At 36.6% G+C, this 60,948-nt stretch overlaps 3 protein-coding genes across 4 annotated transcripts; all 3 read right to left on the reverse strand.

Annotated features, from left to right (window-relative positions):
- Window positions 1-14,662: 14,662 nt before the first annotated feature.
- LOC130042903 (olfactory receptor 4A15-like) lies at window positions 14,663-15,583 on the reverse strand. The gene has a single exon (XM_056135168.1). The coding sequence runs from the start codon at window positions 15,578-15,580 to the stop codon at window positions 14,663-14,665; it is 918 nt and encodes a 305-aa protein (XP_055991143.1). The 5' UTR covers window positions 15,581-15,583.
- Window positions 15,584-32,577: 16,994 nt separating this feature from the next.
- Window positions 32,578-33,495, reverse strand: LOC130043732 (olfactory receptor 4A15-like). Its single transcript, XM_056136151.1, has one exon. The coding sequence runs from the start codon at window positions 33,493-33,495 to the stop codon at window positions 32,578-32,580; it is 918 nt and encodes a 305-aa protein (XP_055992126.1).
- Window positions 33,496-45,873: 12,378 nt separating this feature from the next.
- LOC130043369 (olfactory receptor 4A15-like) lies at window positions 45,874-55,038 on the reverse strand. 2 transcript variants are annotated; one of them, XM_056135627.1, is made up of 2 exons: window positions 54,954-55,038; window positions 45,874-46,814 (listed from the first exon to the last, which is right to left on the reverse strand). In XM_056135627.1, the coding sequence occupies exons 1-2, from the start codon at window positions 54,991-54,993 to the stop codon at window positions 45,874-45,876; spliced, it is 981 nt and encodes a 326-aa protein (XP_055991602.1). In that variant the 5' UTR covers window positions 54,994-55,038. The 2 variants fall into 2 exon arrangements, with proteins under 2 accessions (XP_055991602.1, XP_055991608.1); XM_056135633.1 differs by lacking the exon at window positions 54,954-55,038 and having other exon boundaries at window positions 45,874-46,815.
- Between the last annotated feature and the right edge of the window lie 5,910 nt (window positions 55,039-60,948).

Raw genomic sequence — 60,948 nt, forward strand, 5'->3', positions numbered from 1 at the left:
ACAATTTGAATTGCCAGAAATTAAATTCAGATCAGCCTTTGTGCAAAGCAAATATCTAACCCACTCTACCATTACTATAGCTCTACATACACAGAATGTTATGTTTTATTTGTATTAAGGTAAAGGTAAAAGGTAAAGGCCCTCCCGTTGATCGTCGATTTGCTCGAGCGGGCCCAGTAACGTCTCCATTGGAGACTTTGTTGTTACTGTGTCTGGCATATCGAATACTCTCGGTAGCTTGCCGGGCTCTCCGAGAGGGGCGGAGGAATCGAACTCGGGTCGGCCATGTTGGCCGCTTGTAAGGCAAACGCCCTACCCGCTGTATTAAAATAAGATAATAAAATAAGCTTCTATATCAAATTAAAATAAAATAAAATAATAAAAAATGAAAGGAAAATGGGCTGGAGAGATAGCACATCGGTAGGACGTTTGCCTTGCACGCAGCCAACATGGCCAACCCGAGTTTCCTCAGCCCCTGTTGGAGAGCCCGGCAAGCTACCGAGAGTATCTCGCCTGCAAGGCAGAGCCTGGCATGCTACCCGTGATGTATTTGATATGCCAAACACAGTAACAACAAAATCTCCAATGGAGACGTTACTGGGTCCGCTCGAGCAAATCGATGAACAACAGGAGGACAGTGACAGTGAAAGGAAAATAAACCCAAGACTTGAACAAAATCCATCTTTAATAAATTACCAGAGGGGCTTACAAAACACAAATTGCATGTGTTAAAAAGTATTAGAAGACTAAAACTATCTAACTCTTAATAATTAAGACATGATATTTAGCTTTTTTGGTTAAGGAACCCTCACTCAGTGCTGGTGCAAATGTCAACTGGTCCAGCCTTTAAAAAAAAAAAACAGTATGTACAACTCTCAAAAGCACTAGGAATTGAGCTCCCATATGACTCCAAAATTTCACATCTTGACATGTACTCCAAGGAAGCCCTATTCTTAAATTTTTCAGAATCCTTTATGTTCTTCTCCATAGAGACTTAACAGCATTCCCACCAATAGTGAATAAGGATTCCTTTTCACCACATCCATGTCAACATTTTGTTTCCAGCCTTTTGATAATTGCTACTCTTACTAGATCATACATCACTGTCATTTTTATTTTCATTATTAAGATTATAAGTGATAATAAACAATTTTACATATGCCTAATAGCCATGTGTAATCTTCTTTGGGGCAATACATAATTATCTAATCTTGTATTTTGATGTGGTTTTGTGTGTGTGTGTGTGTGTGTTTGGTTTTGTGAATGTGTTTTATGTCTGTGGTATTAACCCTTTATCTGATATAAGGTACACAAATATTTTTGCAGATAATGGTTGATTTTTCATTTTGGGTAGAATTGCTTTAGCTCTGTCTGTGAATATTTTTAATGTGATGTATCCTGTTGTTTATTTTTGTTTTTTGCCAATAGAGCCGGTAGGGCATTTGCCGTGCATGCGTCCGATCCTAGTTCTATTCCTCTGATCCTCTCTGAGAGCCCAGCAAGCTACTGAGAGTATCTAGCCCACATGGCAAAGCCTGACAAGCTACCCGTGATGTATTCGATATGCCAAACACAGTAACAACAAATCTAACAATTTGTTGTGAGACGTTACTGGTGCCTGCTCGAGCAAATCGATGAACAACGGGAGGACAGTGCTAGAGTGCTACAGTGCCCATAGAATCAAATCACTATAGATAACTCTGAAATTCATACTGTAGAGAATTCAATAAGCTTTCCTCAATGTACTTTATTAATCAGAATACTGATCAATTTCAAGTTCTATAATCCACTTTGAATTGAATTTTGTGTATAATGGAAAATATAGATACAGTTCACATTTTGCATGTTTTCCCAACACCTTTTGTCCTGTTTTCCCAGGACCATCTATGAAGATGCTTTCTTTTGTTCCAATTTATACATGCAGCTCATTTGTCATAGATTAACTCTGTATAGATCTGAGGTTTGTCTTTGGGCTCTTAATTATATTAGATTGTTCTGAGAGGCTACCATTTGCCAGTACCATACAGTTTTAACCATTATAGTTTTAGTACATTTTCACTTTCTTTTTTTTCTTTTTTTTTAATTGAAACACTGTGAGATATAGAGTTAAAAAAAATGTTCATGGTCAGGTTTCTGTCATGCAGTATTCCAACATCTAACCCTTCACCAGTGTACATATCCCACCAACAATGTCCCCAGTTTCCCTCCTGTCATCTTCCACCTAGCCTGGCTCTATGGAAGGGACTCTCCCCAACCCTCTTTCTCATTATGGTTCTCAATACAGATACTGAGAGGTTATCATGATTGTTCCTTTATCTATTTTCAGCACTCAGTTCTTATCCAGACTGATCATTTCCAACTATCTTTGTCATAGTGGTGCCTTCTCTATCCCACTGCCTTTTCTTAGTACATTTTTTAAAGATAAGAAATGTAACCATTTCTACCATTTTTTTGCTCTCAGAATAGCTATTCAGGGAGTTTTTTGGTTCAAATCTTATGTTACAAGTTGTAGTATAGTTTGTTATGGTCTTTGAATTATGCCATTGAATTTTTTATGTGAACTATTTGAAACACATGTAGTTCTTCGGGTGGGATGGTCTTTTTTTTAACCATGTTAAACCTTCTAATCTATGAATTTATTTTCCATTCCCAGGTGTTCTCTTCTATTTCTTTCAAGAGTGACTACTAGTCTTCTATAGATGTCTTTAATATCCTGTGTTGATTTTAAGGTACTTCATGATTTAGAATATTATTTTAATATTGAGTTGTCTTTTTCACTTTCTCTGCAGTTGTCACTTGCATATAGGATAGCAACAGGTGTTTGTGTATGTGTATTTTATATCCTATATAATTCTTGTTATCCTATATTTTTCTTTACATCCCATATGAGAAAGGTTATCAGACTGACATCACTCAGCACAAAACTTCTAGTTACATTTAGTAGCAGCACATTGCATGATTTCATCTTTTATTCTTGTAACGAGGTAGTTTTATATAATATTTATTCTTTAATCATGCATCTGTTCCTGGGCACATGGATTCCTTACAAATATTTTTACTCTAGAGGCATCTTCAATGAATCAATACTATAGGATAAAATAAAAGAAAGAAAGAAAAATTGGGTAAATGAAACGATACCAAATCAAGAAGCTTCTGTACTAGAAGAGGCCAGAGAGATAGTACAGAAGTTAAGGTGGTTGAATTACATGTGAATGACTCCAATTTAAACCCCAATATGATATATAGTTTCTGAACACTGCCAGAAGTGTTCTGAGAGCATGGAGTCAGAAGTAGCTATATTTCAAAAATACATTTGCACTCCTGTTTTTATTGCAGTACTATTCACAGTGCCCATTAAATATTTCTTTAAAAAGCAATAGGTGGCTTGAAGCATATTTTTTATAATAGGAAAATGCAAAGTTTGAACCTTGTGCCCAGGACATATATCAGTGAGGAACAAGCTTGAAGAGACAATTCATGTCTTTTTTTTTAATCTCAAGTGTGAACTTGACTTTGGCCTTATAGTCTCTTCTACATGTAAACCTAGTAACAAAGTCATCAGCACGGTGCTTTACAATGTGCTTTTTTTTAGCAGAGTGTTTAACAAGGATCCATCACAATACATGGAGGAATAAAAATGGGTTCAAAACACCCAGAAATTTGAAATATGCAAACATCCTCCTCTGAGAATTTTCTATGTCCTCTCACAAGAGAATTTAGAATTACTAATTTACCTAATTATTGACTTTGTTAAATCAATTAATGTCACATTACCATTCTTTTCCACTTCTAATATGCCCAAAAGCACTATTCAAGGGGATTAAATATTATGCACTATTTTCAGTGAATACCAATATTCAATTTTCAAAATAAGCTATAGAATGAGTTTAGTATTCCAAATTCACAGATTTTTTTAAAGCTCATATTCCAACGGTTTATTTCATTTGTCCAGAATGGTGTATCATGTAAATAGTATAACTAATGGTAAGAATCTATTAATTTAACATCACAGTATTTCTGTGTATCTTAAATATTCACCATTAGAAGTCTTTGAAATTATAAGATAAAACCTCAATTTCTAGAAAATAATTATGTATTTTATGATCCATTTATAATGAAAGTTTTCTGGTAATTCAAACTCTTGGAGGTGAGAAATTTATCTATAAATAATCTTGGGCTGGAGCAATAGCACAGCGGGTAGGGCGTTTGCCTTACAAGCGGCCAACATGGCCGACCCGAGTTCAATTCCTCCGCCCCTCTCGGAGAGCCCGGCAAGCTACCGAAAGTATTCAATATGCCAGACACAGTAACAACAAAGTCTCCAATGGAGACGTCACTGGGCCCGCTCGAGCAAATATAATCTTAGAAACTGAGACTTGAATCAATTATTGGAGAATTTGCTCAAGCGGGCCCAGTAACGTCTCCATTGTGAGACTTGTTACTGTGTTTGGCATATCGAATATGTTATGGATAGCTTGCCAGGATTTACTGTGCGGGTGAGATACTCTCCGAGAGGGGCGGAGGAATCAAACCCGGGTTGGCCTGGTGGCCACACACAACGCAAACGCCCTACTGCTGTGCTATCCCTAGTTTATTCTTTTCATCTTGCATATGAATAAATTGAAAACTTACCAAAATTTTTCAGGATATGGTAGCACATTAAGAATAATATTCAGACTTCCTAAGGTCCAACATGATTATCTTTCTCCTATAAAGAATATTCTCACTTGAATAGTTACAGGGAAATTTCATTAATTTTTTTCATGATTGATATGAATAAGTCATGTTATTTTCCTAGTAATATCTGCCTTGAGAATTAAAGATATTGAAAAGAAGATCATAACCAAATTATCCTATAGAATTTTCTCTAAAACTCTCTAAAATATTGAATAGATTATACATTAATATATTAATATGTTAATATATTAATATTATAATAATATAATCTTATAAATTAATAATTCACAAAATATAAAGTTTAGCGATGAATTTTATTTTTCGTCGATTGCCTTGAGCAGGCCCCAGTGACGTCTCCTTCGTCCTAGCCCTGAGATTTTTTTTTTTAAGTGCCATATTCAAGACTCTTTCAGAGTTAGGAGAATGAGACCCTTCATTGTTACTGGTATTTGGCATATTGGGTACGCCACGGGGAGTTTGCCAGACTCTGCTGTGTGGGCAGGTTACATTCAGTAGCCTGCCAGTTTGTCCAAAGTAGGAATGAGATGAGATGTCATAATAAGATGTCGCGCGGCCGTGAATCTGGGTGGAGGATGCTCAGTAGGCTTGGAGGTCTCGGCCCCGGGACCCACGTGGCTTTGTTCCTCTGCCGGTACCTTCATGTGTGCGGAGAGTGGTCTCAGCATGGTGGTGGCTGGTTCTGGAGGTCTTTGGCTGCCGGAGCCCTGGTCGGGGCGGGGAGGAAAACTCAATCCGCTCCGCTCCAAGGGGCCTCGGCAAGGACAGCCAGGTGCAGGGGCAGGAGACTCTGCGCTGTTCTCTTCCGGGAGGTGGGTTTTATAGTCTCTGAGTCTTGGCCATTGATGGGATTACACGGCGCCAGGGGGCCAGTTGGTGGGTGTGACCCCCGCCTACTGCAATCTGGAGGATCTGGGTGGAGGATGCTCAGAATTTTATTAACTTTCATTTTTCCACATATTTAGCTTCTTTCATCTTTCCAAATTAAAGTAAATTCTGTAAAATCAGTCTTAAAATATACATCTGTCAAATCTCTTTGTGGCCCCAAAACACAGTGGTGCTTTTTGCTTACTATTTTGAAAGGGAAGTTTAGTTTCAATTACTTCAATTCATTCCCTTATACCATGATTATTTTATTTTAGTGATTCAAATTTACTTCCAATCCACAATATATTAGAAATTATAGATTCTGAAATACTGTGATCCAGGTTCTTTAGAAACATATGACCATGCTTAATTTTTACATATTTACTACTACGTGGTTGTTTATATAATAATAATAGTAATCTTTCCCATATAAAAAGGAGCCTTTACTAAATGATTAAACAATGACTAAGAAAATGGTCTGGAAAAATACTGAGATTCTAGATTATACCTAATTAAAAAAATTAAAATTATACTGTTAAAAAAATGATGGGGGAAAGAAAGAACAAAAGGTAAGGTGTTTATATGGCAAACAACTGATCTGGGTTTGATTCCTAATACATATATGATTCTCAAAGGACTACCAAGATTTCTCTCTGCACACAGATCCAGGAACAAACCCTGAGTACAACAAGGTATGGCTAAAAAACCAAAAGAAAGAACATAAAACATAAAACAAACTTTGAAGTCAGAGAGAGAGCTCAGGAATCAATGGGTCACCCTGGATCTGGCCCTGGTTTGACAAACAGCATCACAAGATCCAGCAAGCATTATAGGGTGAAGCTCTAGACCCCCTGATTACTGCCAGGGTGGCCCCAAAATTTGAACAGATTTTTCAAGCTAGAGCCTGAACAACACTGGATTCTCAAACCCTGGGCCTCCTGCTGGTGGTGAACAATATGAGACCCACCCATACGCAGCACAAAAAAATCACGATCACGATCACGATCATCCTGTTGTTCGTCGATTTCCTTGAGCAGGCACCAGTAACGTCTCCTTCTTCCTAGCCCTGAGATTTTAAAAGAGCCATTTCAATGCTCTTTCAGGATTAGGAGAATGAGAACCATCATTGTTACTGGTATTTGGCATATTGAGTACAACACGGGAAGTTTGCCAGACTCTGCTGTGCGGGCAGGATATTTTTGATAGCCTGCCAGGTTCTCCAAAGGAAAAATAAGATAATAAGATGTCGCGTGGCTGTGAATGCAGCCGTGTGCTTCCGGGAGCTGGGTTTTATAGTCTCTGAGTCTTAACCATTGATGGGACCAAGCTGGTGTTGGCGGCAGCTGGTGGGTGTGATGCCTACCTACTGGAAGATGGGGGGTCTGAGTGGAGAAGGCCCAGTCCCAATCTGAGTAGGGTTAGAGACCTCAGCCCCAGGACCCACATGCCTGGGTTCCTCTACCAGTTCTTTCATGTATAAAAAAAAACATATAAAACCCAGCTCCCGGAGGAGGACAGAGCAGGACAAAAAATAAAAATAAAAAAACAAGTTTTAAATATTCGTTACAATTTCCAACTCAATTTTTTTCACAGTAGAGGGGAAATCTTACAGCCAGAAGATAAATGTGATTAAGTGAACTTTGGAGACAAAATATAGAAAAACACCAGTTCAAGACAATGATGCCCAAGTCTGTGTATGCTGTCTCATATACAGAAATGTTTGGTTTATTTTGATTTGTACTTTCACACAGGTAGACTAGTTGCCTGTATACAGCATTCTTTTGAGGACTCAGGATCTAACTTTTCTTTGAAGCTGAGTCTCAGTGCTCATATGTATCAGCCCTGGGACCAACACATCCTATGTGTCATGAGACATGCAATAGCAAATAACTGGTGGGAAGATTTTAAAGAATAAATAATGCAGTTCAAATAAAACTTGACAAAACTTTTTGACTACTACATAAGCAGTATATACAGTCAATATACTATTTGCTATTAAAATGCTTCCCTATATTAAGTGCCATTTAAAAAAAATTTATTGAATCACCATGGGTTGGAGCGATAGCACAGCGGGTAGGGTGTTCGCCTTACACGCGACCAACATGCCCGACCCGAGTTCGATTCCTCCGCCCCTCTCGGAGAGCCCAGCAAGCTACCGAGAGTATTCGATATGCCAGACACAGTAACAACAAAGTCTCCAATGGAGACGTTACTGGGCCCGCTCGAGCAACCATGGGATACAGCTACAAAACTTTCATGTTTGAGCTTCAGTCATACACTTATTGAACAACCATCCCTCCACCAGTGCACATTTTCATCACCAATATCCCCATATCCCCCCTCCATCCTACCTCTCGCCCTGCCTCTATGGCAGACAATTTCCTCCATGCTCTCTCTCTCTCTACTTTTGGGAAGAGCCAATTTTCTATAATTAGTTTTACATAAATTTCCCCCAAGTCCATTCTCCTTCTGCATTAGACATAGAGCTATACAAAATTAGCTCCAGTTGAAACAAACCAGAATGTAAGAGCTAAAGCTATCAATTTTTAGTATAATACAGCAAAGGTTTCCATAAACCAAACATGTACAACTTAATTAAATATAGTACCAACAGCACAAATAAAATTAGCAGTTCTTAGAAAAGTTAAACACAGATCGAATACTATCTAGTAATGCTATATCTAGGTTTATTAGAAAAGAATTGAATGCATGTTCCCACACAATAACTTGATTTTAAAAAACTGAGTTTATTTAAGCATTTTTACTCAATGACCAAACTGGAACTGATTCAAATGTCCAGCAATTTGGGGAAGCAAAATACAGAGTATTTATACATAGTGAAGGAGATAACTCAAAAGACTAGAGAACATATCTGACATGCTCTAAACATACCACAGTACACTGAGCACTGAGCATCACAAGATGTAGTTCTGGTATCTCTAAGCATCCCTTTGTGTGGCTCCGGTAACTAAGGCTATGGCCAGAATGAAGTATTAGCATTCAACCACTAAGTCAATGAAGTTTAGTTGACACAGGATTAGTTATAAACCTTGAAAACATCATGCTAAGTGAAGTCATGGGTCAATTTTTAATTCATTTATATGAAATACCCAGATTCTGCAAAACCACAGACAGAAAAGATTAATTGTTGCCAGGGAGCAATGACATATTATATGTCATTCATTTTGCTCTGTACTTTCAATTTATAATTCTTATAGCTTTTTAAAACTTTTTTGTTAACAAATTCCTATGTCGTTTTGTGTTATTTGACTGTTGTAGTTGTAATGAAATGTATGAATGACTTTGCCATTTCATTTGTAGGTACTCTTTTTTTCAGTTGTAAGGTTCACACCTAGCAATGCCAAAGTCACACTGGGTAGTGATTAGGGGCCACAACAAGGTCCCTCCTGGAGGTGTGCAATGACCACTGAGGCCACTCCCAACTGTGTTAAGGAATTATTTCATTGTGTTTTTTTATGGGGCTCTTATTTAATATCCTAAAGTTATAAAACTTTAATTTGAATTTATTTCCGTGTAATTTAAATGTCAGAAAACATTTAGTGCTTTAAGAATTATATACATATCAGATGTAAATATCATAAAGACATATATTCCTACATAAATATCCAATAAGATATATATTTTTTAAATTATAGGGGAAAACAAATATTAAGCCATTTTTACAAAATCACTAGCTTTCATATTTACTATATATTTACTTTTACTGAAGATTTGATTTTTTTCTTACTGCTTCAAAAAACTCACAAATAATTTTATTTTCAAGCTCAAGGGCTTTAGCATTGATTATAAGGCAAGTAAAGTAATAAAACTTATCAAAGTTTTAGTTTATTAGGTATCTTAAATCCTTCAACTTTTATTGACATGTTTTCCTAATATATGACTTTTTGTTGATGGATTTCTTCCCTTTTTTGGGGGGAGAGGGTTGTATTAATATCCTTCAGGCCTGTATTGATGAAAAAAATCTCTGGTAATCTTATGATGCCTATATGTGATATAACAAATATCTCTTGTTGCTATCAACATTGTCTGTCTTTGATTTTGACAGTTTGATTATCATTGTATGGGTCTCAGACTTTCACCCACTTAAAGTATTTTGAGCTTATTTAATATTTATAACTCTTTAATCACAATTTTATAAGTTTTCAAACATTGTTTCTAATGCTCTTATGAACATGAATTTTAAAATTTCTCAAAATATTAAGTTTATGAAAAGCATAATGAAAATCCAAACATTTATAGTAATTATACAGCATCATCAGAGTGCCACATATAAAAGCCTTTTTTAACAATCAAAATATTTAAAATAATTTTTAAAAATATTACTATGCTTAAGAAAAAAATCATGGAGATGAAAGTTATCAACAGAAAAGTTGCACATAGATATACATATTAATAGAAGTTTCATTTATAATTTCTAAAATATAAATGAAACAAACAAGGTGTCCTCAAGTAGGCAAATGGACTAATGAGCTATGACACTGCAATATTACTCCATGTTTAAAAATATCTAAACAAAATGGGCATGACTCTGTGGTATAATATTTTTTTGTATATTTGAGGCACTGAGTTCAATCCCTAGTGAGAAGAGACATCAAGCTATAAAGAGTCAAAAGAAAAATTGAGTGTGTATTATTGAGAGTCAATAAGAAAAAGCTAAATATTATTATTTTAGCTATATAACATATTAGGAAATACAAACAGTAAAACACAGACAGGAAAATATCACAGTTTGTCAAAGATTTGAGTAGAAGTTTGGGTAAATGGGTAGAATATAGAAGATTTTTAGGGCAGGTAAAAATAATCTGAGTGATAATACAAAATTGCAGTCATACACTGAACATTTTCCTACCCTACATAATATACCACTAAGTATGCACTCCAATACAAAATATAAAGTTTGAGGTGATAATTATGTTTCAATGGATCTCCATTAATTATAATTTTGGGGGGAGGGGTAACAGATTTAAGAGGACTATATATTTTCCAACAATTTTCTGAGAACCTAAAATCGCTTTTTAAAATGGTGATGCTAGTCACATTGTTTGGGGTTTAACAGATATGCTTGTAATCTCTTTTACAAGGGCTTAAATGGCTCCAGGATGAAATACAACAATCTTCGCATATTTTCTTCTTCTTCGCATATTTTCTTCTTAAGCTCCTCCGTGAGCTGTATTGCGGATTCACTACCAGGATCTCACCATTCTACAAAGAAATGATCGTTGATGTCAGGAGAGGAGTTTGGCAGGGTGATCCCATTTCACCGAAACTCTTCAGTGCCACCCTCAAGAACATCATGCGACAACTGGAATGGGAAGGAATGGGAGTGAAGATAGATGGTCGGCAACTACACCACCTCCGCTTTGCTGATGACATTGTTTTAATAACACCAAACATCAGCCAAGTGGCACAAATGCTGGCCGACTTTGACCGTGAGTGTGGAAAGGTAGGACTACAGCTGAATCTTATGAAGACAATCTTTATGAGAAACAGCCTCGTTCCTGATGCCCCATTCGCTCTCAATGGAACGACCATCTCCGAATGCAACAGCTATGTGTACCTCGGTCGAGAAGTCAACATGACAAATGACCTGGCACCCGAGCTGCGCAGGAGGAAGAGAGCGGCTTGGAACGCCTTCAAGAACGTCGAAGAAATAGCTAAGAGGACGAAGAACCTCCGGCTCCGGGCACATCTCTTTGATTCCACTGTTCTTCCTGCATTAACATATGCCTCAGAGACCTGGGCCCTACGCAAACAAGATGAGAATGCTATTCAGGTCTCCCAAAGAAGAATAGAAAGAGCTATGCTTGGAATATCACGTTTCACTCAAATGAGAGAAAAAATCCGGAGTTCCGACATCCGTCGAGATCAAAAATCAGGGATGCTGTCTCATTTGCCAAGGTGTCAAAAATCAGATGGGCTGGTCACATAATGAGATTTAAAGACGACCCATAGACTAGAGCTGTTACTGACTGGATTCCACGGGATGTCAAAAGACCACGTGGCCGCCCACCTACCAGATGGTCAGACTTCTTCGTGAAGATCACGAACCATCGGTTTGAGGCTCTTCATGATCCCAGAGCAAACAGATGCCATTGGGCTACACTAGCACACGACAGGGACAAATGGAGACGTTACTGGCGCCCGCTCCAGCAAATCGACGACTAACGGGAAGTTAAGTGATTAAGTGACGGTGGTGGGAAAGTGTAGAGTGGTGGGATTGGTGTTTGAATGTTAAGTGTAATGAATTATTGTGAACAACTTTATGTAAATAAAGTTAAATTTTAAAAAATAAAATAAAATGGTGATGCTAGAGTTTTTATGCATGAAACCCTACCCTTAGCAGTATTGTAAATCGTGGAGCCTAAAATAAAATAAGTAAATCAATAAAAATTAAATTTGTAAAGTATTATTAAAATATTGCAATATGGTTAAAACGTCCTTATACTTTTTTTTTTATCATTGTTACAAAACACTGAAAGTTATCTCAAAGTTCTTTAAAGACGAAAAAATCACTTATGTGGAAAGTTTTATATAGTGTGCTGACTTTGGACAGAAGAGGTATTACTGTATTACTGTATTATAACATGTAAAAGTAAACTTGAAGGAGAGAAAATAGAAATACTTCATGGAAATCATATCAGGAGGTAGATCTCCTAAGAGCTTTGATTTAAATAAGGGAAAGGGAGGATTTAAAGAAAGGGATGACCTATCCCATCCATGTCATACCAACTTTTCAAGAACTTAGAAACAATTTTTGAAGTGTGATGACAAAAGAGCGTATTTGTCAGTGGATGGAACTACAAAAATGTTGCACTTAATTGAGTATTTGGTCTTAATTGACAATGGGAAATGTTTCTTTTACACACATAAAAAAGTGAGGAAGACTATGTTTAAACCCAATTGCTTCCATGCTCAGTTGAAGGCAATTACAAAGGTAGGAAAACTTTGAACTAAAGTGCCATGGAATTGATCCCTATGAAATAACCCAATTTAAATTAGGCAAGTATAGTTCTCCGGCCAACCAAGGAATACACATAGAAAGGTATGGGTAAATGTAGATAGATATGTGTGCACACATTATCAATGGTTGAATGTTAAGACTATTAACTTTGGCCAAAAAATACTTTAAAGCTAAACCAAAGTAGATGGTCTGTTTTTTGAAATTGTTTTTAATTTCTTTTTTGCTTTTTGTATCTTCTGCAGATTCTTATGAAGAGCATCATTGCTTCATATTTCAATATATACTTGAAGTAGTAATGTGTCCAAGTTGAAATAGATTGAAAACAACAACAAAAAGATCAGTTGTTTTGTGAAGCCTGTGCTAGGCAGACTTTTATGCCATGTACAAAGACAAAAATAGCTAAGACAGTCATCTTATAAGATGCAAATAGAGATGCTACAAGCAATATCAAAAACTGAAGTAACCCCAATGACTAATGACTGAGATAGAATATCTGTAGCACGCTCAGATTTATAATAATATATGGACAGGGAACTGGAGGGACTAAAGAGATAGGCAGCAATATTATCAAACTAAAAATAAAATTTTGTATCCACTATAAAATAAAAGTGGATAAAAATCAGATGAAAAAATCTATGTATATTACATAGCTTTAATACAGGTAAGAAAAATAAAGCATTAAGATATATACTGTAAGGTGGCATGTGTATGTAAGTTACATATTTTTAACTATAGCCACAAATTAAAAATTATCTCTGGGAAGAGGCAGAGAAAAATTATGGTGGAAAATATAGCTAGTTACAGTGAGATGGACAATATTCTAGATGGGATGATACACATTTTTAATTATTGCATATGCTATTGGACAGTCATAAAATATATGTAAAATATTAAAAGTTCAGAACTATTTCAGTGATAAAATACACTCCTACAAGGCATAAGTGATATTATTTACATGTCTTATACAAAATGTCCCCTCGTTTTCAACCCTAACTTTATATTGTTATTATTAAAATGCCATAAAGCACTCTATGTATTTCTCAAAAAAAGAAAGTACCTAATAAAAGTACCTAATAAAAATATAAAAATGTTTAAAACTTGTACTGATCTGACTTTTATCATCGAATCAAGAGCTAGAACATTTTCATCATGAATTTTAGCCCATCTAACAAACTGCTCGCAAAAAGTCTAACCCATCAATACAAAGACACTGACAGAAGTGCAGGAATTAATTTTTAATATTAAAAATGCATAAACTACAGAGACTTAAGGGTGTTGCCAAACTAATAAACATTAAAACCTTAGGGCCAGAGAGATAATGCAACAGGTAGGACACCTACAATGCACGCAGACAACTGCTAACCTGGATTCAATCTCCAGCACCAATATGATTCTTTGAGACCTGCCAGGAGTGATTACTGAGTGCAGAACCAAAAATAAGCCCTAAGCACCACTGTTGTGTCCCCCAAACAAAAGTTTTTTGAAAAAATAGATTAATTAATTAAATGAAAATTTTAAATCACTGCATTGGACAAGAATCTTTTTCTAAGCATTTATCAAATAGTAAGTAAGTAAGTAAGTAAAGGCCCTCCCGTTGATCATCGATTTGCTCGAGCGGGCCCAGTAACGTCTCCATTGGAGACTTTGTTGTTACTGTGTCTGGCATATCGAATACTCTCGGTAGCTTGCTGGGCTCTCCGAGAGGGGCGGAGGAATCGAACTCGGGTCGGCCATGTTGGCTGCGTGCAAGGCAGACGCCCTACTCGCTGTGCTATCTTATTTATCAAGGCAAGATCAAATTTTCAGAGTTTTTGTTATTGTTTTTTTGAAAGAAAAAAATTTTTCTCAAACATCCATTCCAATATAAATAGAAAAATAAAGGTGAGTGGTAGCTTATTTTTACTTATAATGGGACAAATAGTTGGGCCTTTTATTTATCCTCAAGAATTTTTCTATAGATTCTAGTCTCAAAGAAAGTGTCCTGATTTGTTACCTTTTTATAAATAAACATCACTAAAGAATTATTTACATTACTAATTCAGTAGTTCCCAGAGTTCTTGTTTCATGGTTTAGAATAAGTAACAAATATGTCCTGTATGAACATATATTCATATTTTACTAATACTTTTTTTTACACCAGAGTTTTTCCATTGCATTTTTCATCTCTGAATTTCTCAAGGTATATATTAAAGGATTCAACATGGGAGTAATCACAGTAAACACCACAGTTATGGATTTATCAATGGGAAAGGTGGCAACAGGTCTAACGTACATGAAAATACAAGGAACAAAAAACAGGACTACCACTGTGATATGGGAACCACAAGTAGACAGAGCTTTGCGCCTGCCTTCCTGACTGTGAGTCTTAAGGGAATTGAGGATGACGCCATAGGAGATTAGAAGAAGAGTCAGGATGACCATACAAATGGCTCCGCCATCAGCCACCACTATTAGGCCAACATAGTAGGTGTCAGTGCAGGCAAGTTCGAGTAACGGGTACATGTCACAGATGAAGTGGTCAATGACATTGGGGCCACAAAAGGGGAGATCATACACAAAGAGAAGTTGTACCACGGAGTGCAAAAACCCGCCAACCCAAGACACCACCAAGAGCAGGATGCAAACTCGTCGATTCATAATGGTCATATAATGTAATGGCTTGCAGATGGCCACATAGCGATCATAGGCCATCATCACCAAAAGGAAGACCTCAGCACCCCCAAAAAAGTGTTCTATAAAGAGCTGGCCCATGCATGCTGGGAAGGAGATGGTCTTTTTCTCACGGAGCAAATCTGCAATCATTTTAGGTGAAACGGCAGTGGTATACACAGCATCCATGAGTGACAGGTAGGCAAGGAAGAAGTACATGGGGGAGCCCAGAGAGGGGCTGGCAAAAATTGTCAGCACAATGAGCAGGTTGCCCACCATTGTCACAACATAGATGAGTAAAAACATCACAAATAATGCCTTTTGCCCCTCAGGATCCTGAGTGAGGCCCAGGAGGACAAATTCGGTTACATTGTTTCTATGTCCCATCTACTCTTCCAGAAGATATTTCAGGGAGGAGAGCTCTGGAGAAATTGACCTGCAATGACATTTTTAACAGAACTGTGAGTTATCCATTATGTGATCATGAAGCACATCTTTATCATTTTATCTTCTACAGAAATACACCCACAATAAACAGCAAGTATCTACTGAGTACTTCAGAGAGATATTATAGGTATGACCTTAACAGTCTCGTTGCTCATGAAATAATTTTATGAGGATTACAAATAAGTGATTATAAGTCTAAACCTTCATGCATCTTCTGTAGAGAAAAGTTATCAAAATGATTAGTCATCCATTCATTCATTATAATCTTATAAAACTTATTGCCGCAGTCAGCAAAAATAAACAGGAAAATAATTCCTGCTCTCCAAATACTTGATCCTATGATGACAATGAACACACACAAAAGCATAGTCATAGAATATGACTTCTGAGCTGGTTATGTCTGTGTTGACTACACTTAGAATGTGTTCAATGTAGGTTCAAAAATAGTCTTATCTGGAATAATTCGTAAATAGCTTGCTATTCTACTAGTATATACCTCACTTTTCTTATCTCAATGGATATAGAATTTTCAGTATTCTATATTTCAAGAAATGATATGTTGACTTTTAAAAAATAACAATATAGTGCAATATAGTGATATATCTCATTGATTTTTCAATCAATTACTTTGACTCTTACAGTCAGATCTTTGCAAGTTTAAATTTTTCCAGTTTTCTTTGTCTGTCTTACAACTCTAAACACAGATTAGCTAGATTTTCAGCAAAACTTCTGAACCAAGTGAATTCATTTCTGGATATTTCAAACTATTAGACCAGCAACTGGTAGCTTTTATTTCAGACATTTTCCTGTTAAGCAAGACAGTGGGGGAACAGAAAATAAATAAATAAAGATTGAAAAGAAATGTAGGTGCCACCAGACCCCACACCAGGCTGTTTCATTGGAGCGACCCAGAAGGGTTGGGTGAGGGCCCTTCCACTCCAATGGAGCCTGGCCCAGCAGCTGAAAAACCTCCAGAAATCAACCACCACATTCCTCATCAGCCCTCTCTACATACTTGGACAAGCCTCACCCACAAGTGAATCTATTCCTGGACATCTCAGACTTTAAAAAAGGTAAAGTAAAGGCCCTCCCATTGATCGTCGATTTGCTCGAGCGGGCCCAGTAATGTCTCCATTGGCGACTTTGTTGTTACTGTGTCTGGCATATCGAATACTCTCGGTAGCTTGCCGGGCTCTCCGAGAGGGGCGGAGGAATCGAACTTGGGTCGGCCGTGTTGGCCGCTTGTAAGGCGAACGCCCTACCCGCTGTGCTAGAGTAGCACACCACATTTGATGGGGTTTAAAGTAGAAGGCAACCAATCTTAAAGGGAAATATATATTTATACTATATATATGTATATATATAAGCAAACAAAGCTCAACCTTTAACAATATGTTACTAATCTCTTTTACAAAGGGCTTAATGGCTTTTTTATAATATAACAATCTTCACACACTGTCCCTAAGAAACCTTTTCTGGATCATTTTTAGTGGATTACCCATAACAAGCAGTACAAAATAAATTATTTCAGTTCTGCTTGGGGGGCAGGGTTTGGGGTTTGGGATGGAAATATGGTGGCAGAAAAGTGTAATAGTGGTGAGATGGTATTCGAATATAAAATGTAATCATATATTGTAAAAAACATTATAAAGATAAAATATTTTTTAAAAAAGAAAAGAATAGAAATGGAGAAGACAATAGGAAGTCTATTTGTAATCTTAGATACTGAGATGGTTGAAAACTAGAATGCTGGTGCCCAAATCTGAAGAGTAGACGGCCTAACCGGAGTTAATTGCAGATACAGTATAAGAATGTGTGGAATTGTTTAATTTTCTACATGTTACTATTCTACCTTGGTTTGAAAACTTAAAGTTAAGGATACTGAATTATGAACTAAGATTTTTTTCAGTCCCTCATCTACTCATGCAATTCTACCTTATTCTGCTGATATTTATTTCTTCTTATATTTTTATAATGCAAGTTATTTGAAAAGCACTTACTTGAAATGTGCTACACATAAGTAATGAGGTTTGATCATTTAGGATACCAAATAATGAATACAGGTTTCACATTCATTGTGAATCTTTTAAGATCCACATTCTCATCACAGGCAAAGTGGAGAAGACTTTAGAGCTGCACTATTACTGCTGTTGAAATCTGGCTGCACTATAGACTAATTGACCTCAGGAAACTCAGCTAAACTCTCTGTACCTTTCATACATTTTTTTCTACAATACAATAGCTATCTTACAGTGCCATTAATAATAAGGTAAGGTAAAGGTAAAGGCCCTCCCGTTGATCGTCGATTTGCTCGAGTGGGCCCAGTAACGTCTCCATTGGAGACTTTGTTGTTACTGTGTCTGGCATATCGAATACTCTCGGTAGCTTGCCGGGCTCTCCGAGAGGGGCGGAGGAATCGAACTCGGGTCGGCCATGTTGGCCGCTTGTAAGGCGAACGCCCTACCCGCTGCGTTCGCCTTACAAGCGGCCAACATGGCCGACTCGAGTTCGATTCCTCCGCCCCCTCGGAGAGCCCGGCCATTATTAATACTCAAGCAAAATGCATTGCTTGATATTTACTAAAATAAATTAATAAAATTGCTAATATCAACGTTCATTTTTAATATTTCACTATGAACAACAACAAAAAATCATCTCGAGTTTTGTTGATTTTTCACATATAGACATAATTCAAGAAAAAAGAGGAAAGGATAAAACTTTGTGTTTTAGAAGTTTGTTTTATACAAATGTGATAGGACCTATGATGAAGGTAACATGATGAGAACTAAACAGAACCATACTTTTAAAAGTGCAAAATGAAATAAGACAAATAAAATAAGGAAAGACAAATAATATAAGAAATTAACATATGCAAATAAAAGAATATTAATGCAATAATAAGGTATAATTCTTTCAAATTCTTCACAAACATATTGGTTTGTGTAGAGATGCTCAAAGCCCAATCATCTGTGGATCCTGAGTTCTCAATAAGCTTCTTGAGAAGCAATAACAAAGAAATACAGAGCATATCAAAGTATCACTGTCACTGTCACTGTCTTCCCGTTGTTCATCGATTTTGCTTGAGCGGGCCCAGTAACGTCTCCATTGTGAGACTTGTTACTGTGTTTGGCATATCAAATACATCGCGGGTAGCTTGCCAGGCTTTGCCCTGTGGGCAAGATACTCTCGGTAGCTTGTCGGGCTCTCCAAGAGGAGCAGAGAAATCGAACTCGGCCATGTTGGCTGCATGCAAGGCAAACGCCCTACCTGCTGTGCTATCACTCCAGCCCACATCGAAGTATATTTTAGTAAAACATCATTTCACTGGAGACACTACATCTAATTGCAAGCACATTATTAAATTAAGAATCAAAGTCTAAGAACAAGCATAAATAGGTACAAGCCTAAATGTTTAGAAAATTCACAGCTCAGAAAATTACAGAAGTACTAAACCTCAGTGTGAACAAAATGGTTCCTTTTGTGACATGCAGAGAAAGTCAAGCATTCTTTAAAAGCCAATTCTGACCTTCAAAAGCCTACCATCATTTGACTCAGAAGTATTAACCTAATGAAACCTCTAGATGATAGAGACATGACTGATAAAGATTATAAGAGAATAAGGTAGACTATGCTCAATACTTTTCTACTCCAAACTTTCTGTAGGGACTAGATTCTGAACTCTCACTAATTACAATGTTGGATTTCAACAGGATAAATCATGCATTTTAATAATTTGAAATACTTATACAGGTAAAAATTAGGCTTATAAACCATTATCTGTACCTTGATACCACAGATTTGGTAGCATAAAAACATAATTATGCTATTAGAAGACTTTCAAATCTAACCACAAAATGCATACTTCCCTAGTTAGGAATATAGTTCAACTTTCAGTTCTTAAAAATATAGCTTTCCTAAAAAAGATAAAAATTACAATAAAAAAATCCCTCTTTAGTATTTTTATTTTGCCTTCCACTTGGCCCACATGGCTGACCCGAGTTCAATTCCTCCACCCCTCTCGGAGAACCCGGCAAGCTACGGAGAGTATCGCGCCCGCATGGCAAAGCCTGGCAAGCTACCCATGACATATTCGATATGCCAAACACAGTTAACAACAAGTCTCACGATGGAGACATTACTGGACCTGCTCGAGCAAATCGATGAACAACAGGAGGACAGTGCTACAGTGCTACAGTATTTTTAAATGACATACTTATGTTTCTTTGAATAATAACACTAAATTACATCTGAGTATGGACTCTATTATGAATACATTCAAACATAATTAAAAGTTTGTCGCTGAAAGACCATACTGAACTCCCAAAGGAGTGCAGCAAAAAAAATTTATATTCACACTAACTTGACATTACACAGAACCTAACATTCTCTAATTTAAATATCTGAAAGTCTGAGAATATGCTATCTGATAATATAGAATATTAACCAGCATTTTAAATACACTAGTTACTCATTTGTAATGTGTTCTGTTTCTCTGTTACTTGGCAAAGTAAATAACAAACACCCACTACATTCTAATTCGAAAATCTGAAACTTGGTATTTGTTCTGGTTCATTTATGTGCTTTGCTGATTTCCTTTTGTCAATGCAAATTTCCCTCTATAAATATAAAGATCACTTAAGACAATAGAAACATTTAAGCATATTCATAAATTTTCATTGAGCACCCTTGTAAGTTATTTCAAAGCCTCACCTCCAAGAATATTTTTCCCTGGATCTCAAAAATCAGTGCTTCTTTCATGAAGGTAGCAGTTGAGATTTCACATATCTTTGTGCATTTATGGAACACAGAATAGTATGTGTCTGTTTGATGAATCCAGATATAGCTTCCAGTGGTCACGTGTCCTATATTTCTATATAAGCCTCATTTCATTCTTTCAGGTAAGAGTGAAGTAGCCTATGCAGGCGCCTATATTTAAAAAAATCACTTAAATATACTGTAAATATTTATTGTACAAAGATAGCTAAATATTCTCACCTGCTGAGAAAATTTCCTCAAGGAAAATCAAAGAAGTTTTCCATGAATATTTAAAGCTGATCTAATTAGTGGAAATTAGCTCAGTTGAGTTTATTATGATCAACATAAAAATTTCTAACACAAATTATTTGTTAGACGCAGTTCTTCTCAGTCAGGTATGGTGAAGTAGCCCCCAAATATTTTACTTTCAGGATTTAGGATAACACTTGTGACTTAAAATTCTCTCTACAAGACAATTGTAGGAATTTAAGGTCCTTGAATAACCAATGTCTGAGCTTTCTTATAGGAGATTGTGATCTGTTTAGCCTTTCAGTCATTCAATTGCTTGTCCCTAAGGCCACTTCCTCCCTAATTAAGAGCATGGCACTCTCTCCCCAACTTTATCTCTGGTGATTGGGAAGAAAGACCCACAAATTTCTACACTCAGTAATATGACCAGATTCTGAAGGACTCAATGCCAAGAGGAAATAGATTCTGGCCTGGGCAAAAAAATTGCATTTTTAAAACTCCACTTTAGCAAACAATTGTTCCATTTATATATGCAGACACAGTTCCTGTGTACGTACATCACACATCTTTTAAATTAAAAAATATGAGATCATTGGAGAGTACCTTAAGAGAACAATTGAAAATATTCAAATGATATAATGGGATATGTATTGCCAAGAAAGGGCATCGGAAAATTAATTAATTCGAAAGCTTTTAATTAATATAAACTTATCGAGCAATTATAATCTATGAACCCATATTGTAAAATCTTTAGGTGACCAAAATTTGCTTATGAAAGTGACATTATACAAGTTTTGGAGTTAGTTCTTAAGTTCTTATCTTCTTTCTACCACTAGTTAGTTCTTAAATTCTTATCTTCTTTCTACCACTAGGTTCCTTAAACATCATTTTGTAAAACTTAACTATCTTCCTTGCAATGCTACTTTTAAATGGTTAGGGAAAGAAAACCTATAGATCCATTCAGTTATTCAATCTAAGACTAACTAAAACTAAGTGAAGTTGTTCGGAGTTGTACAGATGATCCAAGTATCAGCTAAATTGGATTTCTCCAACCCATGGCACTTGATGCAAAGAAATACCCAACTAACCTCTACCTAATTCCTGACCCTCAATATTTTGAGTTAATGTTTCTCATTTTGTCATAAAAATGTGGGCTTTTATACCGGAGTAAGGGATAACCAGAGCAAAAGAGTAGAATCTGGAAGTGCTGTGCTTACATAACAAAAACTAAGCATGGGGCATTTGCTTTGGTATCAAAAGACTCAGATGCTATGAGGGTTTTAAGGACTTTGTGAGGTTTTTTGAGATAGGAAGAACAGCCATTAACACTAATTCAAAAGTGACTGATAAGATCTAATGCTCCAAGTCTGATAATACTATCACTTTATAATGTGGAAAATGTGGCGGTGGGGAATGACACGCAAATGAGCAAGTGATTTCAGCTAAGAATTCCAGATAGAATAGTGAAACTATTAACCTTTTCTATTAGCGTATATCATATTCAGCAGAATATGATATAGTATGATTTCAGTCGAATTTAGGAAATTTAAAGGACTTGAAACTTGATACTTCCAAACATAAAAGGTTCAGATTTCAAGATTTGTTAAGATTTCATTTTCATTTCATTTCATCATCCTGTTATCGTCGATTGCCTCGAGTAGGCCCCAGTAACGTCTCTTTAATCCGAGCCCTGAGATTATATTCAAGGCTCTTTAGGAGAATGAGACCCATCATTGTTACTGGTATTTGGCATATTGGGGAGTTTGCCAGACTCTGCCCTGTGGGCAGGCTACATTCGATAGCCTGCAAGTTTGTCCAAAGTAGGAATGAGATAATAAGATGTCATAAAAAGATGTCCTGATAAGACGTCAGGACATTCGCGGCCGCATGGTTCCGGGAGCTGGATTTTATAGTCTCTGAGTCTTGACCGTTGATGGGATTACACTGCGCCAGGGGGCCAGGTGGTGGGTGTGACCCCCGCCTACTGGAATTTGGAGGATCTGGGTGGAAGATGCTCCACTCCAATCCGAGTAGACTCCAAGCCTACTCGGATTGTTAAGATAAAAAATATTTAAAGCAAACAATGGCATCAAAATAAATGTTACCTCAAAATTGTAGATTTTAGGATTTTTTATTATGAATAAAGACTTAAGAGTTAGGGAGAAAATTTAGCGGTTAACATGCTTGTTTGTCCTTAGCCACTTCAGGTTCAATCCTCAGTACTACGTATATTCCCCAGGGAACTACCAGGAGTAATCCATGAGCACAGAGCCAGGATAAGTCCTGAGCAGCACTGAGGATGGTCCAAAATACAAAACAAAACAAGGGAAATAAAAGACCGTATACAGACTTAGGAGATTTTTCATAAACATTTGTAAGAAAATTATATGCACCATTCAGATATTAGAAGATTCAGTCTTCAATATATTTGTGGATATATTCTTATATAATGGAGTAAGCATCAATTAAAACATAAAAATACTACAGTAATTTTAAGAGAATTGTAGTAAAGAAAGCAATAGGATCTTCCTTAAGTATAGAAATATTTCCTTTTGGTTATACTACAATTCTCTCTCTAACCCCCCTTCAAGCTCTATGTGTATAAAAAAATAGCATGACTTTTATTACTTAATAAAATACAATTTTATTTTTGGTTTAGTTTCCCAACTTTGGTGAGACTAATTGGTATATAACACTCTAAGCTTAATTTGTAAACAGTGTGATAAACAAAAACAGTACAGAATTTTTACCATGATAAAGTTAGTTAACATATTCATTCCCTCACTTAATTAAATATTGGACAAAATTTAATATCTACTCTTTTGAACTTTAAAGTTTAAAATACAATATCATTGAATATTTTCACCTGCTGGGTATTAAATCTGGTAAACTTATTCATTTTGTGACTAGAGATTTGCATTATTTGACAAACCACTATATTTTCCCAATCTTAATCTTCTACAAGCAAAATTTCAATCATCTGTTTCTGTGAGCTCTTAAAAAATTCCATCTGTAATGGATTCACCAACGAATTTTTCCAAACATTTAAAGAAGACCTACCGCCAGTTCTTCTCAAGCTTTTCCAGGAAATTGAAAACAGAAACTCTCCCAGTTTGTATGAAACCCATAACTTTCTAATACCAAAAGAAAACAAAGACACCACAATAAAAGAAAACTACAAGCCCATATCCCTGATGAACACGGATGCGAAGATTCTCAACAAAATGCTAGCAAATACAATTCAACAACTCATCAAAAAGATCATACACCATGACCAAGTGGGATTAATTCTGGGGATGCAAGGATGGTTTACCATTTCGAAATCAATCAACATAATCATATCAACAAAAGGAAAGATAAAAACCATATAATAGATGCAGAAAAAGCATTTGACAAGATCCAGCACCCATTTCTGATGAAAACCCTTGCCACAATGGGTGTAGAAGGGACTTTACTAAATATAGTTAAAGCCATCTACCACAAGCCTACAGCAAGCATCATCCTCAATGGGGAAAAACTGAGAGCCTCTAAGATCAGGAACAAGAAAAGGATGCCCACTCTATCCACTGCTGTTCAATATAGTACTGGAAGTACTTGCAATAGCGGTTAGGCAAGAAAAAGATATTAAGGGCATTCAGGGAGGAAAGGAAGAAATCAAGCTCTCACATTTTGCAGATGATATGACACTATACTTAGAGAACCCTAAAATCTCTACCAAGAAACTCCTAGAAACAAGAGACTTGTATAGTAAAGTTACAGGCTATAAAATGAATACCTAAAAGTCCACAGCTTTCCTATATGCAAATGGTGAAAGAAAAGAAAGTGAGATGAAAAAACAATCCCATTCACAACTGTGCCCCAGAAAAATCAAGCACCTAGGAATTAGCTTACCTAAGGAAGTAGAAGACCTGTACAAAGAAAACTACAAAATGCTACTTCAAAAAATAAAAAAGAACACGAGAAAATGGAAAGATATCTCCTGCTATGGCTCAGGAAAATTAATGTTGTCAAAATGACAAGACTTCCCAAAACATTGTACAAATTCAATGCAATCCCTATAACTATACTCATGACATTCTTCAAAGAAATGGAGCAAACACTACTGAAATTCATATGGAACAATAAGCCCCGAAAGTAGCTAAAGCAATTCTCAGGAAATAGAAAATGGGAGGAATCAACCTCCCTAACTTCAAACTCTACTACAAAGCAGTAATAATTAAAACAACATGGAACTGGGACAAAGGCAGAGCTGCAGACCAATGGAACAGCGTTGAATATACTGACGTCTCCCCATAAGCATGCGATCATTTAATGTTTAATAAGGAAACAAGAAATGTGAAGTGGAGCAAGGAAAGCCCCTTTAACAAATTGTGCTAACAAAACTGGACAGCTACATGCAAAACAATGGGCTCAGATATCGACCTAACACCATGTACAAAAGTAAGATCAAAATAGATTAGAGACCTCGACCTCAGGACAGAATCCTTAAGGTACATTGAAAACAAGGTTGGCAAAACCTTCACGACATTGAAGCTAACAGTATCTTCAAAGATACATGCCACTAGCCAAGCAAGCGAAAACAGAGATAGACAAATGGTACTATCTTAAATTGAGAAGATTCTGCACCTCAAAAGAAATAGTAACCCAAATACAAAGACAGTCTACAGAATGGGAAAGGATATTCTCCAAATACACATCCGACAAGGGGTCGATATCAAGGATATACAAAGTACTGGTTGAACTCCACAAGAAGAAAACATCCAACCCCATCAAAAAGCAGGGCGATGAAATGAACAGAAACTTTCTCAAAGAAGAAATCCAAATGGAAAAAAGGCACATGAGAAAATGCTCTACATCATTAATCATCAAGGAGATGCAGATCAGAACAACAATGAGATATCAACTCACACCACAGAGACTGGCCCACATCCAAAAGAACAAAAGCAACTGGTGTTGGCGCACATGTGGTGAGAAAGGGACCCTCCTTCATTGCTGTTGGGAATGCCGTCTGATTCATCCCTTTTGGAAAACAGTATGGATGATTCTCAAAAAATTAGAAATTGAGCTCCTATTTGACCCAACAATACCACTCCTGGAAATATATCCCAGAGAGGCAAAAAAGTACAGTCTAAATAACATCTGCACTTCTTCTATGTTCATTTGCACTGTTCACAATAGCCAAAATCTGGGGAAAAAACCCAAGTGCCCAAGAACAGATGACTGGTTAAAGAAACTTTGATAAATATACACAATGGAGTATTATACAGCTGTTAGAAAAGATAAAGTCATGAAATTTACATACCAGTGGTACTACATGGAAAGTATCATGCTAAGTGAAATAAGTCAGAAAGAGAGGGAAAGACATAGAAAGATTGCATTCATCTGGGGAATATAAAGTAACAAAATAGGAGACTAACACCCAAGAATAGCTGAGATAAGTACCAGGAGTTTCACTCCATGGCTTGGAGGCCAGCCGCACATGCTAGGGGAAAAGACAGCTCAGACAGAGAAGAGACCACCAAGTAAAGGGTATTGGGAGGATCCTCCCAGGATGGGAGATGCATGCTGAACGTAGACTATAGACCGAACATGATTACCACTCAATGCCTCTTTTGCAAACCACAGTACCCAAAATTAGAGAGAGAACATAAGGCAATGCCCTGCCACAGAGGCGAGGTGAGATGGGGAGGGATGGGGAGGTGGAGGAAAACTGGAATCATTGGTTGTGGAGAATGGGCACTGGTCGAGGGATGTGTACTCAATCATTGTATAACTGAAACCCAAGCACAAAAATTTGTAAGTCTACAACTGTACCTCATAAAGTTTCGCTAATAAATTTTTTTTAAATTCCATCTGTAAGTCAAATCACCAACATGTACCTGACTTATTTAGAGATAAAAATGGTCTCTTAAATAATAACAATAATGATCTCTGAAATAATAAATAATATAAAGAAATTAATAATATTAATTTGAATGGGGCTGGAGTGATAGCACATGGTAGGTCATTTGCCTTGAGTGCAGTCAGTCCGGCCAAGCCTGGTTTGATTCCTCTGCCCCTCTCCGAGAGCCCGGCAAGCTACTGAGAGTATCTTGCCTGCACAGCAAACCCTGGCAAGCTACCCGTGACATAGTCAATATTCCAAACACAGTAACAACAAGTCACAAAATGGAGACATTACTGAGCCCACTCAAGCAAATTAATGAACAACGGGAGGACAGTGCTACTGTGCTAATTTTGAATGAACATTTATGATGTTTAAATGATGGGGCTATTGTTAAAATGCATTTAAAATGAGATGAGAGTCAATGATTTGCATCTCCCTAATATCGTGAAAGAATAATATGGCTATAGGATATCTGAATGTTTTCCATGGGGAAGTGCTTTCCAAGAACTTTTACCCTTTTATTAATAGTTGATTGTTTATCTAACATTAACTTGCATGAGTTCTTTATATGTTATATTTATATATACATATATATATATAAAATCAATCCCTTGTCAGAAATGATGTGCAAAAAATTTCTCAAGTGGTAAGTTGTTTTGTCTAAATAGTAGTTTCCTTTGACTGTAAATTTTTTTTTAATTTGATGTGAAATTTTTATGAGGACTTATATAAAAAGAATTGAAAACACCACATTCTATAAGGGAGTAGAGCATAACTCTGGAAGACATTTTTGTGGAAATGTTATGGTTGGCACAGCCTTTCAGAAAAATGGCTTGGAGATCTCATACAAAACTAAAAACAAATGTTATATTATCCACTACTGAGCAGAATTTTGGAAACAGTTATCAACTTTCCATTCTGAGGAATCATTTATATAAATGATTTTATCTTTTAGAAAAGCTAGGTAGTCAGTCAAATACCAAAAGTTACCTAAGATGTTGCCACATAGAAGAGAAGAATTGCTCAGTCATGTTCTGCCTAAATTTATCTATGGTCAGATTAAGACAGACTATGTTGTATGTAAACATGGACCTCTGTTTGATCGTATCAGATACATATGAAAAACATATGCACATAATATATATAATACATTCATATTAACAATCTTACACAATTTCACGTATTGCCACATAACAATCATTTTCTGTAATGAATCACATATAGACATGGTCACATATACACACTTATTTTCTCTTGTATATATACTGAACATCATTGAATATGTACTTAGAGATAGGAATGTTAGCCTACATGAGGTTGAACAGATTTGAGTGTATACAATAGACATATTAAAGTTTGTCAGATAAAGTTTTACAGATGATGGACAAAGACAAAGACATTATGTCTATGATTTAGAAATGTGCCATAATTCATGTCAGCAAAAGACACTGATCCCCTTTAGTTCAACTCATAGAATTATGAATAAATTATAAATAAAAAATAAATAAGAAATACTTTTAACTAAAAAAGCAAGATTTATACATACCATATGTGATGGTTAAAATTTTTATGTGGAGTTATCAAAAAAGACTTTATTATTATTTTTTTTCTTTTTGGTTCACACCTGGTGATGCACAGGGATTACTTCTGGCTCATGCACTCAGGAATTACTCCTGGCGGTGCTTGGGGGACCATATGGGATGCTGGGAATCAAAATCGGGTCATCCGCATGCAAGGCAAACGCCCTACCCGACCCGCTATGCTACCGCTCCAGCCCTCTAAAAAGACTTTAAAAGGTGTCTTTAAAATGGGGGAAAAAAAGATACTAAAACATTCTATCTTTCTCAAAATATGTAGGGAGAGTCCCAAGACTCAATGTATTACTTCTTCAGAAGTTTACCAATTTTACAAATTAACCATAAAAATTTTTACCAGAAGACATAGATATTTAGGCTTTGAGAGAAACTAAATATTAATCACATTTGAAATATAATTAATTAGGAGGGACTACTTCCTAATTACAAACATACATTAAAATTCCTGACCACTAAAGAAACTATGTACAAGTAGCAAGATTAAAAAAAAGACCCAAGCATAAAATGTGGGAGTCAATGATTATAATAATGGAAAATTTATTCTTATGCTTACTGTTTGACTTCTTTCAATTTAAATTTTTTTGTTTACAACAACTTTTTATTTTAAATAATTCATCTTAAGTTCTGAAATTTAGACTTGGTTCTTTTACAAAAGTTCATTTCTCTGTTAAGATTTTATACATTTGACTACTAAGAGACTATCAGTAATATAAGACAATCAAAGAGGAAGATAGGGAGGAGGAGAAGGAAGAAAAGGTTGAAGAGGAGGAAATGCAGTCCCGTGAACCTCCACAAATGTAATATGTAGAGGTATGAAACTTTACATTTTAAATAGAATTTAAAAAATTTTATCTGGGATCATTGATAATGGTGGCAGATTATTTTACTTATTTGGGGGCAACAGGCTTTAATATTTGCTCATACATATAACTTCTAAATAGGTTTAAAAATGTTTTTGTGTAATCCTTTTCTAAGAACAAGGTTGAAATTTGTAAAAGTCCTAAGGAGGAATGGAAAAGTTTCAAGAATTATAAGGCAAGTAAAAATGAAAAGAATATTACAAACCACATTCTGTAATGGATGTGAAAAACATTAGACACTCATGAATAAATCTCAAAAGAGATCAACAAGCTGCAGAAATGCCTCCAGACCCTGTGCCAGACTGAGTTTCATATCCAGGACACCCCAGATGGAGTGGGTGAGCTCACTACCCACCAAAGAGAACCCTGAAAGCTGAAAACTCCAATTGCCACCATAGACTCCACGGGCTCTGACAAGCCTTATCCAAGTGCAAATTTGTTGAAAAACTCAGGTATGCAGGTTTTGTGACCGAAATCTCCAGGCTCTCAAGAAGTCCAGGATGAGATACCTCTCCCCATCTCCTTGTTCTACATGAGCCTGGCAGACACACCCAGGAAACTACCTCTGTCGCCATATAAGCTCATTAAAAGGCCATGATCCAGAGACTCAAAAATAAATCTCAAAAGTGATCAATGAGCTGCAGAAGTGCTTCTGGACACCAAAGTCACCATAAGTTAAAAACTTTAACTTTATCTGCATCACCTCATTCAAAATTTTCGAATTCTGTGTGACTGCATTTGTGACTGTTTGACATCACAAAATCTACACCACTGAAATACCAGGAGTAGTACGCTACATTGGATGGGATGTAAAGTATAAAGTAACCAATCTCAATTAAGAAAATATTAACACACAAAGCTCAACCTGTAACAACATGTTTGTAATTTCTTATACAGAGTCTTAAAGGCTCCAGGGTGAGATACAATAATCTTCACACATTTTCTTTTAAGGAAATTGATAATTTTTTGAGTTATTCATAACAAGCAATAGAAAAATAAATTCTTTAGGGCCTGCTACTGGGACAGGCTTGAGTGGTGGTTGGGAAAACTGGAAATTATGATGATGGGAAGGTGGTGGGATTGGTGTTGGAATATTGAATTAATAAATCATAAACAACATTACAAAAATAAGATAGAAAACCATTATTAGAGCAAAATAATGAGAATATTTGCAGCAAATATCAATGAAAGCATTTTTAGAAATATATGCATATTATGCTTATATAAATATTACATGATATTCATCAAAAAATTTCTCACTTCTATAGATAAAAAAATTTAAAGCCACAAATGATTGACAACATTTATAGGTAAGATTTTATATCCCAGACAGCATAAGCAACAGACAGCACAAAGACATTGAGCAATTTTCCCTAACTTCAAAGAGTGTATAAACTGGTGAGCAGAAATAATGAAGTAATATTTTTAATTGCCTCATGTGAAATAATGAAACAAAGCTAAAATTTAACTAACAGTACATTGTTTTCCATTTCAGCTGCTAAAACAGTATAAGAGAATGGGTGACTTAAAATTTATTTATTATTCTTTCAGTGCAAAAGTCCATGACTGAAATATAGATTCTAGCTCTGCTAAGGTAGATTCTAGCTCTGCTAAGGAATTTTAACCCGGTTCATAGATTTTCTTTTCTGTTCTCACATAACACAAAATCCAAGTAAATCATCTGGTATCTAGTTTAATATCAAAAAAATTTTATTAAGGTAAAATTGCATAACATAATATATATTTCAGATATTGTCAGTCATATCTGTGTATGCTACAATAAATGTACAATAAATTTACAATAAATGTACAATAAATTATTAAAAATGTAATTATATTCATCAGAGAATTGACTTATTCATGCTATCCAATTTACTCGCACTTTTTCTCTTTCCCTTTGCTTTCTCATATATATATACCTAATCCCATACACGGGGCTCCATCTTTATAACCTAATTACTTCCCCAAAGGCCTTACCTCTAAATACTACAACTTCATAAAAAAATTTAACTTTTTAATTTGGGAAACACAAATATTCATTCTACAGATATGTTCAAAGTTGAATACCTCATTCTATAACATAAATAACATAATAAAGCATATGATGTTAAATAACATTGGGAAGACAATGAGATAAAATAAAGAAACTCTGTGATATCATAGGTTGAAAAATTAGGATTGTTTCTCATACAGTGTGATTCACTATGAATAAAACTTCTACCACCAGAGTTTTAACAACTCATTAATCTAGGTTAAATAAGGGAAACAGTATAAAGAATTTATTTTTCCATGTTTCCTCCCACATAAGAAACATAAATATTTTGTTTCAAGCATGATTAAATTAATGAGAGAAGAGTTCATAAACAAGTTCTAAAATAATATAATATTCTAAACTGATTATAAGTCTATAATCCATATTCCAATAATAAGAGGAAAGAATTGATTTTATCTTCTGAATCTTTGCTGGAACTGGAATCCTACAAAATATGGCTGGAGCGATAGCACAGCGGGTAGGGCGTCCGCCTTACAAGCGGCCAACATGGCCGACCCGAGTTCGATTCCTCCGCCCCTCTCGGAGAGCCCGGCAAGCTACCGAGAGTATTCGATATGCCAGACACAGTAACAACAAAGTCTCCAATGGAGACGTTACTGGGCCCGCTCGAGCAAATCGACGATCAACGGGAGGGCCTTTACTTTACTTACTTACTTACTCAATTTCTTATAAATACCTCATGGATTAGATTATTAAGCTTTGACATGTGATAGGTTCCTTATGAAGATTATGAAACATAAACAAAGAGCATATGAGAATACCTGAAAAACATACATACTATCCTGAAATTCAAGAATAATTTACTGTATAAGAATATAGCACAAAAATAGAAAAGCTGAACTTAAAAATATGTGCTTTTTCCAATTAGAAAATAGCAACAGTTAGCTATTTTATACATATCTTCAAATTCACTCAGATTCAATTAATAAACATTTTGTCTTTATGACTCATATTAGAGTTTCAAATATCATTCATCTTAAATCTTAATGTATTAAGTATATGAGAAACACATTTATATATTATGAAGACACAAAATTAAGCTAAACAATTTAAATATTACAATAACAACTACAACATAATTCATCATGAAAACTAAATATTTGCGTTGGAGAGAAAACATAGGGGTTAAGATACTAGTCCTGCATATGGCCACCTCAGCACAACACATGATTTCCAGAGCACTTCCAGGAATGATCACTGAGCAGAAAAACAGGGTTATGCCCTTCAGTATTGCAGGATATAACCCAAATACACCCCCCCCACCAAAAATAAAATAAAATCTATGGTCTCAAAATAAACTGCCTTATGCAAAGAGCAAACATGTTTTACAAGAAATTATGACTAAAATTATACTTTAAGCAAAAAATATGTATTTGACAAAGTAAATATAAACATCTCAAAAATACATTTTTGATTATTGACCATATTCACGTAACAAAAAAAAATGCCCAAATTAATAAACTTCAGAAGAAATTTACTTCAAATACTCACACATAACGACTAAGCACTTCAGGTAATATTGCTTAATTTTTGCACTCTCAATTTATTTTTCTGGTCCAGAGCTTCCTCATGGCATTTTTTATTTCTGCATTTCTCAGAGTATAGATTAGTGGATTCAACAAGGGGGTGGCAACAGTGTAAAACACAGTCAAGGATTTATCAATCGGTAAGGTAGAAGGAGGTCTCACATACATAAAAATGCAGGGTACAAAGAAAAGGACCACCACAGTAATGTGGGAGCCGCAGGTAGACAAGGCTTTACGTTTCCCTTCTTGACTAACATTCTTTAGGGAGCGCAGAATGACCCCATAGGAAATGAGTAAGAGCACGAAAATGACCACACAAATTGTCCCATCATTGGCAATCACAGTGAGACCAATAACGTAGGTATCAGTACAGGCAAGTTTTAATAAGGGGTACATGTCACAGATGAAATGGTCAATGACATTGGGGCCACAAAAGGGAAGTTTGTAAACAGAAAAGAGTTTAACTACAGCATGCAAAAAGCCCCCAGACCAGGACAACGTTAGCAGAAGAACACACACCCGTTTATTCATAATTGTTGAATAATGCAAGGGTTTACAGATGGCCACATAGCGGTCATAGGCCATGGCCACCAGGAGTATAATCTCAGAACCCCCAGATAAGTGCCCTATGAAAAGCTGGCTCATGCAGGCATGGAAGGAAATGGTTTTCTTCACATAGAGCAAGTCTATAATCATATTTGGGGTGACTGTTGTTGCATAAATAGCATCCATGAATGATAAGTTGCCAAGAAAAAAGTACATAGGGGCATCCAGGGTTGGACTGAACATCACAGTCACGACTATGAGCAGGTTCCCCACCATTGTCACAATGTAGCACAGCAAGAAGACAACAAACAATATCTTCTGACCTTGGATGCTCTGAGTGAGCCCCAAGAGGACAAACTCAGTCACGTTGTTCCTTTGCTCCATTGGATCTCCTGTCTGTCTCTTTGTAGAGTTCAGGAGAAAATTAGCTGTAAATATAATGAATATCAGTGACCTCCCAAAATTTAAGGTAACCTTTTTCTTCACTCAATCAGTAGGCGCCAAGATTATTTTCTTTTGGCAAACACACAGAGTACAAACTCTAAGGTTATATAGATAATGATACCTAACCTTAGCGATCTTACACACTACTGGAGAGACAAGTAGTTAAAGATATCTACAGAAAATGACATATTATTCAATAATGAGCTGTCATAATTAGATTTGAATTTGCAAGGTTATGAAATAATACTGTATTAATATCCGCCTCAGAGACCTCGGCCCTACGAAAACAGGATGAGAACCCTATTCGGGTCTTCTAAAGAGGAATCGAAAGAGCTATTCTTGGAGTATCATGCTTCACTCAAATGAGAGAAGGAATCTGGAGTTCTGACCTTCGTCAATGATTGAGAATCAGGGATGATCTCTCATTTGCCAAGGCGTTGAAAATCAGATGGGCTGGACACTAATGCAATTTGGAGATGACAGCTACAAGAGCCATTACGACTGGATTCCATGGAACATCTAAAGATTGCATGGCCACCCACCTATGAGATGCTCAGACTTCTTCATCAAGACCCTGAACAATCGGTTTGAGGCTCTTCATGTTCCTGGAGCGAGCAGATGCCATTGGGCTACACTAGCACATGACAGGGATGAATGGAGATGTTACTGGTGCCCACTCAAGCAAATCAATGAGTAACAGGAAGTCAAATTATCAAGTAATGAAAAATACAGTAAATATATTACACAAAAATATTTTAAGTGGTTAAAAGTTTGACAAAAAACTTAAAGGAAATTTTCTTTATATTTATTTTTAAGTTAATAAATTGAATGGCTCTTTGAAAAACTATAGGACAGAAAAATCTTGACTAGTCATTGAAATCTCAAATAACCACATCAGACAATTTTAAATTTGTAATAATATAAGAAAAGATATCATATAGTTAATGTATTAAATTCGTTTTAACAAAATGATTTACACCTTAGAGAACACAAATAGGGTTCATGTTCAATAACATAGGATTCATGTTCAATAACATAAAAGTAGCCCCAAGAAATTAATAAAAGAAAAAATATCAAAATTGTTGAAAAAAATTAAACAAGCTCATTTTTAGCAAAATACATCCAATGCACCATAACCATATAATCTTGTGCTAAAACTCATCTCAAAATAGGAAGGTAGGTATTGAAATAAAGCTGTCTTGCGGAGTATTACTTTTTGTTCTTGAAAGCCACCCAAATAAAACTCTAAATTTTACATTGTTCTTGAGACTTTAAAAATTAACAAATGATAGAATAGAAAATATCATTGTCCAATCACAAGAATATCAAGATATGGTCCTTAAAATAATCTCAAATAGGGGGCTTTGAGAGCTGCTAAATCACATACTTTGCCTGCAGGAAGCCTGGATTCAATTCATGCCACTGCATGCTCCCCTGAGCACCTCTAGGAACCATCCTGAGTACTAAGCTTAGAATAGATCCTACATATTGCCAGGAATTCCCCAACCAACAGACAGATTAAATAGAGATGATGATAGTCACAAAGAGAGATGATGATGATAGATAGATAGATAGATAGATAGATAGATAGTCCTCAAAAAGAACTTTTGAATATAGTTTTTAAGAACACATCTGGAGATGTGCAAGTGGTCCAACCCAAGCTACATGTGTGAATGCCAACATCAATCCATTCAATATATCCCCCTAAAGACTGCAGTGTGTAGTTACAGTTGCCACCGCTAGCCTCGCAGAGGAAGTTCACCTCTGCAGAAAAATACTGCTGGCAGAGAAAGAAAAAAGATAAGCAATTTTCATAGTATGAAAATATTCGAAAGAATGTAACAAAATCATTCCCCATATTAGTCATCACTTAGAAACCTAACAGGATCATCAGAATACCATAGAACTTTTGAAAGAACTACAAATTCTCAAATGCAAGTTTTCTATCGGATAAGTCTAGTTTAGAAAATTATGAATTAATACCCTTCCTGGCACTGCTGTATTATGAGACCAATATTCCACCTACCTGCTGAACGGTGAGTTTCTCCCTTGCACTTTGTACACTGATGTCATCTCTGTATACAGAGAGCAGAAAAAGAACAGGTACCATCACTGCCACCTAAATTGGCTCCACCTGACCGACATTTTCCAAGCCTGAAGAAAGACTGATTCATTTTTGACCAGTGTGAGAAACATTACCTTTAAATTGGTAGGGTTTCTAACATAAGGACAAATGTCACAAAAATTGGAGAACAAATATTTTTTATATTACCAGAATTTTTCATAATAAAAAACAAACTCTAACTCAACATTATAGGATAGATAAAAAGTTAACTTTGTGAAAGAAAAAGCTGTGAACTGTTTTCATAAATATCTGTAAGTTTATTTTTTACCAATGGAAGTGGTAAAATATGGGGTTGAAGAGATAGTATTGGGGTTGAGATGCTTGCCTTGTACAGAACTAACCCTAGTTCTATACCCAAAACTGTGTCTGGGCACCCAAGCACCATCCAGAATAATCCCTAAGTCCAACCACCCATGATATGAAATGATAGTATTTCATTTTGCTTTTCAAATAGTTTTAAATGTCTGTCTTCATAAGACAATTAAAGTTGATTTGCCCAAAACTTGAAAAACTATTTTATATATCCTGCATATACTTTGAATCAATCATGTAAGGTCTTGAAAATATCATTCATGTGATGACTAGGATAAGAATCAATCTCTGGGGTAAGGAAAATGGTGTATAAACAGTTTGTCTATTATTGAAGTGTAGTACATCTTGTAAAGTAATTCACTTGGCTCATCTCCATAAGTGATTTTTTTCTCTAATTAAATTCATTGGGACCTAATCAGAATTCTAAGTTTACTCTTCATCTCCAGAGATGCCACCAGGATAATCATGTAAAACAGGACTTATATGTCCTCTAGGGGAACAAACACATAAGTGTGAGCTTAAATCACAAAAAGGAAAATTCTAGTAGACAAATGATATGAATAAACATTCTCAGATGCTAAATCAAAATTTTCATGTTGTTCCTTTCATGTGCTCACTCATGGACAATTCATTAAAATATCAATTATAATTCTAAAATATTTTAGAGACCAAAATAATATAGAACATAGAACTGATAATAATGGAATTCAATTAGAAACTAATAACAATGGCATAGCAACCCAAATTTAAATTTCCATAAATTAAATATAATAAAAAGCAATACATTTTTAATATATTTATAGAATCCAAAGGAGTACTTAGAAACACAAGTATAGCTTTAAGTATAATAAATAACAAATGTTAAAATAAACTAAATTTCCATCTCAAGAATCTGAAAAAGACAAACAAAATTGTAGGGGCAATATCTTTCCTTTTGTAAGAGAGGGACAGTGCCAGGTATTGAACCCAGGGTCTCACAAACGCAAGGTGAGCACTGTATGGCTGAGCTACATTCCTGGTCCAATATATAAGCTGTGTTGCTGTTTTGTTATTGTTCGTTTATTGACCACACTCAGTAATGTTGAAGAGCTACTTCCAACTCTGTGTCTACAATGCTCTACAGACAACACTATGCTCTTTATTTATTTATTTAATAAAGTACTTCACAATATTTGATTACATTTAATATTCAAACTCCAATATCACTACTGTTATACTGTCTCACCACCATATTTCTGATGTTTCCATCCCAAACCCAAACCCCTGACCCAAAGCAGAACCGAAATAGTTTATTTTGTTTGTTATATATATATAAAAAAAAAACCACTGAAAATGCTACAAAAAAGTTTCCTTAGAGGAAAGAGTGTGAAAATTGTTGTATTTCACCCAGAGGGCATTAAGCCCTTCTATAAGAGATCACTAACGTTGTTAATGGTTGAGTCTTGTGTGCTTTGATTTTTATAGAGATAGATATCTATATCTATATATCACTGTCTGATGCTAGCATATGTGCATTGAAAGTACAAACGATCAAGAAAAAATCCGGAGTTCCAACATCCATCGATGATCAAGAATCAGGGACACTGTCTCGTTTGCCAAGTTGTCAAAAATCAGATGGGCTGGTCACGTAATGAGATTTAAAGACGACCGCTGGACTAGAGCTGTTACTGACTGGATTCCACGGGATGTCAAAAGACCGCGTGCCCGCCCACCTATCAGTTGGTCAGACTTCTTCATCAAGATCATGAACGAACGGTTTGAAGCTCTTCATGTTCCTAGAGCGAACAGATGCCATTGGGCTACACTAGAACGTGACAGGGACAAATGGAGACATTACTGGCGCCCGCTTGAGCAAATCGCCGATTAACGGGATGCCAAGTGATCAAGTGATATCACTGTCACTGTCCTTCCGTTGTTCATCAGTTTGCTCGAGTGAGCCCAGTAAGATTGTGAGACTTGTTACTGTGTTTGGCATATCAAAAACGTCATGGGTAGCTTGCCAGGCTTTGCTGTGTGGGCGAGATACTATCAGTAGCTTAACTGGCTCTCCAAGGGGGGGCCAAGGAATTGAACTCTGGTCAGCCCGGTTGGCCGCATGCAAGGCAAACACTCTACCTGCTGTGCTATCGCTCCAGCCCATATATATGGGAAAATTTTATATATATGTGGGAAATATATATAAATATTATATATAACATATATAATATTTCCCTCTAAGATTCAGTGTCTCCTACTTTAAACCCCATCAAATATAGTGTGATACTCTTAGAGTATGGGTGGTGTGAGGTATGAGTTATCATGCAGCTGAATTCAGTTCAGAAATACATTCACTTCTGGATGAGGCTCATCCCTAGCATATGGAGAGCGGCTGTGAGCATGGAGCAGTTGAGTTCTGGGGGATTTTGGCTGCCAGATCTGGGTTCCTTGGGGTGGAGAGGGGTCTCAACCGCCACCTCTGGGGCACCCTGAATGAAACAGTCTGATGCAGGGTCCAGCATGGTTATGGCATATGTCGTGTTATGCTCCCTTCAGGGAGAGAAGGACAAGGCAACACTGGATTGTGGCCAATGAGAAAATTATCTGGCACCAGCCAGAGGTGGTTTATGGGTGTGACTGCTGAGTTGCCAGAGTCAGGGAGATCACATGGGTGATCCCTGTGCCTGGTTCAACTGAACCCAGAGTTTTCAGTCACAAAGTCCCGCATACCTGAGTTTTCTGCAGATTCACTCATGGGCAAGGCGTGTGGAGAATGTCTGTGAGCAACACTGTGCTCTTTAGAAACTGGGTCTCCTGCATATGTAACACATATCCACTTTAGTTACCTCAGAAACACTGGAGGCATTTTTTAATCTCATTTTATTTTTATAAAGTTGTTCACAGTAATTGATTACATTCAATATTCCAACACTAATCCCACCACCATTATACCTTCCCACCACCAATATTTTGAATTTTTACACTCAGATTCCCAAAGCTTGCCCCCAAAGCAGAGCCTAAATAATTTATTTCACGTTGCTTCTTATGAATGATTCACTAAAGGTTCTCAAAAAAAAAGTTTCTTTGTAGGAAAGTGTGTGAAGATTGTTGTATCACCATGGAGCCATTAAGCCCTAGTATAGAGTATGAGATTTAGTAGAGCGCACTTCAGAAATTCTAAGATTTTAAATAGGGTGATACAGCTAGAATTAAATTTCTAACTGAATGGTGACATTGGGATCTGGAGGCATCTTTGCAGCGTATTGCTCTCTTCCCCTTCGGAGATTTATTTTTGAGTCTCTGGTTCATGACTGTTAATGAGTTTATATGACACCAGAGGCAGTTCATGGATGTGACTGCCAGGCTACTGGGAACACAAGGCGATGAGGGGACATCACCAATTCCTTACTTCGTGCGAGCCTGGAATTGTCATTCACAAGTTCCTCAAACCTGGGTTTTTCAGCAGATTCACTCATGGATGAGGCTCATCCAAGTCTGTGGAGATCAGCGATAAGCATGGCGGCAATTAAGTTCTCAAGGTTTTTGGCTGTCGTGCCTCTTTTGAGTCAGGTGGTGAAGGGACTCACCCACCCTCCTCCAGGTTGCCCTGTATGAGGTAGCCTGACAAGAGTCCAGTGGCATCGTGGAGACACGATATATATATATATATATATATATATATATATATATATATATATATATTGAATCACCATGAGAACAGTTACAAAGTCTCGGGTTTAAGTCTCAGTCAGACAGTGATGAAACACCTGTCCCTTCACCAGTGCACATTTTCCACAACCAAAAACCCCAGTATACCCCCCATTTCACACCCTCCCCCTACCTGTGTGGCAGATGATTTCCACATTACTCTCTCTACTTTGATTACATTCAATATTTCAACACCAGACACACCATTATTATTTGGAATTTCTCCCCAACATTCAGACCTGCTGAAAGGGCAACATTAGACAATTTGTTTTCTACTGCTGATTATGAATAGCATATGATGTCATATGACCACAATAGCAGCCATGCAATTTTGGAATTCTGAAATTTAAATAATTAAATTTGGAGGGATTTCTGTTGAAAGCCACTGAGTTCCGAGAGTCATTTACGTGTCTCTGGGATCATGACTGATAAGCAGCTTAATCAATAGCTGAAGCTGCCGTTTGTGGGCGGTGACAGGATATCATTGTGGCACAGGAGGACAAGGGCCGGCTCCAACCCCGTCCCGTGAGGCCTCTAGTGTCTCGTCACTGCTGGCCCATACCTGACTGTCCAATGGCCTCTGGAAGATGATTTCCCCACTGAGCCACCGGGGGAATAGGTGGAAGGACGACACCTTTTCCCACCTGGGGTGGCCTTGCACCAGTAACCTAATGCGAAGTCTGGACACATTTCTGTCAAAAGCTGCTAGGTTCTGAGATTCGTTTGCATATCTCTGGGATTGTGGCCATTAAGCAGCTTAATCAGTAGTCGGAGGTTGGAGGCACTTTTTAAGGAAAGAGAATGCTATTATTTACAGAGTATTGGGGAACTTCTTTGTTCTCAACTCGTGGACTAATTCTAAAAACCTAAACACCATAGCTTAAACTCTGTAATGCTAAGCTGACTTTCCCTATAGATTCTTATTATTGTATAGAAGACAACAAATAAGTTATAAGTCTATGAAAGTCAAGAACTTTTTGTAAACAGCAAAATTCATGAAGACCAAAAAACATGTTACTTGGAACCAAAGGTAAATAGAAAATATGGCAGTTCTCAAAGAAGTTCAAGTCAAGGATGAATCACCTAATTCTCAGTTAAATTAGAACTGAGGTCTTTATTTTCTCAAACTCAGTTGCCAGCTAGAAATAAAATAGTTTAAGAAAAATTAAATCAAATTACTTGAATTATCTTTATGTGACTCCTCTGGACAATTATACCAAATTATAAATTCTGGAAAAGATGGTTCATTATGGCTGGAGCAATAGCACAGCGGGTAGGGCGTTCGCCTTACAAGCGGCCAACATGGCCGACCCGAGTTCGATTCCTCCGCCCCTCTCGGAGAGCCCGGCAAGCTACCGAGAGTATTCGATATGCCAGACACAGTAACACCAAAGTCTCCAATGGAGACGTTACTGGGCCCGCTCGAGCAAATCGACGATCAACGGGAGGGCCTTTATTACATGTGTGTCTTTATTCCCCTAACTAGCTCAATAAGGCAAGAAAAAGAAATACAATGTGCAATACTAGAAATGACAGATTTAAATTTCTTCATTTGTAGGCAAAATACATTAAAGAAAATCTCAAAAAAATCTAAGAAAACTAGTGAGTTTTAGTAACTAAGACTAAAGTCCCAGGATAAATAATAGAATGTTAGAATAAAATAATACCAAATTTACAGTGGGAAGTTGAAACTGGTGATAGGATTGGTGTTGAATTATTATATGCCTAAAACTTAAAAATAACTTTGTAAATTATAGTTCTTTAATTTAAAAAAACTTAAAAAATAAATGTCCTACAAGTATAAAAAATAAGAAAATGGTTTATATAAAGAAGTGTGGAAACAACCACTGTTGGTGAGGATGCTTCAAAAATAATTTATATTATTATTTTTATTATAGTGCTATTCATAGAAGTCATTTAATACATCTTAAGAGTAATTTATATTTGGAAGAGTCATTTAAGATAATAAAATATAATTTAAGCTTTGTACCCAGGACATATATGAGTGAAAATCAAGTTTAACAAGAAACCTGGTGGTTTTAAGGGTCTTTCCCCAATTATTGCTTGGGGGTCATTCTTGCCAGTATTCAAATCAATTACTTATCTTCTTCCTTACCAAAACTATCTGCAATAATTCATGGTATTCTTTGTGTTTGAACCAATAAAACTCAGGGTGTTATTTTAATTTTTTAATTGAATCACTGTGAGAGACACAGTTACAAAGATGTTCATGGTTGGGTTTTGGTCACACAATGCTCCATCACCTGTCCCTTCAGCAGTATACATTTTCCACTATTCCCAGTTTCCCTCCCTGAAGCCTATCTCTACTGGCAAGTATTCTTTCTCTCCCTCTCTCATTCTCTCTCTCTCTCTCTCTCTCTCTCTCTCTCTCTCTCTCTCTCTCTCTCTCTCTCTCTCTCTCTCTCTCTTTTCTCTGTCTCCCCTTTTAGGCATTATGGTTTGCAACACAGATGCTGAAAGGTTTCATAAGGTTATCACTTTACCTACTTACAGCACTCAGTTCCTTCTCAAAGTGAGTATTCTTGTCTATCTATGGCATGGTAGACCCTTCTCTATCCTAGATGCCCTTCCCCCCCACCATTTGTGGCAAGCTTTTGTACCATCAAAATATTTTAAAAAGTCAAGTATTTAGGCTTGCTCTTCAAGTCCCTGTTCTCCCTTGAGCAGTATCAATTTGCTTGTTTTCGTCTCTTTGCTGGCATTTTATCATTCTGGAGTAGCCTGTGTTCTTTCTTAAACATGAATTTTCTCATCTCATCCACCCTCTTCCTCACCTTTCTAAATAAGTTTTATTCAATAAATATTATCCCGGTTTGCAGAAATCAAAACCAAAAAAAAGGGCAAATATAACAAAAAAATTAAACGAGTGGTTTTGCAGGGTATTGAGCAGAAAATAGCTTGTTCAATTAATCGATTTGCTGGAGCTCGAGCGGGCCCAGTAACGTCTCCATTGGAGACTTTGTTGTTACTGTGTCTGGCATATCGAATACGTCACGGGGAGCTTGCCAGGCTCTGCCGTGCGGGCGAGATACTCTCGGTAGCTTGCCGGGCTCTCTGAGAGGGGCGGAGGAATCGAACTCAGGTTGGCCATGTTGGCTGTGTGCAAGGCAAACGCCCTACCGCTGTGCTATCGCTCCAGCCCTGTTCAATAAATATGCTAGAAAAATTTAGTTTTCCTCTTAAGAAAGGAAAGTGTGATTCCATACTTTTAAACCATATCTAAAATTTTATATCCTATATCAAAGATATCTGTCACTGTCACTGACACTGTCCTACCGCTGTTCATCAATTTGCTCGAGCGAACCCAGTACCACCTCCATTCTGAAACTTGTTGTTACTGTGTTTGGCATATTAAATACATCACGGGGAGCTTGGTAGGCTTTCTCGTGTGGGTGAGATACTCTCAGTAGCTTGTTGGGCACTCTGAGAGGGACGGAGGAATTGAACCCGGGTCGGTCGGGTTGACCGCATGCAAGGCAAATGCCCTACAGCTGTACTATCGCTTCATATTTAAAATTTTACTTTTAGAGTAAATTATCTGTATAAATTAAGAACAAAAAGACTTCAGCAAGTACAAGAAGAATTTTTTTCTGAGTTTGAGGTCATCATCTTTGTATTATCAATTATGTGATGAATTTTTGATGCCACTATACTCACTCAAATACCGAAAAAGTATCAAATTATGATTATTTTGAAGTATTCAGTTCACTCTATGAATTTATTTCTTATATAGATTTTATAAAACAATGTGTTTCCTTCAATAATGTAAATAAACTTTATGACTTACATTTTCCAACTTGTATTAAATAAATGGCCACATCTATATTGCTAAAAACACTGGGTCAATTCAAATCTAAATTGAAAAAGAGATGAAGCAAAAATCTCAGTTTTATGCCTTCCTATTTATTTTTGTTTTATATTAGCATTGTTCTCCAGTTGTTCATCGATTTGCTTGAGCGAGCACAAGTAGCATCTCACAACAAATTGGGAGACTTGTTGTTACTGTTTTTGGCATATCGAATACCTCACAGGTAGCTTGCCAGGCCTTGCTGTGCGGGCAAGATACTCTTGGTAGCTTGCCGGGCTCTCTGAGAGGGGTGGAGGAACTGAACCTGGGTCGGCTGCATGCAAGGCAAATATCCTACCAGTTGTGCTACCGCTCCAGTCCTGTGTTTTATGTTAGACAATAAAATATATAGTCAGAGCCTTCAAAATTATCTTTATGGCATTACATTCATTTCCAAAATTGCTATCAAAGAACAATAATGGTAGTACAGTTGATAGGACACTTACCTTCCATGCAGGCTACCCAGGTAGATCCCCAGCATCTCATATGGTCCCCTGAGCCTCCCCAGAAGTGGCCCCTGAACAGAGTCACAAATGACCCCCTAGACATCATTGGTTGTAACCCATAAATTTTTAAAAATCACTACCAGTAGTAAACCAACAGGCCATATTTACCACTCAGTCAAGAACATAGAGTTTACAGAAACTCAGAAAGACTTCTGTTATGTGAAACAAAGCAGTTGTTCCAAAATTGTTTAGTAATCACTAGTTTCAAAAAGAAAAATAAAAACCAACCATACCATATACCCATCAAAGGAGGAAAACCTTGTGATTCTACTTGATACGAATAATTTAGACATGTACTTCAGTCTTTTGAAACAGAGAGTTGACTTTGAGGTACATTATGGGGATTTTTTTTGCCTCCAAAGTGATACTCAAGAGACCCTTGGATCCCACTCATGACTCTCAGCCAAGTAGACCTGTCCAGTAGTTCACATGAAGGACCAAGAATTTGATACTACTGAGGCATGTAGTGCCAAAGATGCTGAGGTGCAGTCAGGACTACAGCTAGTGGTGCATACATACATACATAGACCGTACAGGATGAAGATTACTAAGGGTCAACCACATGCAAGACTAGCATCATAGATTTATTCTGTTATCAACATGTGCTAAGAGATCTAAATTTGAACTAGGTAATTATTTTATTATTCTATTAATATCTTTACAGTAAGAAATTTTATTTTAGTTTCACATATTATTATTGGTATAACATGTTTCACAATGAACTCATGCTAATGCTTAGGGTGTACAAAATTACAGCATCTTTGCTACTGCCAAAATGCCAAAGACCCACCACCACTTTCTTCCTCTCACTTCTAGTCCACTCTCCCTACAAACTCAGTTCCCCTCCTGCTTCCACTAAGTAACTTCAGTTCTGTGGCCAAATTTCAAGGGTTCATTTCAATATACATTTTAATGAATTAATGAATTAATGTTTTTGTGTGTTCTTGAGATACATACCAAGAATGGCATTGCTGAGCCATTGTGAATTCTGTTTTCAACATTTTTGGAAGGTGGTGGGGTTTGGGGCCAAAACTATCTGTGGTCAGGGCTTATTCCTTATTCTGTGTCCATGGGTCAGTCCTGGAGGTGCTCAGGGCACTATATATAGTTCTGGAATCGAACCAAAGTGGTCCATAAGAAAGGAAATTGCCTAACTTTTATACTATCTGGCCCCTATTTTAATTTTTTTTAGAAAACTTTAAGCTATATTTCCATATACATTAAAACAGATGGCACTGCCTCCATCATAAATGAGGATTGTAATTTCACCATATTACCACCAACACTACTTGTTTCTAGATTGATATAATCTGTTCTTATGGTGAGAGGTGATATGGCATTTTCACTTTTATTCACATTTTCCAGATAACTGATAATGATCTCTTTCTCGTAAGTTTCATTGCCATCTCTAGGTCTTCTTTGAGGAAGGGTCTTCTCTTTTCTCTATTTTTTATGAATTTTTTTTGCAATTGTTGATTTTGTGAGTATATTATACATCTTATATATGAGTCTACAGTTAATTTCTTGGACTAAATATAAACAAGTTCTATGCAGTACATTTTTCCATAATAATAAGTACAACATCCTGAAACCACAAACATAATAAAAATTAAATATCATGTCCAAGAGAGAATCTTAACCAAGTATTACATATATATCAACCTATAAAATTTTCTTGGTTTTTAAGGGTTAAAACATTTACATAAATATTAACTTATATGAAAGCTAAGAATAGATAGTCTAATGCTAATAAGAAAGATTTTAATGTAGTGTCTAAGAATGAGTACATTCCTTGATTGAAAAGTAATAGTTCCACATTAGGATTACAGCCCTCTTCCAATTAGAGATACATTTTTAGTCCAAAGTTTCCTCATAGCAGTTTTCATTTCTGCATTTCTCAGAGTGTAAATTAAAGGGTTCAGCATGGGAGTTATGAAAGTGAAAAAAACAGTCATAAACTTATCAATGGGAAAGGTGGAATTGGGCCTTGCATAAAGAAAGATACAGGGAACAAAGAAGAGAATGACCACGGTAATATGGGATGCACAAGTATAGAAGGCTTTGCGTTTCCCTTCCAAACCATGAGATTTCAGAGAATGTAATATAACCCCATAGGAAACTAGGAGAATGAAGAAGATAACACTGCAAACTGCCCCTCCATCTGCTATCAGAGAAATCCAAACGAGGTAGGTATTGGTGCATGCAAGTTTCATTAGGGGGTAGACATCACACACAAAGTTATCAATGACATTGGGACCACAGAAAGGAAGTTGATAAATAAAGACAAACTGAACCACCGAGTGGAGAAATCCTCCAGTCCAGGCCACCAGCAGCATGAGAAAACATACTCGCCGATTCATGATTATCAAGTAATGAAGAGGTTTACAGATGGCTACATATCGGTCATAGGCCATCACCACAAGAAGAATGACTTCTGCACCAGCAAACAAGTGTTCTATAAAAACTTGAGTCATACAAGCTTGGAAGGATATGGTCTTTTTCTCATAGAGCAAGTCTGCAATCATTTTGGGAGCGATGACAGTGGAATACACAGTATCTATAAATGATAAATAAGCCAGAAAGAAGTACATGGGTGAACCCAATGACTGGCTAGCCTTGATGGTCACTACAATAAGGAGATTGCCCACTATTGTCACAATATAGATGAGAGAGAAAGCAACAAAAAGAACCTTCTGCATTTTGGGGTTCTGCGTGAGACCCAAGAGGACAAACTCAGTCACATTGTGCTTACTTTCCATGTGTTCTTCTGAAATTATTGGTATCCAGTGTCAGAGACTATAAACAAAAGAGCCAATAATAAATTTCAAAAGATAGAAAGTTTAATGTAAATAAGAAAAGCATAATACCTTACATAATCATGTTTGACTTATAGGGCTGCTGAGATGAAATTCTTTAGAAAACAAGCATTTGGAACCTCCCTCATCAATGATTCAATAAATTTTCACAAATTTCTTGTTTAACTACAGTGATAATATTTTAGTGTTCTGAGAGGCATATGTGAATGTGGGAATATCTGGGAGATGATCTACTCAACTCAAACAAAGTTTCTTTCTCCATAATGCTTTCACAAACATTGCATTTTTGACATTGTATCATGTCTTTATTACTTCTTCATAGGTCCGCCATGAGAATTATTTACACGCATATACACAGACACACTCAAACACACATATGATGAGTCTAAGTGTGTTTAAGTAGAGATTGTATACATAGATTTAATATTTGTACAAATTATTATCCAGTGGATTAATAGGCATAAAACGTAGATAAACATTTACATGCCTTTTTGTTGCTATTTTGGTCTTGTTTTTTGTGTCTTGAGGCCATAACAGCCCTCGAATTATTTTATTATGATCCCCGAGAATCAAGGAATAAATCACCCAAAGCAATAAAAGAAAGAATCATATTATGTGTACTCATGTTCTTATTATATACTTATTAAGTTTTAACCAATTGGACATCAAGTCTCATAAGTCTCATAAGAGAATTTCTACACAGGGGTAAATATATTAAATCCTCTCAGACCAAGAATGCCTAACAGAAACAGTGTCCTTTTTAAAAATACACATACACAGTCACAATTACAAATTCATTTAACCCTTATTAAATCTAGGCAACTGGAAGAAAAAACTAGATAATGTAAGTCAAAATGAATGAGTACTACATAGATGCTTTCCCTACTTTCCAAAATTACTTGGAATTGATTATGCTATCAAAGCACAGTTCAGAACACATAAAAAGCTTTTCAGGAATTTTACTCCATGACTTGGAGGCCAACCACACGTACTGGGGGAAAAGGGAGCTCAGATAAAGAGGAGAACACCAAATAAAGGTGTTGGGAGGATCCTCCCAGGATGGGAGAAGCATGCTGAAAGTAGACTGTAGACCAAACATGATTGCCACTCAATGTTTCTTTTGCAAACCACAACACCCAAAAGGAGAGAGAGAACAGAGGGGAATGCCCTGCCACAGAGATAGGGTGGGATGGGGGGGATGGGGGGTGGGAGGGATACTGGGATCCGTGGTGGCGGGAAATGGGCACTGGTGGAGGGATGCTATCTGATCATTGTCTAATTGAAACCCAAGCACAAAAATGTGTAAGTCTGCAACTGTACCTCATGGTGTCTCACTATTAAAAATTTTTTTAATAAATAAAAAGCTTTTCAGCTAAGCTATGTTATAATAGAAAAACTCTGTATTAAAAAATATTTCTTTTAATCTAAAAATATGGAATGCTTCATGAATTTATGATCTCTGCTTGGGTATACGCAAATTGTTTCAATTTTAGTGTAAATGCTGCTGAAGTGAGCACTATTAAAATATCTGGAAAGGCTGGAGTGATAGTACAGCAGGTAGAAAGTTTGTTTTGCATGTGGTTGACTCAGGTTTGATCCCCAACAGTCCACAAGATTCCCTGAGCACCTCTAGGAGTCATCCCTAAGCAGAGAAGCCCTGAGCACAGGTAGGTGTGACCAACCCCCCCCCCAAAGAAATGAATAAACCAAAACAGCAACAATAAAAGCTTAAAATTGAATTTGTTTCCTTCAATTATCTTGAGAAAATTATATGCTTAGTGTATACTTTTATTGACGTCTAATGCTATGTGTTTCTGAAACATTAAATTGCTTCATTCATGACATTCAAAGTAACACGACAGAGTTTTTCTGGTAATCTGTTTTGCTGAATTAGCATATATTAAAATGTATTTGAATACATATTTGGTGCTAGAAATTGAACCAGGGTCTATCTTGCAAGGCAAGTGCCCCGAATCCTGCACTCCCTTTCAGGCCCCCATCTAGTTATTTTGAACTCAATAGTTTTCCAGTGAGTTCTCCAAGTCTGTAATGAATACAAAACACTCACTGTTACTTACAAAAACAAATGATCTGTTTTTGCTTTTCATATAAGATTCAAGTAATTTTTTTGTAAATATGTACAAGTGAATTTCATGTAAATTATTTTGTCTTTTTGGAAATGGATGAGGGAGGCTCAAATGCAATAGTGTTCAGGCAATATTCCTGGCTCTGTGCTCAGGAGTGACCACTAGGATTGCTCAGGTGTACCATATGTGGTCTAGGACTTTTGAACCAGTGCTGGTCATATGCAAGACAAGTACCTAAACCCCTGTATTTGTATTATCATTTACCCGTAAAAAATATAGTTTAAAATTGTATTACATTTTTAAGCTATTTTTCAAAGAAACATACACAAGAAGGTTCCTCTAAAACCTAAATGCAGTTAAGAATGCATTGGAGGAAATATAGAAAATACGAAATTTTTAAAGTGTATATTTTTTCATTTTTATACTTTGTCAGATTTTGTGATTTTGTACAAATACTCCATAATGCTAACACTGAATACTTTTTTGAGAATTTGAATTCTAAATTCTGGTAGGAATTTGAGTTTTAGACTTTGAACAAACTATAACATATTTACATGTATGTAATAACAATTATAATAGTTCTGTATAGAAGAATAACACATAGAAAAAATTTAAGGAATAAATAGGATATAAAACTGAAGGTCTCAAAAGTATTGATATAATCAGCAATGAATAAATTCAAGATAGTATTTACTAATGTTTCACCATGTGACATTACTTGCCACAACTGTTAATTAGTGTTATACTCATTTCCCCAAAGTCCACTCTTTTCCAAGATTTTAAAAAGCATTCCCTGAAGGGTGAATATATTATCTGCTCCTTGTCATGACAATTATGAAAGCCGTTGTTTATTTACCGTTTATGCAATTATAGAAATTTCCTTGACCATACCCCTGCACATTCTTGGAAAATTATCCTTGAAATTAAATTTTTTCCTTGAATTAATTTTTCTCAAACTATTTATTCTTGAAACTAAACTCTTGGAAATTTATCCTTGGAACTAAATTTTAAATCAGATATATCTTCATAAATTAAGAAATCAAGGGTACTACATGTATTTCAGAGAGACGTGAAATTGTACCCCTAAAACATTTACAGTCTTGTAAACTGTCATTACCTCAATTTAAAAAAGATAGATTAATTTTAAAATAGGTCAGAGTGAAAATGTAGTATGTACAGTTTCATTCTTTGTCATTTTTAATGAGAAAACATAAAAATGAAAACATACCTGTATAATTTACTGAGGCAGACACAAATGCTGGCATATTCTTCAAGATTCTATAGATCCTGTGTATTAAAAATTTCATAAATTCTGATCTTTTGGCACTGAAATTCACTTTCTATCCACACATAAATACAGGTCAGTGAATCTAAGAACTAGCTTTCTCTGAACTAAAAATTCCACATTGTTAGTTTTGCATTTCCCTTTGTTAAAATGAATACTACTTTACATATTAAAATGTTTTCTTTGGCATATATATATAAAATAAGAGGAGTCAGACTCAAACATATTTATACAACAGTGTCCTTAGCTCATAACACTCATAAGGTAAAAACTGCCCAGCAACTAATTAATATTCATACAAACAAAACTCTAAGTGATTTAAACATCTCTAAATTTTAAAAAAAATGTAGAAAACTATGATTGTTTTAATAGTAATCTATAAAATATTTTTAAAATGCATTATCTTATTTCCAGGCTTTTAGAATAAATTTTCCGAGATCAAGTAATGAATATACTTCTTAAGAAAAGTGCATAATTTATTCCAAATAAATTTACTTTGCCCTATCTCAGAACAGTGAAGAGTTTTTATAAATATGTTACCTGATTTGCTATTTTCTTTTTGTTTGTCTTAAATCCATGCTTCTATAATCCCAATAGAAATCTGGAAGATAAGTGTGTAGTTTGATGAAGCCTACCACTTCAACCAAGTATTCACTGCAGAGAAAAGTTCAGTTCAAGGTATGTAGTTACAGCACCTGTAAATGTTCTGTGACACAGAAATATTGATCTCTGTGCTGGTACAAAGCAAAACCACCTTCTTCAAATTTCATATGCATTTCATAATTTGCATAATAAAATGATTCACAATCGGCTTCAAGAATAGTTAACATGGTTGATAAATCATCAAATTGAGTTATTCATAGTTTTATCAAGAGTAAAATTTTAAACCTCATTCTCTTTGTTCAGTTGAATGGGCCTTAAACATCATTTTTAGTCAATAATGCAAGAGAAGTGCATTATCAAAGAAGTAGAAGTTAGATATTTTCTAAAGCATTCATATTACTGTTTTAATATGATTCATGTCTAGTAAGGTAACAGCTTTTATACTACACCTGGAAAGTAAAATTTATACCCGAGGAGATGTTTTCCCCCAGGAAAAGAAATAGTACTGGGCACTTTCTCAACAATGAACAACAAGTAAATTTAATAAGTTGTTAAAAGCTGTCCCCAAGGTAAGATTATTTAAGATAGAATTCACTAAGGAACCATGCTCTAAAGAACTGAGATCTTTCACATGATCCTTCCATGCATTCTACATTTTGAGAAGAATCCTCAGACCAATAATTTTAAAGGAATTTTAAAAAATAGGCATGGAGTTCATCCCCAACACTGTGCCCGGTCTACTTCCTTCCCCAGGTAAGTTTTCGAACCCGGAGTTGGCTTTCTCCTGGTACGCGCCCCAGGAGTCCTCTAGGACCCTGGATGCTCACCATCCCTGAGCCTCTTCCTGTTCATCCCCAAGGCTGTGCCTGGTCTTCTTCCTCCCCCAGGTTGTACCCCACACACACACACACACACACACACACCAGGTACCCGTAGGGGACGTGGCTTCTTCAGAAGTGAGCATGGCTTCTGAAGAAGTGGATATGGCCTAATTACGGGCCTGTGGCCGCAGGTAACCCGCTCATACTCAGCAATCTCAAGTCACATCTCAGTCTCCATACCTCCAAACCAACCCGAAGAAACAACGCAAATCCCCACCACGTGGGGAGGATGATGAAAAGAGTACAGAAACCTCAGTAGGTGCTACTCACCTAAGGGACATCTCTGAGAAAGAATTCAGATATGAAGTAATGAGGACGTTCAATGAACTCAATGAAACAGTGAGACAAATATCCAGTAAATTGAAGGGGGACATGAAAGAAACAATGGATCAGAAAATCCAGGAAGAAATGAGAGCAGAAAGTGAAAAGTGACACACAGAAATTTCACAAATCAAAGTTTCCATAGATGAAATAAAAAATTCAGTCTGTTCCCTCAACAGTAGAATGGCCACAGCTGAAGACAGAATCAGTGAGCTGGAAGATCAGCTGCACCAAGCCAACAGGCAATAACAAACAATGGCAAGAGACCTCAAAATAGCTCTTGAGCGAACCAGAGTCCTAGGAGATGATTCCAAGAGGAACAATATTAGAATCATTAGAGTACCAGAAACTCAGGGAAACAATCCCAATGAAAAAGCCACGGTTAAACAAAACATTGCTGAAAAATTCCCAGAGCTGGACAATGCAACTATTCAGATTCAAGGAACCCGAAGGGTGCCAGCTAAAAGAGATCCTAACAAAAAACCCCAAGACATATCATAGTTAGAATGATTGATGCCATGGATAGACACAATACTGCAAGCAGCAAGGTCAAAGAAGGAAATCACATACAAAGGAACACCCCTTAGATTTACAGCAGACCTATCAGAGGAAACCCTTCAAGCCTGAAAGCAATGGCAGGATATAGTGAAAAAACTCAATAAAATGAACGCTTCACCAAGAATACTCTATCCGGCTAAACTCTCACTCAAACTCAAATGGATGGTACACTATTTTGTGGATAAACAGCAGATCAGGAACTTATATCAAAAGCAACCCTAAAAGAAGGACTAAAGGGGCTTCTATAAGACAAGACAAATCCTAAAAGCATAATAAACCCTTACAGAAAGGTGGCACAAAACCCCATAACAATAATTTCTATCAATGTCAATGGTCTAAATTCACCAATCAAGAGATACAGAGTGGCAAAATGGATTCAGAGACAGAACCCAACATTCTGCTGCCTACAAGAAACTCATCTGAACAGTCAGAGAAAACACAGACTTAAAGTTAAAGGATGGAAAACAATCCTGCAAGCAAACAGCTCCCTCAAAAAAGCTGGGCTGGCCATACCAGTATCTAACAACATAATTTCAGGTTGAAAACGATTAGAAGGGACAGCGAAGGCCATCTATCAAGGGATCCTTACAACAGGAAGAAATCACACTCTTAAATGTATACGCACCTAATGAGGGAACAGCTAAATATTTAGAACAACTGCTAACAGATTTTAAGGAGGATATTGCTAGCAACACAATGGTAGCCGAAGACTCCAACATTGCCTTATCACCTCTGGATAGATCAACAAGAACAAAACTCAGCAAGGAAACATTGGCTTTGAAGGAAGAAATGGAAGAGAGAGGGTATATAGATCTATACAGGGTATATAGAGCTTTACACCCCCCAAAGACAGAATACACATTCTTCTCCAGTGCACGTGAAACATTTTCCAAAATAGACCATGTGGTAGGCCACAAAACATACCTCAATAGAATCAGGAAGATAGAAATATTATCAACAATCATTTCAGACCACGATGAACTGAAGATAGAAGTGAATCACACACAGACACGGAAAACCAAATCAAACACCTGGAAATTAAACAACTCAATGTTGAACAACGAGTGGGTCAGGAAGGAAATCAAGGACAAAATCAAAAGATACCTGGAAACAAATGAGAATGAAGAAATGAGCTACCAGAACCTATGGGATGCAGCTAAATCCATGTTAAGGGGAAAATTTATTGCTCTGCAAGCATTTCTCAAAAAGGAAAAAAGTGACATGAAAAACAATCCCGTTCACAATTTTGCCCCAGAAATTCAAGTACCTAGGAATCAGCTTAACAAAGGATGTAAAAGACATGTACAAAGAAAACTACAAAACATTACTTCAGGAAATAAAAAAGAACATGAGACAATGGAAAGATATCCCAGCTCATGGATCAGGAGAATTAATATTGTCAAAATGGCAATACTTTCCAAAGCATTGTACAAATTCAATGCGATCCCTATAATGATACCCATGACATTCCTCAAAGAAATGGAACAAACACTCCTGAAATTCTTATGGAAAAATAAGCCCCCACGAATAGCTAAAGCAATTCTTTTTTTTTTGGCTTGAAGACCAGCCACACATGCTAGGGGAAAAGGGAGCTCAGATAGAGAAGGGAGCACCAAGTAAAGAGTGTTGGGAGGATCCTCCCAGGATGAGAGATGCATGCTGAAAGTAGACTATACCGAACATGTATAGTAGTCTATACCGAACATGATTGCCATTCAATGCCTCTTTTCCAAACCACAGCACCCAAAAGGAGAGAGAGAACAAAAGGGAATGCCCTGCCACAGAGGCGGGGTGGGACGGGGGGTGGTGGTGGAGGGGGGGGGGGGTAGGAGGTATACTGGGATCATTGTTGGTGGAGAATGGGCTCTGGTGGAGGGATGGGTACTTGATCATTGTATAACTGAAACTCAAGCACAAAAATTTGTATGTCTACCACTGTACCTCATAGTGTTTCACTAATAAAAATTTAAAAATAAGAAAAGAAAAAATAGGCATATGGCAGTAAAGAACAATCACTTATTAATTAAAAGTAAAAACACAAACGTGTATGAACATGACTTTTATTTTTATTAAATCAGCCTTTTTTATCAATGTAAAGTAATAAATAAAGCATTGTTTTGTGTATGACATGCATAATTAATTTAAAAACCAATACACTTTTACTAATCAATATGCATTTTTATCAAATAAAAATAAGGCAACATAAACATACAAAATTGCAAATCAGATTTTTGCTTGAAAGTAGATTATACTTTCTTAAAAATAAAGAATCCAGAAACATAATCAGATCTTATAATTTTAAAAAACTATCAGAGAATGGAGTGCCTCCCATCTTTCCTTTCTAAGCATTGCTCATGCAGGGGCTGGAGAGATAATACAGCGTGTTGGGCATTTGCCTTTAATGAGACTGACCCATGTTCAGTCTCTGACATCACATATGGTAACCCAAACATCTCCAGGACTGAGTTCCAGGAGTAAGACCTTAGCTCTACTGGGTATGTACCCTACTTCCCCCATCCCACACCACACACATACACACACACAGATACACACACACACACATTGCTTATTGAAATAATAAATTTGAGGGGTAAATGAGTGCTATAGAAACCAAGAAAATAATTCAAAGTTTAAGTCAGACAAGTTAAACAGTGTTACTTTTATCACTCTTGCCACTTATTTATATAGCCTTGAAAATCCACAAAGCAATTAGTCAAGAAGAAATATAGCATTCATATTTTTAAAAGAAAAAAATGGAGCGAAGAATGAACAGAAACTTTATCAAAGAAGAGATTTGAATGGCCAAAAGGCACATGAAAAAATACTCTTCATCACTAATCATTAGAGAGATGCAAATCAAAACAACAGAGATATCGTCTCACAACACAGAGACTGGCACACATCCAAAAGAATAAGAGCAACAAGTTCTGGCCTGGATGTGGGGAGAAAGGGACTCTTCTTCATTGTTGATGGGAATGCTGACTGTCCCAGCCTTTTTAGTGAACAATATGGACATTCCTCTAAAAACTAGAAATTGAACCCCCATTTGACCCAGCAATACTCCTTCTGGGAATATACCTTGGGGGCCCAAAAACACCCAGTAGAAACACCATCTGCACTCCTATGTTTATTACAATATTCATTCACAATATTCACTATATTCACAATATTCATTATATTCATTTGCAATAGCCAGAATCTGGAAAAAACTTGAGTGCCCAAGAACAGATGAATGAATAAAGAAACTATGGCACATCTACACAATGGAATACTATGCGGCTGTTAGAGGTTGAAGTCATGAAATTTGCCTATAAATGGAAGGGCATGGACAGTATCATGCTGAGTGAAATGTATCAGAAGGAAAGGGGAAGGTATAGAATGACTGAATTCATTTGAAGAATATCTACAGCCAGGGAAAACAGGGACTGAGAGAACTAGCCAATGGTTGGAATTAACCACAAGTGTGTTGGGGGTGAAGGATAGGTAAGTTTCAATACCTTTTAGAGGAGAGTTTTGGATTTCTTATGTATATTATCATGTCATCCAAAAATACTGATGCTTTGACTTCATTTGTCTCTCCTAAATGAATACCACTAGATTATGGTATGTAAACCTTTTCATATTTTGTTGGATTCAGTTTGCTTAGATTTTGTAGGGAATTTTTTTCATTAAGTTCATCAAGGATGTGGATCCATAATTTTTAGCAATATCTTTGTCTTCTTTTGTTTTCCACCCTCCAATTTTTTGCAGTGGGTAGTTGGGTCAGACCTGTTGGTGCTCAGGTGCTACTCCCAGCTCTGTATTCAAAGGGATCAGCAGAAGGTTGGCCACAATCAAGGTTAAGTATCTTAACCTTTTTACTCTTCACTTCTACTTTTAAATTTTAATTTTATCGTGTAGCGTTAATTGGAGGTATATATTTGAAAAGTGATTACGTCCTAAATGCTGGGCTTAAGGAAAAGGATCAGTGTCTTTATAAAAGAAACTCCACGGGCTCACTTGGATGCTCCAGCCACAGGTGTTGTTGGATTGTAAAGTTGTTGTTGTAAGATTTTGTTGAGGATTTTTTTTCATTAGTTCCTTGAGGATGTGGCACTATAATTTTCTTTAGTAATATCAATGTTATCTTTATAGAAGTTGTTGGGAAGGATTCCTCTTTTTATTTCTTTTCAGAAATCACTACTACCTCTTTCATGATTTACTGCATCTAACAGAGTATCTGAGAAACATATCTGACATCTTGGCAGCTGCGACTCTATTATCTTTGTTATGTTTCTGCACCTTCTTTTATTGATTTTATATTGAACTTCAGGCTACAGAGGTTTCCAGAAAAATCTCCTGAGGAAAACCCATATTTTACTTAAGCATTGTATTTTACTACTATTATATCCTGTTTGTACATATTTTATGTAGAACTGATATTGTCAAATGTCAAGTCATTCCTTTATAATCTGTAAAATTTTCAGTCTTTTTTTCTAAGTTTCTAATGAGAGGAATAGCCTATGAATGAGATTTTTTCAAATTTTTATTTCACTATGATAATTTTTGTCATAAGTTTCCATAGTACTAGGTAAGGTAAAGGTAAGGTAAAGGCCCTCCCGTTGATCGTCGATTTGCTCGAGCGGGCCCAGTAACGTCTACATTGGAGACTTTGTTGTTACTGTGTCTGGCATATCGAATACTCTCGGTAGCTTGCCGGGCTCTCCGAGAGGGGCGGAGGAATCAAACTCGGGTCGGCCATGTTGGCCGCTTGTAAGGCGAACGCCCTACCCGCTGTGCTATCGCTCCATAGTACTAATAGCTTATTATTTTAATGTGGAGTTATCACATCTCACCACCATCAGTGTTTAGTACAATGTTCTAGTGTTACTTCCAGTATATCTCTTCATTCCCTGCCCACCAGTTCACCCTTTTGGGTATTCTAAAGTCTATAATCTAGGGCCAAAGGTTTGTTCTCATTTGATATAACTATTCTCTAATTTTTGCTTTATAAAATACAAATAAGTTTATACAGCTTGTGTTCTTCTTTCCCTTAAGTTATTTTTTTTCAACACTTAAAGCCAGACAGTAAACTCCGCACTGAGGTCTTATTTCAGTGCTAGAAATACCCAGCCATGCCATGTTTATTTGGAAAAAATATGTATTAAAATATTGTTTTCACACTGAAAATAAGACAGATTTTGTGAAAACTTGTTTTATATTCCAACGTAATTTGAAAAGATTGGCATACATAAAATGGCTATAATTAAATGAAAATGCTCAATATTTATGTTAAAGAAGCAACCAAAACTCATAAAGTACCATTTATGTATTAAAATACACCGAGCACAAACAGAAGGTAAGGATATTCATCAAATATGATAAAATAAATAATATTTACAGTCACTTGATCACTTGACTTCCTGTTAATCATCGATTTCCTCGAGAGGGCACCAGTAAAGTCTCCATTTGTCCCTGTCGCGTGCTAGTGTAGCCCAATGTTCTAGGAACATTGATCCTGGTAGTTCCTTCATTCTAGAAAAATAAAGAGCCTCAAACCGATCGTTCAGGATCTCAATGAAGAAGTCTGACCATCTGGTAGGTGGGCAGCCACGTGGTCTTTTGACATCCCGTGGAATCCAGTTGGTAACAGCTCTAGTCCAGCGGTTGTCTCCAAATCTCATTACTTGTCCAGCCCATCTGATTTTTGATGCCTTGGAAAATGAGACAGCATCCCTGATTCTTGATCATCAAGGGAGGTTGGAACTCCAGATTCTTTCTCTCATTTCGGTGAAACGTGATACTCCAAGCATAGCTCTTTCAATTCCTCTTTGGGAGACCCAAATAGCGTTCTCATTCTGTTTGCATAGGGCCTAGGTCTCTGAGGCATATGTAACTACAGGAAGAACAGTGGAATCAAAGAGATGTGCTTGGAGCCAGAGGTTCTTCGTCCTCTCAGTTATATCTTCGATGTTCTTGAAGGTGTTCCAAGCCGCTGTCTTCCTCCTGCGCAACTCAGGTGCCAGATCATTCATCATGTTGACTTCTCAACCTAGGTACACATAACTATTGCATTTGGAGATGGTCGTTCCATTGAAAGCGAATGGAGCGTCAGGAACAAGGTTGTTTCTCATAAACATTATCTTTGTGAGATTCAGATGTATCCGACATTTCCACACTCACGGTCGAAGTAGGCCAGCATTTGTGCCACTTGGCTAATGTTTGGTGCTCTTAGAATGATGTCATCAGCAAAGTGGAGATGGTGTAGTTGCCAACCATCTATCTTCACTCCCATTCCTTCCCATTCCAGTCATAGCATGATGTTCTCGAGGGTGGCACTGAAGAGATTCAGTGAAATGCTATCACCCTGCCAAACCACTCTCTTGATATCGATGACCAAATCTTTGTAGAATGGTGAGATCCTGGTAGTGAATCTGTAATACAGCTCACGGAGGATCCTGATGTGTTGCGTATGAATGCCCTGATTAGCTAGGGCTTCAATGACCGCTTCCATCTCAACAGAATCAAAGGCCTTCTTTAAATCAATGAACATTAGAGAGTGGCATCTTGAACTCGCAAGAAACCTCAATGAACTTGGTTATCATGTGGATATGGTCAATGGTGCTGAATCCTTTGCGGAACCCAGCTTGCTCACATGGTTGTCCTTCATTTAGTGTTCTGCCAATCCTATTCAGAATGACTCGAGTGAACAGCTTGTAGAATCAATGTTCATGGCCAAGTTCGTGTTGACAAGGACACTGACGCCTCCCACGCCTCTTTTATCGCATGTTCGGAGGAACAATTCTTCTCCAGTGTCGAAAACAATGTGATGTGATTCTTGTCTTGGTCAGACCAATGATGTCGTACTTGATCTTTCACGCTTGTACCATCAGATCCTCGATGTATGCATCCAACGCTAGCATACATGCATTGAAAGTACAGACAACCATTTTTGTCTTCCTTCGTTTTGGCAGCCTAGTTCATCCTTGAGATTTTTATCAGCTTCTCCTTTCTCATCCTTCTCAACGCTGCCATATTGGTGATGCACTCAGGGTCAGGGGAATGAGACCCATTTTAATTACTGGTTTTGGCATATTTGCAGTAAATAAATAAATAAGTAAATAAATATTTATAGTAAATAAATATATTTACAGAAAAAATAGTTAATCATAACCTAATAGTGAAGAGACTTATGCCATATATGAAAAATTTAATAATACTGAAAGCATATGGAAAATATGTCCTAGACACTGCTCAAGAAACTGAGAGCACAAAGATGTTAAGTAACTTTCCCTGACTTTGGGAGCTTAAGAATATAGTCATAATCTTATGAACATAGCCAAAATTTGTATTTTATTACATGAAATAACACTATAGATTAAAAATTAATCAAATGCCTTTGTCCTTTCAGACCCCTCTAAGATACTCTTCCTGGATGGTTTAAGCAGTGAACATTCATTTCTTGTAGCTCTGAAGACGTATGCAGAACACCATCAAGATGCTGGCAGACCACTTATGGTCAGAGGGTGCTTCCAGCACCTCTTTTTCAAGGTGTTCTCTTCTGTGACAGGAGTGAGACTGTAATGTTTCTTTTGTAAGAACATTGATTCTATTTATGAGGGTCAAACTTCACTTCCCAAATGCCATACCTCGAAATTAACACTACACTGTAACTAATTTTAGAAAGGAGGATTGGAAAAAGGGGTCAAGGCACTTGGATTGTTTGTGGCCAACCTCTGGCACCACGTGAATCCCAGAACACTCTACTTCTGCTCCTCTGAGCATGGAGTTTTGAGTAGCCTCTGAACACCAACATAAATTACTCAACTACCCCCTGCAAAAAAAAGAAAAGAGAAGAATGGGGCTGGAACAATAGTACAGTGGGTAGGGCATTTGCCTTGCATGAGGCCAACCAGTTCGATCCCCAACATCCCATATGGTCCCCTGAGAACCACCAGGAGTAATTCCTGAGTGCAAAGCCAGGAGTTACCCCTGTGCATAGCCTGGTGTGACCCAAAAATCAAATAAATAAATGCAGGGGGTGCCCAAAGCATTTGTATAGCATGTAGGGTACTTGTGAAGATCCAGTTTCAAACCCTGCTACCCCACATGATCCTCCAAAGTCTATCAGGAGTGAACCCTAAGTGCAAAGCTAGGAGTAATCTCTAAACACAGCCAGTGTGGTCAAAAACCAAATTAAAAACAAAGAACCTTAGGAAAACACAAACATTCATTCTATTCCAATGTCTAAAAACTGGAATACCTCTATAAAGCCTAACATTGAAGTTTATTATTGTTTAGTATGAGTTCCCAAAGGGCTGGAGCCATAGCACAGCGGGTAGGGCCTTTGCCTTGCACACAGCCAACA

Source organism: Sorex fumeus, unplaced genomic scaffold, assembly GCF_029834395.1.
Source record: "Sorex fumeus unplaced genomic scaffold, SorFum_2.1 ptg000007l, whole genome shotgun sequence".
NCBI lineage: Eukaryota > Metazoa > Chordata > Mammalia > Eulipotyphla > Soricidae > Sorex > Sorex fumeus.

Excerpts from the sequence above, each read along its gene's own strand:
- LOC130042903 (XM_056135168.1), bottom strand. The coding sequence starts at position 15,580 with ATGGGACATAGAAACAATGTAACCGAATTTGTCCTCCTGGGCCTCACT.
- LOC130043732 (XM_056136151.1), bottom strand. The coding sequence starts at position 33,495 with ATGGAGCAAAGGAACAACGTGACTGAGTTTGTCCTCTTGGGGCTCACT.
- LOC130043369 (XM_056135627.1), bottom strand. The coding sequence starts at position 54,993 with ATGCCCAACACGCTGTATTATCTCTCCAGCCCCTGCATGA. Across the intron at positions 46,815-54,953 it reads TCTCTCCAGCCCCTGCATGA|AACACATGGAAAGTAAGCAC; the intron begins GCAATGCTTAGA and ends TAATTTCAGAAG.